This window comes from Pecten maximus, chromosome 9 (assembly GCF_902652985.1).
Source record: "Pecten maximus chromosome 9, xPecMax1.1, whole genome shotgun sequence".
In the NCBI taxonomy this organism is placed as follows: Eukaryota; Metazoa; Mollusca; class Bivalvia; order Pectinida; family Pectinidae; genus Pecten; species Pecten maximus.
The window spans coordinates 12,041,043-12,101,990 of NC_047023.1; the positions used below are offsets into that span (position 1 = coordinate 12,041,043).

A 60,948-nucleotide genomic window follows, 5' to 3' on the forward strand; every position below is an offset into this window, starting at 1 on the left:
ATTCACCCAATCACTTATCTTTCTACTGTGTGTCAATTTACCCAGTCACTGATCTTTCTCTTGTCTTTCATTTACCACAGACACAACACCCGTTAGAGGACCACTCAGAGCGATCAGTCCATACGTTCTGCTGCCGACCCGGACGAGTGTCCTGTTCAATCTCGCTACCTAAACGTGCCTACGTCCCCGGGGAGATCCTCAGGGCCGAGATCACTGTACACAATCTTTCCATCCGCAAGTCGGGCGCAGTCAGCCTCCAACTTAAACAGGTAAGTGTCATGCACACGTGTTTCTTTCAGTCTTCAACTCAGCACAGTTACAGGTCCTTTTATCAAACTTGAATATATGATTATTACTTTCTTGGATACTAAGAGGTTTCCTTTTTGTACTGAGGCTATTCCTGCTACCCCTATCCCTCCCCATTTTTTTCGGCCATTCACAAACACAACTCAAGTGCGACTATCGCTTTACCTTCCCAACCTAGAGACTAGGACTGTTAACAGTCATCACTGCATCAGAAGAGAGAAATGTGCAACGTAATCAGACTGGGATTTGGAGTATTGAGACTGCAGTGACCTTGTACGGTCCAGTTACGTTTCCTTAATATTAATCTAGTGATATTTGTTCATAGAAAGAAACAATCGCAATTTCCAAAACAAATGTATCCTGTTATATTGCTATAATTTTACCACTTCTCTGTTGTAGCCTACCCGTTTCCCTCTTTCTCATTCTCTCTCTGTATCTAATTATCTACGCTTACCCTTGTCAATCGATATATGGACATGCCTCCAATCACGGTACATATCCCTATTTCCCCTTTCACTTTAACACTTTATTCCCCGTCCTTCTTTCCTTTCTTCATCAAATATTCCCCATCTGACTTAGACCCCACACGGTTCCCGTTCTTCATCAACTATACCATCTCAAAGCGCCTCCACATGGTCCCCGTCTTCATCAGTTATTCACCGTCTTACGTTACCCCAACAAGGCCTCCTTCATCTGTTTTTACCTCTTCATGATCCTCTTCTTCATGAACTATTTACCATCTGACTTCTCACCCGCATGACCCCTTCTTCATCAGCTATTCACCATATGTCTTCGCCACCACAACGGCCCCTTCTTCTTCACCAAATATTCACCATCTAATTCGCCCCACATCCTCCTCCTGATGTTACTGCCAATATCTCATTGCCGTTCACTATTTCATCTTAACCTCTTTTCCTATCATTTTCTCCTACTGAAACCACCATCCAATCTATGTATGTTCTCTGACTCCTATTGCATCCCGCAGTTCCTCTAAACCATTTTAGGCCGTCTTCTTTCTGTCACTTACTTAATTGTTTCTCTTCAGACTCCATTCCTACCCATTCCCTAACTCGCCCACTTGCCTCCGTATCTGTCTGGCCCTTTCTGTTGTTTATGACTATCGTCTCATTACATCAGCCCTTTACCCTTTCTGACTCGTTGTCCAAACATATTCTCCCTTTAAATCCTTGCCATCCCCAGTTCCCTAACACTTATCGCTCGCCTTCTCTCCGTCGCTGACTAAACGTTTCCCTTTCGATTTTATTCCAAACATTTCCTTGTCCGCCCACACTTGCTTGTCTTTCCCTCGATAGAGACGGCGTTTGGAAGCATTCATATGCCATAGTGTGTTATTACGTGGGAGGAAAATCGATAGTGTCACCTACTCCCGACTGCTCAATGGCGAGATTCTGTAGATTCATCTTTACACGTGATCGTTAATATGGCTTTATCAATCGCCTAGTGAAGAAGTATAGTGTAAATTGTATCGATACAGGTACGCGTATTCCCAAGAAACAAGGCGTGCATTAATCGTGCTACATATCTCATCAAGGGATATTAGTCACGATCTGTTAATTCAATGATGTCTTTGGGACCTGTTGAAGAGCAGTATTCCCTTGTAGCTTGGTAGATTATTCATTCTTGTTGTCCTTTATCGTTCATCATCTGTAAATGTTGTTTGAACCACACATGTTGTTCTTTCGTAGGTAATGAGTATTGAAAGTATTGAATGATCTCCCCGACCACGTACGGAATATCTGGATACTTCCAAGTGAATTGATAGGTGATCTCTGGGAACTCCAAATTGAATCTGATACGATGAATATTTTATTGTCAAACATTGGTTCAACAGTTCCACTCGAAATCAATTCCTGAAAGTATTGTACTCTGTCTCTGACAATGACACTTGGTCCTAGCATTATGTTGTGTTGAGAAATGATGTTAATTCATATGTTAACAGTATTGCTGTTTGTGGTTTCGGGTATGATAGTTTCGAAAGTATATGTTTGTTTTAGGCTAACGTCTTCGCAACAGCAAATACCATAAAAGGATCTGCAGTGAGTCGGTGTCGTATGGCGACGGGTGTCCAGGGGGACACCAACAGAAAGAGTTATATGAGAACGGGTGTCTAGGGAATACCATTAGAATATGTTATATGACGATGGGTGTCTAGGGGAAAGCAAACGAAAAAAGTTGATCGAGAATGGGTGTCTAGGAGATACCAACAGCCGGAATTGTATGAGGACGGATGTCCAAGGGATACCAACAGCCGAAGACATATGAGGACAGAAATCAGTGAGACATTAACAGCCGGCATTGTATGAAGATATGTGTCTAGGGGGTACCAACAATAAGAGTCGTCTGAGGACGGGGGTCTAGGGGATACCTATAGCTCGAGTCATATGAACACGTTTGTCTACGGGATACCAACAGCCGAAGTCGCATGAGGACGGGTGTCTAAGGAGGTTCCAATAGGCGGAGTTTATGAAGATGGGTGTCAAGGGAGGATACAACAGCCGGAGTCATATGATGACGGGTGTCTAGGGAATACCAACAGCAAGTGTCATACTTATGAGGACGGATGTCTTGGGAGTACACGCAGAAAGGGTCATATGAAAACGGGTGTCTAGAGATACCAACCGTCGAAGTCATATGAGGACGGGTGCCAAGGGGATACAAATAGAAAGGGTCATATGTTAACGGATGTCTAGGGAGGTACCATAAGAAATAATACCAAATAATAAGATGGGGGAAGGTGGTCTATTGTATCTCTTCAGTGTCATCATTAGTATTAGTCGCCTACTACGACAGTCTGATGTGGGATCTAGATTATACAAAAGGAAACAGGGAGGGGCATTAGTCGCCTCAAAACATTTCTTTTTGACGGAGAAAAAACTGACGTATCCCTTCCCTAATCCTGTAAGGGTTTCAAGGGTATGTCATTGATTAAAGAAGCGTTTTACCGCTTTTCGCCATTTTTGGACTTTGCGTTTAACGTAATTGCCGAAAAGACCTGTCTATTTGATTACAAAATCGTATTTCTGAATCCTCGGTGAACTCCCGATTCGCTGGTCATCTGTCTGATGAATGTGACAGAGTGTAGTCACGTTTAAAAATCTAATAATGGTTACAGAGTTCAACAATGTAAATCACTAGAAAGTCAAAAAGCACGGAACTGCCCACTTAAAAATGATCAGCGCGTTTACAGATGGTTAATGATCCAGGGCCTACGTGCTTATACTGTAAAACATCTAATCTAGGAAATTCAAATGATGCTTGGAGTCAAAATATGCAGAAGTCCAGTAAGGAAGGATGGGAAAACAAAAATGGGCCTACACTTATGTTCAATATAAAATATGTGGGTCATTAACTCATTTATTTAGTTTTAACTTTCGGATATAAGATACATGAAATGAAAATGGTAGATAATGTTCATTGTACGACAGCCTTTATTCAAATAACTATATAGATCTGTGCTTTGTTTTCAAAGTAACTTACATAAATTCCGCATTGCAGATAATTTCCTACGGAGGGGTACATACACGGACCATGCTCCTGAAGGACCTTAAGGTATGTGACAGCCTGAGGCCAGGGCAGCACCGTCACTGGAGGGAGTACCCATTACGTGTACCCTCGCTTTGTCCCTCCCGGCTACACATGTGTAAGGTGCTTGACCTGCGGTACTGCGTGGCGGTAAGTCCAGCCGAGGTAGTAACACTTTTACTCCATCCATCATGGTATTTAGATATAGCCATTGCGCATGCTTAAACACATTAGAACCTTTCGCTCATTTGTTATCTTTGTCCTTTAAACAGTGGGAAATTGCATATAATACTTGTTAAAACAATTAAGATGGCGAAAATTGAGTGATGTTTTCCCCCGGATCATCGTATGGTTACGTTGCAACTGATTACAGTTAGCGATGTTTGGCGTTCGCTTGTAATTAATTACACAAACATGTCCTGATTGGATTTCACAGTTTCAGACTTTGAGCTCATCGGCATAGTTAACACCTAAACCTCATCTCATCTCAAGATAGGAGCGTGGTTTCACATCGCCACACAACCTTTCAACACGGACGCTTTTCTCTGCTCAGCAGTGAGCTCTTTTGATATTCGTGACAAAGCAGAAAATTAACATACTAACATTCACCATGCAATACAATGCACCTTGCTGTAAGCTGGTAACACGGCATTTAACGTGACGAGATTTCTAGATATAACAATCAACGATATAGTAACGACAGGAGTATCTCCATAATTTCTTTTCTGGCTTTGTTTACTGATTATCATCTAACATTACACAGTATACAGAGAAAGTTGATGCGCTGATGTTCTCGACTCCCTGTATTTCGCTCATGATGGGCATTGAGTGTTAATAATAGATGTATTGATTTTCGTTCGCTGAAATGCGAAACTCGTGTTTGTATTAAGATGATAATGCATCATTAGACCATATTTGCGTATCTTTATTTTCTTATCAGGCAGTGTGTAATGTTTTTATTTTCAGATTCAGACTAATTATAATTGTTGTAATCCAGGACAGGTTGTATTATTTTACTGGATCTGTGTATGCCATTAAGTGTCAACAGAAAATGAAATTTGCGACTGACATTTTTTACTTACTTTAGAGTTACTTATATATGACGGAAAAAAACAAGAACTCATTTTGTGCACTTTGAAAAAGCGGTTGGTATAGCATTTATGTATTGAAAATAAGATTTTATCAACGAATAATTGCATAAGGCAAGGATCTACTATACTAATTCAAATGTCGTACAGATTGACGCATAAAACATTAAGATATTGTTTTTAAAATGAATACAATATATACATATGTATATTATTATCAGCAAAGAGAAAATTAATATTCATAAGTCGGTATCTGAAACATATTTGTATGTTATATAAATAGCTTTAGGAATATATGGCTGTAAACTATATTTCAATCAAAGCCTGACATAACCTATTTGACCTTTTATTGTATCATAAACACCTACGATTGTACGTTGCAGATAATTTGGTAAGGCGACTCTTTTTGGTCTTAAGATAAATGTTTATTTTTATGTCTACTGGAAGAACGATCCATATCGTTTCGACAACCTGCAGGTCAAAGACTATTAAGGTGTCTAGCGGTTTGCTAATGCATTCCTAAGTGTCGATTTGGGAGACTGTTAATGAAGTTTGGTGAGGTGTTGTTTTGTACCATTTTGAAATATTGTGTTATTGACGATCTCATGATCGTGATTGCAATCCCTAAGATACGGTTCAGGTGACAAGTGAAATACTCATTTCAGCTGGTTAGTTTTCAATATCTAGTTTGGTAAGTCCATTTAATTATGAAAATAATGGTATTTTGCACTTTACGCTTCATCTTTGATTTTCTGACCTGTTTATACGTCGCGGAACCTAAACTATGGTGTTGTTTTTCTGGTTGTGATAGCGACTGTTAATATTTTATTTTAAAGTGATGCGTTCATATGTGTAGTTAAAATGTTAAAATCCAAATCTAACCAAACTTGGTATATTGCCTGATCGCATACTGGTCATCGCAAATCATCCTCCATATACGGAATATCATCAAGAATTTATGGTCCAGTGGCTGGAAATTTTGGATGCAGGGAATCTGGACTTTAAAGTTTTGTGTTAAGCTTAGTTTCTCAGTATCAATACTTTTCCAACCAGACCTGGAGTACAGTTGCATTGTACTATGGACATCTCAATAAACCCTACAACTTACGTAATTTTATTATTATGTTTGCGTGTTTGTAATATACTTTGTTTGTTCTCTTTTTTGTTTTGTTTTTGTTTAAAAATACCAAAAGTTGGAAGAATTTCGGAGTTTCTTAAAACGTACTTAAAAGAGCTAGACAGGCTAGACATGTAATTATGTTTAATTCTTGATAGTTATAATGTTTTCAAATGAACAGTTATTATTTCTATGCATAATTGAAAAAATCATATCGAAAAAGAATAAATCTTTAACAATTACCATCCTGGAACAGTGGTCTCCTTGTACTTTTCCATAGGTGTAAATGCTTCTTTTTTTCCTGTGAATTACTGATTTTAAATAAGACTTCAGATATTGTTTGTTCATATTTGATATACACAATATGTAACAAAAAATTAAAATTAAAAAAAAAATCAACATCTTGATTTGAATGTTTTAAGGATATATTGCATATTGTTTTATGTAGATTTGATATTTCCCTTTGTTGTGATGTTATCTGTATTGAAATCCTACAACTGTACATCATATTGTCTTACTTGACACTTTGTCTAGACGGCTTCCTTTATAAACTGTGCATATCACACTACAAAGGGAAAAAACAACACGATTTTACTGTTTGGACTTGAGTTTTTTTTTATCAATACATGGTGTCTGGCCCGTCTACCCCAGTCGTCATATTTCCCAGATATATCCAAAAAGATATCAAACTCTGTTTTATATAGTTTTATATATGTTTGGATAGTAGCACAACTGTACCATTGTTACTAAATTGTACAAATGTCCGATAGCAATCACTTTCTACTATACTCTAAAATGTGTAAAACATGGTGTCATATCAATATACCCTATAATGTTACTTTTGACGTCATATTTTATTTCCATGTATATCATACAACAACTTTTTTAAATCTTATTTCAATATAATTTGTCTAAGCAAATGGATTGAACAACATTGAGCAACAATATAATGTTATTTTTTCATATTTCAATATGCACTGACCATATCAATATGTTTATACACTAAATCTTACTTTTTTGCCCTTGTAGGTAGAGGCCAGTTTTGCCGACACGGTGCTATACGCGGCTGTGCCAGTTACCATAGCAACGGTACCAGATAATGACTTTGAGTGTACGAAATGGTCGTATAAATGTGAGTTGTCAACTGAAGGTAACGAGGGAGCAGATTTTCTACATATTGGTTTTATAGGCTTAGGTCTGCACTCGAAGTCATTGACACGTTCCTCGCTCAAGGTCAGAGGTTATATCCGGAATGACGGTGTGCTGGCACCATTATTATAGTCCAATCGATCGATCGCGTGTTTCAGTAGTGCGGCGAGAGTAGTAGTTAGGCGAGAAATACACTTAACGTAAAGTACATATATATGAAATCTATTTCGGATTCTAAACACGGCTTTTTCTTATTCAATTGATATATGATTTTATTACGACAACTACCTAATGTGGCTTTGTAGTAGAAATGTTTTCAGCTGTTTTGGCCAACTTCATTTAAGTTATTCAAAAAGTTCAATTTCAAAAGTTTTATGAGGCTAGAATGAAATAGTTACTTAAACAATGTTATACGTGAGCTACTTTCATCAGTGTTTGTTGGATCGAATTCTCACGCACATATTGCGTGACATTTCAGAGAAAGATAGCAGTGTAAGATTTTTGCGCTGATCAATCATGATAATTCGGTATCGAGCGTACGAATTGAATTACAGTGAATAATAATCATCGTCGTTTTTCTCTAACGGCAGACACACGTTACAGCGCATGCTAAACAAAAAATCGTTAAGGTAAATGTGAGGCAAATTTGAATATCACATATTTTTTCAAGTTTGTATATAATACATTCATTTCGAGAGGGGTGATTTATATATGTTTAAAAAGTCTGAATCCCAGTTTCACTTTAATGAAGTTAAAGTGAGTTTTATGTTTTTTTTTATGTTTTTTTTTTTGTTTTTTGTTTTTTGTTTTTTTTTGTTTGTTTGTTTTTTGTTTGTTTTTTTGTTTTTTTTTTGTTTTTAGCCCATTAAGAAAATATTTGAAAACTTTAATGCAGATAGTTAAAGCCATTGACTATCCTGTGTATACTATATATAGTGATATTTTCGTTGGTACGATATTCCTGGTTTCTAACTATAATAACATATATATTCGTGGTATAAACAAGAAGTATTCAAATAATTGTCGAATTAATTTTCGCAATTTATTTCTTAACTTTAAATATTTCGAATATTTATACATATATTTCATGTAACATACGAAAGGGAGGTGGAATTAACTTACATTGCAAACCAAAATTAGTACATAACCTATAGACGGCTATATTCATTATACATTTTAAATTTCCTCAGATGGTGCGCCACCCCTTATGACTGATGACGCGGTTACTGATTGTTACATATATGGATGTACACGGGCGGAGTCCGAAGAGGAGGAATTCAAACCGAAGTATAAATATTTTGAAGATTTACGGGATATACGAAGAGAGAAAGACGTTCTTTTGAAATTGCGCCAAAGTCCAGGCATAAAACGGAGGAAAGACAAAGATAAGACTAAGGGAGAAACAAGCAGACCATGTGTCAAATTAAAAGGTGACGAAGTGACTTCAGCCTCGCAAGCTTAACATGTCATTATGTTAAATAAGCCTGTACGTCATTATTCGATGTGTAATATTTCCACATATATGACGTAGTGACGTCATCTGGGTGGGAGACGTCATGCTCGCTTTTATGAAGCTTCAACCGCAAAAAAAGGAAAATATTGTACACGGGATGAAGTGGCGGCATCAGAGTATGCCTTCATAATCGTCATCTATGTGATGGATTGACGTAAACGGCAATTGTGTAATACGTCATTTATGCGATGGAATGACGTAAACATCATTTGCGTAATGCGTCATCTATGTGAAGAAGTAACGTAAAGAAAACAGAAGAGATACCTTCATGGCATATTTGGATATTATGAAGGTAGTTGCACATAATTCGTCACATGCGTGCTTTAATGACGTCATCGTTTGACGCATAAATGGGAAGTCGGTTTGCTAGTGCGAAAGGATAAATAGTTATCTTTATAACGCAATATGCCATTCTGTGGTAATGGTTTCATTTTAGCTTTTCCGGCCTGTTGAAATGACGTCAGTATATGATGTAAAACGTACTACATTTCTTCATATTGTATAATGACGACAGATGTACTCTCTCGTATGATGTGACTGTTCATTTCAACCCAGCAGGTTCAGGGTTGAACAAAATCAATCATGGATGTGATGTCACAGTGTGTATCGTTGATCGGTACGTAGTTTAGTATGATCATATTTATTGTAATATAGCAACAATAGTATATTACTATTCACCAGAAGATAGTTGTTTACATATAGTATTGTCAGTAAGTATCACTAAACTCCTGGTTTTTGTTTACCCTTAAAGGAACAGTGAAGCAGGTATAGATGTATGTGTTACACATTCAAAACCAAGGAAACAAACAAAAACCTGATATTTATTGCTGTTAATGGTTAATTAATATGTTGTCAGATAATGTGTTCAAACAAGCTACCACCAACATTAATCCATTAACGGAGTGTCTACCCTAATGTCATTCTTTTAAATACTATATAGGTTGATATTATTCTAGCCACGCCTTTTTATTTCTGTTATTGTTTATATAGTTTATGCTGGATTTATATTGTAATTGTATTCGTTTCTATCACACTCTCTGGAAATAAGGTATTAATGATTTATCATCAATACCCCCGTAATAACGTTTATGGTTGGTATTATATATACATTGTTTATCATTTATCATTGTATCAATGTTGACCATATAACATTTATCATTTATCATGGATACATTTGTTATATATTCATATATTATTTATCACAATCATTTATTATTTATCATATATACATTTATCATATATTGTACAATATGTATTAGCTCTATCCATCAAAGATACACCATTATTTACAAAACCTATATCATTAAACGATGTGATATAATCAATGGAAGGACGGTCGCTTTATATCAAATTAAACCGAGATATGATCGGATGTGCTAGCATTATATATTTGTGAAATACAATATATACTTATATATATATAGGGATAACCTACGGGGCATTCAAATGTATATAGTTAAATATAATTATTTATCATGATGATTTAGTTAAAAAGTTACAAGGCTTCAAAACCAAAATTGTTAGCGAGATTGAAATGTTGTTATGAAATGCGACCTGACGTCTGATAGGGCTCTTTTATTGAAGGTGTACAATTGTTTCTATTGTAATTTAAGACGTTATAAAGGTAAAAAAATAATTCATTGTTCTAATGTAAGATGATTCTGTTGAATTCATATTTAAAAAAGATAACTTTAGCATGAATGCATAAATAATGATACTTCATTAAATCTTTGATGCATGTTTCTTGATAAAATATGCTCAAACCAGTCTTACGCCAAACCAGCATATAACAGTGACTGATCATGATATCAGCCTTCATTTGGTGATACCAGTTTAAACACTGACACCTGTTGATTACTATATACAGCGTTATTTCGTCCTGTCAATTTACTCAAATATAGCCAAAAGAGGGACACATTTGCAATATAGTTTACTTCATTGTTTTTCAAATGGTGGGTAATTCAATTATGATAGGGGAATGTCTACCAAAATCGAACGGTTGGGAAATGTCTTTTAAACTGTAGTCTTTAAGGAGATAACGAAAGGAAGGAAAACACGTGTCTGACCTTCTTTGAAGTGTAATATCTACAAAACAAATGGTTAAGAGAAATTAATATTATTGTAGAATCAACCAACATACATGATGTACTCCACATATTTGCCAAACATTTTCTGATGGGGTATTGCACTGAAGAAAAATGTTGAACGTTCAATATGGCTAATAATCATTTTCAACTTCCAGATAATGGCTTTCATTGTCTTTTGAAATGTTGAAAATATCCTTAACTAATCTCAATAGCAAAACGAGCTGATATTTAACCTCTAAAGATATGTCATTTAATTTAATTTTCATATATTACCGATGATACACTTACCTGGTACATGTAAAAAATATTATGCATCAAAGATGCCTAAATGTGCTGAGTTGGTGTTAGTTTTTGCCAATATTGTATGATATACCTACTTCTGCAACATGAGATTGAAAAGGGGTTGGTAAATGCTTAAAAGTCTTTTATATCCATTTATATATGTGCATTACTTATTTCAAATACTTATTTGATAAGAACAGTTTACATATGTGGCGAAGGTTTTACAGAGGACACATAATTACATGCAATTTTGCCAGAACAGTCAAAAATTCCAGGATTAGGAACAATATTAATCTTTGTTCCTGGAACAAGTTTTATCCGATTGCTTGATGGCTTTGCCAGAACAAGTCATCATGAAATAAATGTCTTCATAAAAATAAATTTTAAATTCAAATTCATAAAACTTCATGATTTTAACGATTACAGTCCATCCCAACCCTTTACTATTATCCATAATGATGGGAAGAAGATATTTCTTTGCTAAAAGCCAAGATCTATTTGGTTACCTTAAATTCCATTAAAAATAAGAACCATATTATTTTGGTAATTCAAGCCAGAATATTCAGCATTGTGAGAAACAACAAAATATACATATTAACTGATATACATACAAGACTTCTAAAATTATTTCCAGATACCTTAACCAAGAGGGCATTTCTGCTTAGGAGAAAATAAACCGAAAACTGTTTTACGAGCTTTTCGGCCTTTGCATTTCATATTCTAGATATACAAATTGCATAAATTCGGAAATCATTCAATACGGAATTTGAAACAGTTCCAAATTTGCTAGGTTGATAAGTTTTATTGCATGAAAGCCAAATCTTTTATTTAAGAATAGATACGTATGCCATATTTCACCGCATGTATTCTAAGCTATAATTCATATTTATGGTTGTTATTATTTTTTCGTTCCGTCTTTAAAATGCAATGAAAGTCAACAAGCTTAACGTTTGAATGATTTTGGATGCAGCAATTTTTTGGCTAACTGATTAGTATACTGATCTTGCAATACAGTTATTTACCCCATATTCAGTATTATCTAAGAATAAGATATTACACTTCAAAGTTGATTCATGAAGCTTTTATTCTTCCCTTAACCCGAATAAAAAAGCATTTTTGCAAAGGTTGCTTTTGGTAAACTTTTTGTTAAATCATAGTATACCATTGATTATGAAAAAAGCAACAACATTCTGTTTCAATTACGGTCTGTTTATATCATTATTTTTTTTGTATGAGGAACATTCTATCTGCTCTGAAAGGAACTAAATAGACTTTACATATGTCATGGTATGCGAGTTAAGTAAAACAACAGATGGTCGCATGTGCTGGTATAACGTCATTTGCATAATGTCGTCCAGTAAAAAGAACAGAAAATATTTTGGAAGCTATAAAACAATGTTCTGGGTCAGCGTCAGTGTTGACAATCATGCAAAATATGCTTTCACCACGTTTTCTTTTCATCCTGAAAAAAAAAGAAAAAACGCAATCTTACAAAAGTTTTTCTCACATTATTTTCGCCGTCGTCAACCCCGGCGTCGCCGCCGCACAATGCTCATATTCATCATTCACAATGATGATAGTCAGTTTATCTAGAACGGTTACCTCCCATCGTATTGTTGCCCAACATACATTTAGGTCATCCACATATACCACAAGCGGTTAGTTCCCTTTAATTGTTAACATTATCTTTATATAAAAACCGTTTGAGATAAGGTTTTATTTTAATAAAAGTTTGTCCTTAGGAGGAAAGTGTTACTTTTCGTTAAACAACTTTAAACAAAATCTCATTTTCAGTAATATTTCATTGAGTTGTCGGTTTACCAGATAGTTTTGTTGTGAAGAAATACGATACATTTTCAGTAACATTGTGCGTAATTTTCTTCAAATAATCTGCATCCAAGGAAAAATGAAGTATTATTATATGGTAAGAATGACATAGAAATACCATAAATATTATTGGCGTTGTTCTTATGTTCGCGGATATAAACGTATAAAGCAAAAGAATGTATAAGTTAGCGGCTGCAGATCGCATGCCTTTTCCTCGTTAACCATCAAAGGATCACCATCACAGTTTAATACATCATTTGAAATGCTTGGTTTATCTCAAGGTCATATGAATATTTCGTCATATAAATCATATATACTATTCTAGGTATGCAATAATTCAAAACCACATAATTTGCACATTTAATTATGTTGGCTGGTATATCACCGAAACATAGCATCCGTTTGTTAAGTTAAATTGATATTTTTCTTCATTTAACATAGGTAAGCATATCGAGACGCTTTTCTAAATAACGCCAAAATTAACCCTTGCATACACTCATATGAATATTGAAGGTCGTGTATAAAAACAACAGGTGTCAATCAATCAGTTACCAATATTTTATCAGCATATTATTAATTTTTTAATTTTTATGTCCATAACTTAACTAGATGTAACATCTATATAGCGATATTACATCAATTACAATATGCTTAATGCTAAATCATATTTCAATATATTACATATTAAATCTAATTCCAATATACTACAAACTAAATCTGATTTCAATATACTACATACTAAAACTGATTTCGATAAACTAAATTCTATATCACAAATCAGTAGATAGTTTCTTATATTTCTCCACAGATAATGAGACAAACAACCTCATGGTATGTAAAACAATTATATGAGTTAATCAGTGTATAAAATTAGAGTTAGAAAATAAGCTCAATATCCAGTTTCAGAGATTATATATAACATTATCATGTCCATATTCGATCATGTTAAAAGAATACACATATCATCTCCAGATCACATCACTTTCCATTGAACAGTAATCAATCGGATGATCTCCAGAACAATGATTTCTTCGTAAGATAACCAAGTGAAATTGATTATGTTATTTTTGTAATGGAAAGGAGTAATGAAAAATATCCTGTCCGCGACAGGTTTCGAACTAGCGATCTCTCGCTTCGCGAGCGGACATCCTTCCACTACACTAAAGGGACACCCCACTGCCCTGAGCTAATTAGATGATGTTCTTAACTTCTACCTATAATTAGGCGGTCTGTTTCAACCATAGGATTGAACGGCAGTTATTTAACTTCTATTAAAATTGTATCCACACAATTAACCAATATGTTGCGTCTTTATAGATTCTCTTCCTTCCAAATTGTTATATTGATTTCCACACAATCTCGGACGATGGTTATTTTGATGTGTAGTGGCAGCAAAAAAAACATGTGATTACGTCATAAATTGACGTACAATCCTCAACATGACGACACTGTCGTCATACATCGTAGTCAATAGCAACTAGGATCTCATTATATAATCACAACCGTACGCTGATAATTCGTAACCACCTCGTATGAACTTGTACATTCCAATAGGTAAATGTAGATGGACCAAGTATTACCGAAATGTTAATAAAATATACAACACGAATATTGGTAATACAGGCACAAGTTAAATTAATGTAGGGTCGATATCAACTTGGTAGTGCTGAGACGTCAGCTGACACAGTATCTCTTGTCATGCAAATTATACATATGGTATGAAACTTAATTATTTGAAAGGTAACAGTAAACGAAAGAACTCCTATGGTAAGAAATTAAGTTCAGATGTGAAAAAAACAACTTTTATGTTGCAACTAGTTACCCGTTCTGAAATACAGAAGAAAGTAAACAGTATTATATAGTAAAGTTAGTTGTTTTGGGGCCGCGGTGGCCGAGTGGTTAAGGTGTCCCGACACTTCATCACTAGCCCTCCACCTCTGGGTTGCGAGTTCGAAACCTACGTGGGGCAGTTGCCAGGTACTGACTGTAGGCCGGTGGTTTTTCTCCGGGTACTCCGGCTTTCCTCCTTGCCATCTGCCGTTTCCACAAAGAAAAAAATCAAGACTGGAATCAAAAGAACAATAGGTGTTCTGCTAGATGGACAAGTGGTGGTTTGTAATATTGTATTGTTTTCCACACTGAACAACATTCCCCATATATAATCATGAGTGTCGCCGTTCTTGCCAAAAGGACAGACAGTCACCGTGGAGTAGTGATCCATTGCTCAAGTCTGTCGGGTAATCGTCACAAACCTTTATTGTCAAATATGTATGTCGTATTGTGAGTAAATCTCAACGAAAAAATACACTGTTTATATAAAGATATATGTATCAATATTAATTTGTTGTCGTTTTTTATTTTGTCATACCATCACCGGCCATAAAGATAGTCATGACATCAAATACCATGGTAGGTATCGTAGAAGAGGAGCTGTGCTACTTTTAAAGCGAATTATAAAGTGAATGTATGTCTTTTGTATATAACTGTCATTACAATATCTAAACAACTTAAACTTAACAATGAAGTATCTCCACTTTATTGGCGATGCATCCTAGGGAACTAGGGAACTATACATGAGACGACATAAGTCACTTGTATTGAAAATACCTTATCACCATCAATCGCTACGGCGATAGTGCAAAAAACGTTAACAAAGACCTCGAAAGTGATGAATTCTTTCAGAGTTGATGATTTTGAAAACACATTTAACGAACCATCAGAAGAGAGGGGTTAGTTAGTAACAGGACAGGAGTGACGCAGTTTCGTTTGATATTCCATTGGAATAGAGAACCATCAAAATAATTAAACAAATCCGTATGTTTATATGGTGGTGGTCGTTGCCGAAATCATAGTGTCTTTCTTGGTGTTTAATGCCTTTTTTAATTCAATTGCAGTGCTTTCATATTCGGTTGATGGCCTCGCAATGTTCGCTAAGTGCCTGTCTGTCTTATTTTTGTATTTCTTTACTGTTGCTTCGTGTCTAAGTTCCTGTCGGTCTCATTTTTGTATTTCTTTACTGTTGCTTCGTGTCTAAGTTCCTGTCGGTCTCATTTTTGTATTTCTTTACTGTTGTTTCGTGTCTAAGTTCCTGTCTGTCTTATTTGTTTTTATTTCTTTACTGTTGTTTGGTGTCTAACTTTGTTTTATTTTTGTATTTCTTTACTTTTGTTTCGTGTCTAAGTTTGTTTTGTTCTCGTTAATTCATTTACTGTTGTTTCGTGTCTAAGTTCATGTCTGTGCTATTTTTGTATTTTTTTACTGTTGTTTGTGTCTAAATGCCTGTCTTATCTTTGTATTTCTTCCTGTTGTTTGGTGTGTAATTATGTCATGTGATTATCCTCCCTGTTGTTATTTGTTGTTGTTGGTTCTATTGTTTTTTCTCCTTTGTGATGTCTACATTGGTTTGTTCTTTATTATGGTTTTGATGTCACCAAACATCCTATTCTATTTTTGACATTTCTTCATATCAAGCTGTTGCCTTTCCTTATTATCTGGTGTCTCGTCAATTTCTGCTGATTCGTTTCCTATTTATTTACCGTTTCAGTAATCGTTGTCAATCTTAGAAAATGCTTAGTTTCTAAACGTCATACGTAAGATAAACCAGAAATAATTTATCATGGCTTCAAATATGTTTTTCATCATGTGATTTGTATATCCTACGTCATTGTACTTATGACATGAACAAGTCTTTGTGTTTGATCTTCGCCTTTCAGCAGCTGTTACGTGTCACTGAACTTCCGCTTGCTCGCTGTCAAATCACGTGATGTACCGGAAGGTAGAATCATGAGCACTATCCGTCATTCTACTGCATTGATGACATTTTTGGGCAAAGAGGAATGTAATTATATCGGGGATGGGAAGGTGGCAGAAGGGAAGGGGGTGCTATGATATCAAAGTCAGAAAGCGGACAAAAATCTTAACATGCAAGCATGCATGTATTTTATGTAATATCAGTTATGTTTGACACGCGTTTACAATACAATATAAAACAAATTGGCATTAAAAGTACAAATAGGCAGGTTACAGTACAACATTTTGATGTACACGTACAAGGCAATAAAGTTCTTGAGTATTTACAGGAACTTGCCACTCTCTACAAGCCGTCACGGTCACTACGATCGGAGACAAAATCCTTGTTATGCGTTCCAAACTCTCGTACTGTGGCTTATGGTAACCGGTGTATTGGTAAGGTAGCGACCACTTTTTGGAACAGCTTACCATCTGTTACCAGGAAGTCGAAATCCATGGACAAATTTAGTAAGGAAGATAAAACTCACTTGTTTATGTGTGCTTTTTAGAATCTCTTCCTAGAGGTCGTGTAGACATTATCATCTAACTGTTCGAGTCGACATGTCGTTAATGTATGTTTTCTACATTATATAACACTTGAAATATAATGAATGATTGTATTATGTAATGTGAATGCCCATTAGAGTAACTTTACAAATTAGATAGTTTAAATGTTGTATATTATTAAATTATTATTATCAAAAATATAACTTCACATCATCAACTTAAGAATATTTTTGACACTGCGTTTTAAGGTTAAAACAGTTCTTTATTTCAAAATTAGATAATACATGAATGAATAGCATATAATGTATTTCTTAATATCCTGAAACATTCTTATCAATTAATCTACTAAAATTATATTAAGGTGCTTGTTTCTTGTAAAAACAATAGTGTAGGGAAACTGATGGTAGAGCATTAATACAAAAATGTCTATATATTATATCGATCGGAATCAATATAGGTATGGAGCTTTAGTTCATGTAAAGATATAGTTTGTAGTGTGCTTTGGCAAATTTGCATTATTTGTAACTGCTACGTGCGCTAAATTGCGTTGCTGAGGAAGATATTTTGGAGTCATAATCTTCCTAAGTAAGAGGGAGTTTTATTTTACTTTATACATGTAAAGGATAACTTAAAAACATCATTCACAAGTAACAAAACACTAGTATCACCATACTATATGGGCAGCTCTGACTAAGATATCTGTTATCACGGATTTTAATTACTGACAACTGCAACAAAACTCAATAAAATTCAAATAAATTCAATTTATGTACAATTTTGACAAGTAGATATATTAACATGAATAATACTCCATTCATATACGGTCGACTTCACACTGAGCTGTCAGAGATCTGCCCTCAGGGCTGAGTCTGGAAGACTGTCTTGGCGAGACAAGCTATGCGGAATATCTCTTTACTCTTCCTATAGTCCCCTAGGATTGTAACATTTTCGGAAGTTGTTCCACCGACATAATACAATACCTATGAGTTTGATGCCAGATTTGAGCAGCATGAAGCAGACACAGGTAAGTAAACATTCAACTATACCAGAGCTGTAAATAGCTCTAGTTTGTCGGTATGTCCTAGGTTTCCACATACATTGTCTGAGAATCACTTCATTGTTTTTCTTAGGATAATCAATCAGCTCATTGTTATTTGATCATGTTTATCTGTGTTCGAAAAAAATATTATTATCGAATTATGAAATATTATTGTTGCAGTACAAAGAGATAAACGGATTTAAATATGAATTATGTGTTTCATGACGATTAATGAATATAAAGATGCTTTATACAACTGACACTCATCAACCGTATTTATATTAGTTTGGGGACGTAAAATCAATAGATACATATAGAGTCACGTGGTGGATGAAACATGGTTTTGTTATGATGTATACCAGTACATTATAATTAATGGAGGTCTAGTGAAAAAATGCTTCGTTTTTTTTTTATTTCCTGAACTGACGAATCAATATGACGTGACAAGTATTCTTCTTACAAAGTTATTTTTGTCAAGAAAAACAAATTATAAGATAATAGCTACTCTTAAAAACAAAAAATTGAGAAAAGATCAGAATACCATATCATATTGTTAAAATGAGACTTAGAGGGTAGTGACAATGAATGCTGAAGACATACATACACGTTAGCAAAAAATTGTCAGTTTACAATTGCAAATGTAAAAAGAAAATATTTATAATGAAATCCTAATTGCGACAATAAAAAACTACACATATTCATCTTAAGCCTGCATATTTCGTTACCATGTTGTGTACATGCTTTTTCATTTATCAAACAACATGAAACAGCACCATTGTTGCAATTTGATTGACTGACTATGTATGGCAAAACAAATATATACAAGCAGTATCATATATAGGTATATCAATAGCTTCAACTGCCAAACTAATTTCATACATACCTTGTAATGACAAAAATGTTAGCATCACCTTAGTATTCGAGAGAATAATATATAGAAAAAAGAACCATATTCGTGGAAACAGCTCCCCTTTGTTTACAGTCTGCTCAGCTAAAAAACTGATTAATTGTTTTGTCTGTGACAGGTAACACTAGCACAGACAAGGCTGTATCAAAACTTGTATATAGTGTACATTACACTACATAACGGTATATTACACTACATGACGGTATATTAACTACATGACGGTATATTACACTACATAACGGTATATTACACTACATGACGGTATATTACACTACATGACGGTATATTACATTACATGACGGTATATTACACTACATGGTGGTATATTACACTATATGACGGTATATTACACTACATGACGGTATATTACACTACATGACGGTATATTACATTACATGGCGGTATATTACACTATATGACGGTATATTACACTATATGACGGTATATTACACTACATGACGGTATATTACATTACATGACGGTATATTACACTACATGACGGTATATTACATTACATGACGGTATATTACACTACATGGTGGTATATTACACTATATGACGGTATATTACACTACATAACGGTATATTACACTGCATGACGTTATATGACACTAATTGACGGTATATTACACTGCATGACGTTATATTACACTACATGACGGTATATTACACTATATGGTGGTATATTATACTACATGACGGTATATTACACTGCATGACGTTATATGACACTAATTGACGGTATATTACACTACATGACGGTATATTACACTGCATGACGTTATATGACACTAATTGACGGTTTATTACACTACATGACGGTATATTACACTACATGACGGTATATTACACTACGTGACGGTATATTACACTACATGACGGTATATTACACTACATGACGGTATATTACACTACATAACGGTATATTACACTACATGACGGTATATTACACTACATGACGGTATATTACACTACATGACGGTATATTACACTATATGACGGTGTATTACACTACATGACGGTATATTACACTATATGACGGTGTATTACACTACATGATGGTATATTACACAATATGACGGTATATTACACTACATGACGGTATATTACACTACATGACGGTATATTACACTACATGACCGTATATTACCCTACATTACGGTATATTACACTATTTTGTGGTATATAACACACTGTTAAGACATTAGCTAAATCATAACACATAAAGAATAACATGCTATAATTACTGCATTATATCAAATTATATTGATATTTTTGATCTTGCTATGTTTCATTGTTAGATATATAAGATGTAAAGGAGTTCGGCCATAGACATGCCCGTTAGGATCGCTCTCCTGAGAGTTTCGTCTCTACTGCCTCAATGCTTGACAATCATGCTTTAAAATGTGAACTATATTACGAGTTATGGTATTTTCTTCAAACAGAAAAGTAGCTCCTGGGTATCTTACAATAAATCAAACATAATCCCGTCCATGTTTACTATCGAGTAAAAACAATAGCCATTGTTACTGCTGATTGAATATATCATGGATCAGGTAAAGGAATCGTTTTTTTGTTTTTTTTTTGTTTTTTATCAAACTACGTTATAACAAATGACATCCGAACCTGCAAAGACCAATTTCAGATATTGAAAGTGTCTTTCTTGTTCAGGTATTCAATGTGTAAAAAGCGTGTAACTTTTTAAAGTGATGCATGGTTACGCAGATGTCGGCTCTATCCGAATTAATGTCTAAATCACAACAGACACATGCTAATGTCTTCCAGAGCTAATTGGGATGTTCTACCATGGGATCACAGAGGTTACATTTCATTCGTCTAGCGATAGTTTATCATTTTTCAGACCTTAACGTAAAATTAAAGAAAATATTATCCCGAGTTGGCAATGCATGAGAATTAATATTCAAACTCATGCTTTGCATATGCTATCCTTTTTAATGTTTTAAAAACCCATTGCATTTATAACGTGTGTGAAACTTATTTAAAAAACATCAAATGATTCATATCATATTTTATTTAACAACACCATGCGTCACCGCTAAGTGTTAAAATTCAGCGTCGTTAGACCTATATCATATTGCGGTACAAATTGCACTAACCATGCGTGCACCAAAGGTCAAATGTCATGCATTTTAATGAACTTCGGCCACATCGTGTGTGTTTAGAATTGTCATTATAATGTAAGATTAAAATGCTTACCAGGCATAAAGAAGACTTTTCAAACCACAATATGCTATCTGGCAGATTTATTTTTCTGACACCATGGATTCCTTGGAAATCAACACTTCTCACAAGAAGTCTTAGTCAAAGGCCGAGTAAATATCAGTGTTTACTTACACACACCAGTCTGCCCTGTTAAGTATCTTACGGTTACCGAAATTCAAATGTTGGCATACTTGTGGTCTTTTTCTTTGTCATCTCAGCTCATCTTATCTATCTCTCCTTTCAAGTGACTTCCATGTCTGATGGTGATGATAAGTTCTTATTTTGAGATGTTTATTGCTGGCCTGGATGGTTTTCGTTTTTTGTATTGACGATATGGGTCTGTCTGCATGATTTCACTTTGCGCATCGTCGATACGGATCCACATGTTGTTTTCCGTGTGTGTATTGACGATATAAATCTGCCTGCTTGATTCTAGTTTGTACATTGTCGATTTGGATCCTCTTGTCCCTGTCTGTATTGACGATATGAATCTGTTTACTTGTTTTTACCTTTATGCACTGACGATGTAGGTCTGTTTATTTGTTTGCTTTTTTTCTGTACTTTTTGAGACAACATTAATACCATGATTCAACCTAGACGCCACTCCATACATTTAAGTATAGTATAATGCTCCGTTGACAGCTACATCGTAGTTGACTTGGTTTAAATAGAAAGAAAAAAACTGCTTACGTTTTTAAATGATATGCCGTCTTCTACCACATGTAGCTACAGTTGTTGCTAATCGTTGTCATAGTATGCCTTGTTTCCAAATCATCAGGCTCTGTGTGGTCCAGCGTGGGTTGCGTGTATGTGTTTTGAGAGTCTGTTGTATGCTCGTGTTTGCATTCTCTTGATATCGGCCGCGGAACTGAAGCCGACCTCATAGTGCTTCCCCGCTTAAGATTACAGATAACTATCAGCAGGACACAACATCTGGTCATATTATGCCGACTGCGGGTAAATCAGTTGTCCGACTTCCAAAAGACTAAGCGCTAAGCAGGAGTACCAACTACAATTTTTATAGACTCTGGAATGCCTCGGCCAGAACCTAAAGCATTCATCACAGGGGAGAATGCTCAAATAAAGGCCAAATGTGAAGCAGTGTAAAGGGAAACATTAGGATTAATAATACTGTAAAAACGAAGACAAATAAGTAAGATCCCGAATTTAGTCTCCCTTTTCGAATCATACAAATAGGGTAACGGATACAATTCAAGCCACCTCTTGCTGGCAATTTGTTGATGGGTGAACATTAAGTGGGTGCCAATAATAAAATCACTGTATTTGTCATACAAAAATTGGTAATGGTCATACTTAAGTAAGGATATTTGCCAATTTAGGGAAAAACATCCATACTGACTTGCGAAATGACAATTTTCAATAATGAATAACAGAAATCCTTACATTCTCTTAAAAATAAAAATTAACGTCTTTCAAAAAAGGAATATCACTAACAGTATTTTTACTTTTACATGTGGGCGATGAGGAATTTGTAAAGTGGAGAAAAAACACATTACATGGGAATAAGGAGCTGTCTCAAACGATTACTGAAAGAGTCGGTAACACTGCATTTAGACGGACGGATGTGGAACTAGCTCTATTGGAATTGGACGCAATGAGCCTTAAAGTGTTTGGAAGCTAGTGCTATTACTGTACCAAGCCCCATAACACATAATGGTCATTCTAAAATTATTTTCTTGACTTATTGGAGCATGGACGGACGAAAGACAGTTGCGCTTGGACGGGGACATAGTACTATCATCTGCGGTGTTTGGTAGACTCTTAATGTGGGAAAAATAATACTACAGGTGGGCGGATGGAGACTATATATGTTAAAAAGTCAGTTCTATATCATGTGACTGAAAGAGGAGTGCTGATATGGGGATATCACAACTATAGCAGCAGTTTGCTAACGGCATTTCTTCAAATCATAAACTAGAAACGGTAGACGTTTATTAATGTGCCTCATGCCAAATTAGATAAAATTATCTGGCGAATTAGCGACTTTATGAGAATGTAATATCATCGGACTTATCAGAGCGTGAGGGTCGTCTGACAAATGATACATGGTTACCATAGTTGAAACAATATCCACTTTTGAAATGTTTAACACAAAACAATAGCCGGAGGCGGTGCTGTCACATATGACAACGTTATGTTCATGGCGTTGTTCGCAGCTGTCTAGAGCCGCCAAAACTCATGTGGTAAGTATTTATCACATGTAAATAATAAAACATGACTTTCGCAAAAAAAAAAAGTTAATATGGTGATCGACAGGTGCATGTAACAATGTTTTAGGCTTTAAATGTTGGACTGAACATAGTCTGGGTCAGTATGTCACTCCGCGTTATATGATTAAGAGACGGTGTAAAACAGGATGCCGGTAACCTGGTGTAACGGCCATGTTTGTATAACGACCGAGTGTGGGTTACACTCTTCTTATATAGCATATGTTTACACTGTCTATATGGCGCCTAGTGTGGGTTTCACTCTCCTTGTGTAACACAAGTATGGCGCCGAGTGTGGGCTACACTCTCCTTGTGTAACACAGGTATGGCGCCTAGTGTGGGTTTCACTCTCCTTGTGTAACACAGGTATGGCGCCTAGTGTGGGTTTCACTCTCCTTGTGTAACACAAGTATGGCGCCGAGTGTGGGCTACACTCTCCTTGTGTAACACAGGTATGGCGCCGAGTGTGGGCTACACTCTCCTTGTGTAACACAGGTATGGCGCCGAGTGTGGGTTACACTCTCCTTGTGTAACACAGGTATGGCGCCGAGTGTGGGTTACACTCTCCTTGTGTAACACAGGTATGGCGCCTAGTGTGGGTTTCACTCTCCTTGTGTAACACAGGTATAGCGCCGAGTGTGGGTTACACTCTCCTTGAGTAACACAGGTATGGCGCCGAGTGTGGGTTACACTCTCCTTGTGTAACACAGATATGGCGCCGAGTGTGGGTTACACTCTCCTTGTGTAACACAGGTATGGCCCTGAGTGTCGGTTACACTCTCCTTGTGTAACACAGGTATGGCGCCGAGTGTGGGTTTCACTCTCCTTATGTAACACAATTTATACACTTTTTTTATATGTCGCCGAGTGTGGGTTTCACTCTCCTTGTGTAACAAAGGTTATACACTGTTTATATAGGGCCGAATGTTGGTTACACACTTCTTGTGTAAAAAGTTATACACTGTTTATATGACGAGTGTGGGTTACACTCTCCTTATATAACATATACTATACCCTGTTTATATGGCGCCGAGTGTTGGTTACACTCCCAATGTGTAACACAGGTAATACACTGATTTTATGGCGCCGAGTGTGGTTACACTTTTTCGTTGCACACATGTTACATTATTCACACACTGAATATATCCTAGTCCTACTAATACGTATGTGGAAATCTACACATAGTTATGTTTTCCCTGGTCTAAGAGATAACCATAGAGCCCGGTCGTGTATAGTATATATAGCATGGTGCCATTTGAAGATGCTAGTAGTTCGGGAATAACTTAAATATTCTGAGTGGTGAATTGACAGGAGGTTTAGTGAATTGATGAGGGGGCACATTAAAATTAAGATTTCTCCTCATCTAGATGCTGTGACCTAGGATGCAGGAATGCTTTTTAGAGGGGCTAGTAAGAGAAAAGAAGATAGGAAGTATGTGAATAGAAAATGTTAGAAGGAAATTATCGCCAAGCATCCCCAGATTATCCTGAGACTTTTAACAATCATATCTTGTAAGAGCTTGCATTTCAACAACAGCAACAACATGGGGTCAAAATCGAGGTCACTGTTAGTATAAACATATTTTAACGTCATCACTCTATTGATTGATGATACAAATTGACTGAAAGGCCAAACATACAACCATCATCTCTTGTAAAAAGCAGTTTTTACCACACCAATCACATTGTGTCGAAATTGAGGTCACTGTTACTATAAAAAGTCCATGCTCAACATTTTTCGCTGATTACCTCGTTGCCCTGAATTTTAATCTCTTGTACGAGTTCAAGTTTCACCAACCTGGGATCAAAATTTAGGTTTCAACCACGCGGGGTAAACAATTAGGTCGCTGTTGCTATTTTAAGTCCTAGAAGGAGGTTAATGACTATAAGTCTGTTTTGCCCTTGACATTGTTTTACATGTATAGGTACAGTTAACGAAGTTCATATTGATGGCATTGTGAATATTTCCAGTAACAAAAATATAAGAATGCGCTCCTGTTGACATGCTCTTCAACTTCAAAACCAAATAAAAGTGAAATTGACCTTAAACAAATATGAATAATAAGAAGCCTTATTCTAATACTCAGTTTTATCAAAATTGTGCAAATGATCCACCAATTATTATAGAAAAAATCAACAGTTCGGCTGAATAACCGCCATTAACGGCTATGCATCAGAAAAACAACTCACTTTTCGCAAAATGCTTCCTAAATGGCGCTTTAAAGATTGGACAATTATGAAAAACTTAGCTCTAGAGATTGCTGAGCGATTCCTTCGTCTCATGTAATGAGCAAAAACCACTAATATATTTGTGCTTACGTACATCTAATTGATTGACACTTCACAATCACTGAATGCTATATTGTATCAACAGTGATAAATAAGATCTCATTTATCATTGTGGCGCTGTTGGTACATTTCCTAACATAATACTACATAGTTAATATATGAGACATAATTTGTAAACCTTGAATTTGTCACGTCATGGTGAATATATATCTCTAGACCAGACCATACATGTCGTGAAGAAAGCTGTGGCAGACATTTGCTATCTACTTTTAATGATCACATTTTATGCATAACATTACTGGATCTACTTAATACATTAAGAGGTGTCAAAACTTTATGTTTTAGAGCCTTTTACGTTGTGTTTCATCCCTTCGACATTTATTGGCACTGCTGAGCCCTAAATGGGCAGATAGAAAGGTGATCGAGTTTATTCGGCTATTTCCGTCAAGTAACTAAAATGAATAATTTACTTCTTCTAATAGTTTATTTTTACACCATATACTATAAGCGAAACCGGAATAACGATAGTCTGTACACCAGTGAAAATATACATGAAATACAAAATTTTACATACGGGTACATTTGTAAGTGGAATCGATATTCTCCGCCATTTTTAATCAGTGTTTTCTAAATTCTATTTTTGTTATCATGTCGAAAGTGTACTATGTTCTTCTGTTGTGAGACAATGGCATTAACTATGTGAGATAGCCGTGTTTATGTCTGCACTTATTTCAGAAAGATTCCGGCATCCACTATTTTAAACGCACATCTTACGAACAACCATGACATGACCTTACCGGATGTTCATACAAGATACACGGGGAAAAAATATTCAAATTGTTTTATATTCATTATAAAAGTGGACCCATATCGTTTTTTCGTGTTTTTTTTATATATATATTTCATTAAAGTCACTGCCGTCTAAAAAATGAAATAATTATGTCAAAAATAATTGCTTCGTAAGGTTCTGAAGGGCGACATCTTCAGCCCGGAGATGTTCTATGTCAACATCCGGTGTGGTATGGTCTTGGATGTTAGTACGTTGTTCGTTTCGAATGTAAGGTGACGGAATCGTTACCTGACAGGTCGAAAAACTTCCGAATGAAATTTGACACCTATGCTGAATGATAGCTAGCTAGCTTAGTAGCTTCCCTTTACGAAAGTATCGATATAATGTTCGTTGATGATTTTTTTTTCTTTTTGAATTATTGACCAGAAAAAAACTGTTCTTAAGCTGTCCTTGGATTTATTTTGGCTTTATTAAGGACCTATCCTTTTCTTGTTTTTTTTTATCGTTTAATATAAAACTACAAATGCCTCTCAAAGGAGATACTGAATATGTTAATGTATAAATTATACTGTTGTGAAATCTTCGACTTCAAAATAGCGTAAAATAGACGTTTTCTTTATTATACCCCGATATACTCGTGCCTGAATGATTGTTAAAATGCTGCAAAAACAAATATATTATAAATTCTTATCTATCTTATATAAAATTGCACTTTGTCTTAAATCCTGAATAGTTAATTGTCACTAGCGGTTCTTGACTTTCTTTATTTTGTTTATATGAATACAAAGAAAATCCTGTGTCGCAGGAGAAACTCACCGAAACCAACAACATGTATAATATATGCATCCCATCGCCCCCTGGTGTTAGTCATGCCCATCGTGAAGTATTTTAGTCTTGTTTTAGGGTTCATATACATGGCATTTTCTTCTCATTGTCATCAACTGAAACCATAAATAGAATCTGTGGGTGATTGTCAATAAATCTTGTGCATAAATATTTTACTGTCAAAATTAAGGACATAATTTGACACAAAGACAATATGATGCAAACTGACTCACACACTGACTTGAAGAATTTGCGTCGTTAAAAGTTTTTGCTATGCACGAACATTGTAAAATGTCGCATATTAAAGCATGACTGTACTTTAACTTTAAATGTATCTCAATAAAATTAACATTGCATTAAAAATCTGCAAAGTTTAATTCCAGGTCTAATGATATTATGAACAATGACACAATGGCTACAGTGTTGTGGTGGTTATTGTGAAAATGTGAAGACATTTTGATCCCTATAATGACAGAGAACTGCTATCTAGAAACTTACACTAGCGATGCCAGAAAAAATGGCCAACTCGTCCACAAACACATGTGGGAATCTGTAAAATTGGTTTAAAGTTGATGATTTTGTTTTATGCTGTCAGTGATTCCTGGCAAAAAATTAAATAAGGGTCAATTAAATATCAAACTTTTTCAGTTCTTAAATTGAACTTCGACTGCCCCTGAGTAGCGCCTGTTTGTTGCTATCCATAACTTGCATATGTATACTGTATACCTTATATAAGCTAATTGACGCTAATGACACAACATGCTTTTGTGATCTGGTTAATGCACGAAATATGTACTTCCATGTTTTCTTAAAAGTGGAAGGATATCCGGGCGTTAGCTTAATCATGTCATTAATTAAGGACGAACAAAAACAGCTGCATTTCCTTATGCTCATAGTAGATATATATAAATATATAAACGACATACCGACAGACTTCTTTCTGCATCTCTGCCCACTCTGTTTTACTTTAGTCTGGTCTACGTGGGATGTGAAGTCGAGACAGAAAATGTCGGCGTATTCCACTACCATTTACTGACTCGCCTTGACAAAATATCACTCCCTATATTGTATAACAGATGGCACGCGACATCGCCTGTGGGAACAAAAACAATGCAAAGCACGTGGGAGAACAATTACTGGAGAGTGAAGACATATCAAACCTTGAGTTTATGTGTCCCCTTCTCCTGTCAATCTTTCCTTAAGGTAGGAAAAGACCACACAAGCAAAACCAACGCTAATAATAAATAATCTTGTTATGTTATATTTGTTCGTCATCACAGACGCTTGACATTTCAACATCAGCTGCTACTTCAATCATTTTTATATAATGTACAACTTTAAGAGCAAGAAAGTCCCCAGAGCTGAATGATTAGCCGTTCTATTTTCCTTTTTATTTGTATTTATATATCTACTCAATTTGCTATATAAATATCACTACTGAACTGCTATCCAAGGATCTCTTCCTAGTTTGAAGGTTTCTACTTCCTGACAACGAGGGAACTACGTGTTCGATGTTCTGTAATACATCTTATTTTGTTGTAACCTGACTTGGCTCTCATGTGGCAGCTTGACATTTATAGCATTACATTTGACCAAATTTTTTCAGGGGGATATAGAAAACCCTTAAATTTCTCCTGAAATAGGTAGTTATATTTGCTGTACGTGACACTCGAAAAGTTGGATTATCATTGAATTAATATACGCGTTAAACACATGTTTTGGTGGGTCTCCCTGAAAAGCTTCTGTTTTGGGGTTCATTAAGTCTCTCTTAATCCCTTTGGAGTAAGAGCTAAGGTTTGTGTACATGTTTGAGGTAATACCAAATGTACCAAGGGCCAATTTCAATAGTCATTTCCGGAAAACAACTTTAAGTCAGTTAAGTCATGTGACTTTCATCACCACGTGACTTTATTCATGTAACAACAAAATGGCGGCATTTTAGTAGAGGTATTTGACACTACATAGTTTTGATATATATACATGTACGAACACATGCAAATCAAATCTATCCATAAAAATAAATAGCAAGCTAACTATAAAAATAGTCGAGCTTTCATTTTGGTTTTGAATATATAAATAAAATACCTCGGGAGAAAAGTGGTAAAATTTACAGTGGTAAATCAGTTGTTTTTATGTACATATAAATGCTTATCATAATCGTTTATTCAATACAGACTATGACAAATAAAACTTTCCGTAGTTGAGAGTTGCAATTATGTATCCAAACTTTATTCTATTAGATTATAACTTATCTCATAATTAAGATAATGCGAGGTATGAATGGTGTAGGCCTATGTCGAAAGGATCTCTTCGTACGCGAGGACTTTATATTGTAATTTTGCTTCGTGAGCAATAAAATTATTTGAATCTGGAAAAAAAGGAAACAAGCTGATGTATTGTCAGCTACCGACTTGTCTGTCAATTTAACCATTAAAGACATCAGTTATCACAATGAGACGACTTAAGATTTGATGATGTTTCGGCAGACAGCATACTTAGCATTTTAACTGAAACTATGCGTTTTATGATTTATAGCCAGTGAGGGTTAGACTAAAATAGGGTTTCCGACCAAGAATTCATTGAGTGCTGTCATAAACTATGAAAGATATTTTAGAGTAATATTCTCAGTTAGATATGAGCCTAGCATTTCTCTAGAGCGTAAATTTCTAATAAATCATTTTTTCGGTAATTACATTTCTGTTGCTATAACACCTACTCCTGCTTCGATGGGAAGTTAGAAATTATTATCAAGTCAAGACATGTAATCATATCAATACTTGGTATCTTCTTTCAACATAATCTGATGTAAAACCTATAGCTGGAAGACCATTATAAACTGATGGGATTTAGGTGTAAATATATTATTTAAAACTGAAGAATTACTACTGATGATTTTCATGTTCATTTTTTTTTTTTAATATTTGTCTTTGTTTAACATAATATTTAAAGCGTCAGTTTTACGACATCCTTATACCTGGTAGATTTATAACAAATAACTGAAAAGTTCACATACCTAAGTTTTATATGTTTATTAAGTAATTGATAACAAAATGTAAATCCTTGCGATACATTATTGAAGGAATATAACCAATAGTCGAATGTGACACACCATCTTATTTGTCTCTTTATGCAAAAAATAAAATTATCATATTTATCACATAGTCGGCGTCTTACTCAGTAAAATTATGCATTGCATTATTTTTCCATATGCCAATAGTACAATATACTCTGGAGCGATTTTCATTAGCTGTGCCAATCGGAAACGAATCGTGACGTCACAATATAAACAATGACGTGACGTCACGAATTTAATGTCTCATCAAAGTGAGTGTCACTGTGTGGTTAAGCCCTTCAAATTGCGACTTTAATAATAAAAAAATCTGTTAAAAATATAGTCTTTCAGAGCTGTATATAAGTAAATTTGTTTTCATCTCACATGAATGTTTACGAAGTTTTCATTTTCGAGTCGTTTAATAATATATAAGTAAAAACTCATCTAAGATCCTATATACATAATATATATTCATGAGCGTACTTCGTGCGTTTCTCTATATACAATGGTAGATGGAGACAGCATTTACACGTAATCAGATGCAGTAATCGTCTAAAATATACTTCTCCTGATGAGCAACTTATTCAAAACTAGGTGACACAGAAACTGTTACGTATGGATGTGTATATGCATGCTGACTTGCATACAAACTAATTAAGCTGTCGTTTCTAAGACCATTGTTATTATCGGTTATATGCTAGTGACAATATGGACAGAGCAAGTTGTGCAAATGTCTAGAGAGACTTCCGTGACCTCTGATACACTAGACCACATACAGAGATTTGACAGAAAGCTGAGGTCACAACACGATTAGTGACTCACAAATACTATCTATTTTGCGATACGTTTGACATAAACATTTCGTATACTAAAACACATCCGCTCATTAGTTACCTGTACGAATATGCAACCATTAGGTATGTATTCTTTCCGCCACACATTCATACGGACTAGGTGGTTACGGTGATAAGCCAGGTTTGTAAAATAATATTTTCTTCATTTTAAACAAGCCAAGCACTTCAAATTATCTTTATCGTAACATATGGAATATTGATAGTGAACAGCTTAGTTTCCAATCTGAATGCTTAATATTATTTTAACTCCATTGACTTGATCTAGCATAATGATGACGGTTTACACATTTAGTATAGAAAAGAAAGCATCCTCTTCCTGTTGAAGATGATTCGTTTTGACTTTTGTCTCTTCGTCTTTAATGTTCCGCGTCCCTGTTTATCGAAGAGCGATGATGACTTAATATCCTTTTAACATACATAGTTTGTATTGCAGGTCGTTTGTTTATTTTATAAAGTCAATGTATATGTATTTACGTCGGATAGTTGTGCCTTTATGTAACTTCTATGTCATGTCATGAATGCTTAAATCTGTAGAGCTCACCTGACAGCTATTTAGTATAGACGTCCCTCCTCGTTACTCCATTGCCTATTACATTACTTTTAATGACGGCATAAACATCAAGAGGAAGGTGTTTGAGGATGATTGATGTCTAGTAAGAAACAATAAAAAAATATCATGTTTATAAATGGGCTGCTTTAGTTAATAAAGCATTTAATCACAAATGTGGCAGGTCCACAGACTTATAAAGAAAGTCTCTGTATGTAGATTGTGCAGGTTTCATATAACCTTCTATTGCAATCGTATATATCTAAGCTAATTACATCAGGTTTGATCATGTTAATTGGCTATGATTATGTTCATTTGGGCGATCGATCAAGGCGGGACTGTTTGATTGTGTTTAGTTGACAGTCGACTGATACAACTCCTAAATAGATTGGCCTTCTTACAGCGTATGATTTGCTACTGTTAATTACCTAAATTTACATTTTAACTGCAAACAGTATCGTCGACATCATTGGCTTTTGATACATCACAAAGATCAGTGGATAGTCAGAAGCTGTGATATAGACTTCTATGACAACATAAATAATATATACTTACCTCTGTAAGGACCGGTGTTCCTTAAAGTTTATCGTACCGGATTCACCCAAATCTGATTAGAATACTATGAACACTTATACGAGAGAGGAGCCGTTACATGTCATGTCTGTGGTAGCAGTGTAAAGGTGACTCGGGACGCGGACTCTCCTCATTGTCATAGGATGTGTATGTAGCGTTGTTTCTCTGGCGGTTATTTGAATTATATTCATCTTGGTTGTTTTTGAAATTATCATCAATTATTGAAGATTTTATTTTGGATATCTTGTTTATTGCAGATGGACAATTCAAGATTGGACTGGATATATAATTTCAATAAGAAAACACAATGGACGATTATTACATATTAAACCGAATTTCCTGAGTGTGTCAGTGTGCTGTTTTTTAGCGTTCAACGTTGAATTCATAGGAAATCCATTGTTACAACGATTGTTCTTATATTGTATGGTAAGTATATATTTTATGTCAAGCATTTAATATATCATTTTATAACAATAGTTTGTGTCCTGAATAGGTTGTCTAGGCCGACGAATGAAACAGTTCCAATGAACAAACTAAAAAAATGTGATAAAATGACCAGGTTCTAACAACTAGAAATGCATTCGTAAAACATCTCAGCATAAATAAATACATTATCATGACTCTATGGGAGTCACAGGGGTATTGATTGTATACCATCAAATTTGTTTGCAATTACAGCGGAGCGGTGTTCGTGTGATAGGAAGCTGAACAGGTGATCTAAAGATCGCTATTTTGAGTTTTGGCACGGTAGTAGGATAGGGTAGTGTTGAAAATATGGACTGTAAGACAAATAATAACATATTGTTACAGTGTTGAGACGGTTATGTTACTGTGCTAAGGCGGTATCTATGAACTTAAAAAAAAAAATAAAAAAAAAAATACCCAAGCAACATTTGAAAGATGCCTGGGTTGGAAGCCCAGGACTCATCTCTCTTTCAAAATGTCGCTTCTCTTCTAATTACTTTGTACCTGTCAATGAATCCTTGTATATTGTATGCTAATTATTCTGTAAAATGGCTTCGTTTTGTTTGGTATCAAAATCCTATCAACAACAATTAATAAAAGACAGTAGTTTTGTAATATCTTGACAACTGAATAGCCTTTAAAATAAATGTCGTTGGTTCTAAGTATGTCACCAAATTTGTTCTGGTTGGTTCATTGGCATGAACTTTGCTCTAGGTGTCCGGAAACTGATGGCCATATTTTATCGGTTTGCAATTTATCAAAAACCGTACAAAATCACAGAACATACACCATATTCAAAGCAATGAAGCTTCTGTTTCAAAACATCTCATTTATTATAAAATCTGACTTTTATATATATTTATAAATTCATACTGTAGATAATGTTGAAATATTGTATAACTTTTCACAGTTTTTTAATGGGCGGATGTCATATATATTCCTAATTTTAAACATATATGTATTCATTATGCAAGGTTTAATTCTTCTAATACGAGTGACGTATTCATTCATGTTTTAGAATGACAATTAACTTTTAACATAGTAGCCGATAATTTGTCACATAGGTTAGGGTTGTGAAAATCACATTTACATTTACACCGAAAGAGTATGTATGGTCAAAATTTGCATTTCATTCAAAAGGAAATTATGTATATCACCATCCTTAGAGAATATTTGTATTCTGACGAAAGAATTGTTTTTTTTACAAATGCTGCTAAAGACATGTTTTCGAAATGTGACTTTGGTTAAACGTGATAGTTCTGACGGTTGACACATGAGGTTTGATGAGCACATATCCATCTTAAGCAAATTATTTCTCCTAAAGGTAAGGTTCACTCTGTCTTCCTGTTAATCGTGTTTAGTTGTATGTGTTATAATTACCTATACGCCTTTTTGACGTCGCAGTACACATTATCAATTCATATATATATATATATATATATATATATTTATTGTTTAATTTTCCGTTCCAGATGCTGTCGTATAAAAGTGTTAAGAGTGTGTTGCGATTTATACTACTCATTGCTGTATTCCTTATCCACGCGGACGGTAGACATCAAAGATGGTACCTTTTAGGATGCCATTGCCGAAACTGGTCCAAATGGCAGTTCCGGAAAAGTTTTAGAGACAGTGTTCTTAGTATGTACCGCGGATTATTCATGAATCCTCGTGACCTTGGTCAACTTCCGGTCATCAAACCGGAAGGTGTGAGAGGTCATGGTTTGAACTCCTACGTAGATGGGATAAGGCCTCGACCTGGACCTGTTCCGAACACCAGGAATTCATGTTGTTATACGTGAGTAGATCATAAAGTCAAAAGATCATGTCATAAATGAACACTTCAATGCAGCTTGAAGGAAACACATCTTCTAACAGACTTGGTATAGTTTAAAAGAATAAATCGACGATGAATTTAATTCATTTTACCATATAATTAGCTTGTTCTACGATTCTTCTAAGATTTTGTCGCAAATATTGCAAACAATAGTGACATCAGAAATACATGACGTCACATGATTCTCCAATTTCATACGAAACTAATTTAAAGACGCTTCATCGCCGACAAAGTATAATTATAATCTTTTGAATACAAGAATAAAATATTGTATATTCTTATACAAAACCGAAGGTCACATACACTTTTTCATTTCCACACTCTTGAATTTCCGTTTGATATGTTTGGATTAAAGTGGATAAAACTGCATTTATCTTGCTCCAGGAAGCTGTTATTATTGTTTACTTGGTTGGTGTTTCTAAGATATGTTTCTTTACCTTAGATGTCCCTCTATGTATATTTGTGATAAGCTGTGTACAATGTCGGCGATGCAGCATAAATAATGTTGTGTCTATTTTTTCATTAGTATGATTATTGGATAAATATAATATCACACTCGCATCATGGGGTAAACATAATATCACACTCGCATCATGGGGTAAACATAATCTCACACTCGGATCATGGGATAAACATAATATCATACTCGCATCATGGGATAAACATAATATCATACTCGCATCATGGGATAAACATAATATCATACTCGCATCATGGGATAAACGTAATATCACACTCGCATCATGGGGTAAACATAATCTTACACTCACATCATGGGATAAACATAATATCTTACTCGCATCATGGGGTAAACATAATCTCACACTCGCATCATGGGATCAACATAATCTCATACTCACATCATGGGATAAACATAATCTCATACTCGCATCATGGGATAAACATAATCTCATACTCGCATCATGGGATAAACATAATATCACACTCGCATCATGGGGTAAACATAATCTTACACTCGCATCATGGGATAAACATAATATCATACTCGCATCATGGGATAAACATAATATCATACTCGCATCATGGGATAAACATAATCTTACACTCATATCACCAAAGTATGTGATATATTTTGTAACTAATGTAGGATACAAAAGTGAAACAAACAGTGTTCATGGACTTTTTATTTAGATTAATCAGTTAATCTCAATCATTGAATTTTAATTGATCACTTTTTTGTTGAGTAGCCTCGTGATATTGCTAGTTGTCTTACAATACAACTCTTAAATAATAATCATTTTGTTTTTTCCCTGTTTCAGAGATTATGCTTACGAAGTGTTTAATACCACAGTTAGTTCAAACTTCCAGTTGAATGTTGTCCACTTTAAAAATGCATTCCAGTTTGTGCCAACTGGACGTTGCGCGTAAGTATCAATTCGGTAACAAAAAATGAAGCGTTCTTCAAGAATCATTAAACTGAAATATAACAAAAAATGAAGCGTTCTTCAAGAATCATTAAACTGAAATATAACAAAAAATGAAGCCTGCTTCAAGAATCATTAAAATGAAAAATAATTTATCAGAAAAAAACCCAAATATGTTCAGAAATCAGCATTGTATTAAGATATATCCATATTTTTCCTTCGACACATTCATACTTTTTTCCTGCTGAGTAATTTTAAGAGATAGTGCGAGCGTAGACGAAAAAACAATAAAAACATATTTTACATTGGTCTCAGGTCAAATGTGAGTTGCGGAGTTGGCCAGTGTTTACAAATGTATCGGCACCATTGGATGTTGGTATGGGATGACAACCTGCCCCATTACCCGCCTGTCACGTTTCTACCTGTCGAGGTTCCGTCCCACTGTGAATGTGTCAACGTGGGAAGGAGCACATCATGATCTGAAGGACATTACATAATGACGTCAGAAGAATTGCTTTATTGGGTAGATATCTACCTACGTCAGCAGAAGTGTGTGTTTACACAAAATACTCTGACGTTTGTGATAGTATATATACACATTTACTGTCGACTGTCGTGATTTGGAGGACGCACTATTTGCTTAAGAACGGATGTTCCTTTGCAACGGTTGTATTCAGCGAATGCATCGAAATGATAAATGAAATCTGCAAAATGTAGATATATAGGATTGCTATACCCTAATTACAGCCTGAGTATCAGCTGTGCCGGTGTATGTCGTTGGGAAAGACTCTTTTTTAAATACACATATTACTTCAAACGTTTTCAAATAAACAGGTGATATAGTGGAATATGAATGTGATATATATTGACACATTTGATATTATATGACTTGATCGTATCTATAATGTTCATCAATGGCAGATAAAAATGATTTCTAATGACTTACTGTATATCGTTGTGAACTTCGAGAAAGGACAAATGTGGATTGAATATTTTTCATGCAGGAATATTTTGGCTATTCTTTGAATAGAAAGACTTTTAAGTTACAATCAGGCCTCCTTATCACGTGTCATTATAGTATAATTTAAGCAGGAGACACCAATATAATATATGTGTTTAATGCTACGGTACGCTTGATAAATATAAGGCAATTGTGAATTCCATTGTTTGTTTGGGACAACGTGCATGTACGGCATATGTCTATGCGATATGAACTTAACCCTCTCTATTATAAGTAAATAATTATATTCTACCATACATTATGTTCATGTATGATTCTTGCAATAAACGAAGCTAAACCACAGATGCAAGAATGTTACCTTTTTCCTCCTTCCTCAGTGCACTTGATAACATCACTAACAAATATACATAATCGACAATAGGTTTGAAAAGTTCCATAATGAGCGACTTAGGCTGAATCATATTCACATGACCATATGGCCAGCCATGGACAATGATTTGACATGTCCTTAAGGGGAAAATTACAATACCCTCAAACAGAACTCTTTTGTCAAACATTCGTTTGCTGTCTGATGCCATCAAAAGAAGTAAAGCGCTTTGGCGTTATGATGACTGTACTAATTATTTCACTATAAGTATATTTCTTTATCATAAATGTTGTAAGCCTGGATATTTCCATAAAACAATTGAGTGTTGTACGTCCTACTGACACCAATACCTTATATCAATATATGTTCGTCTGACATCTAGTTATATGTTTTCATAATGAATTCTCTGTAATTTGTGGTGTCACAGATTTGAAGCCCGAAACAACATTACAACTTTTAAAGATTATTTGTTGGTTGTGACTATTTGGTTACATCATTTGCTGTATCTGGACACTGTCAATAAAAGGTAAGTGTAAGTATTATGGGCAATATTTCGTTGTGTTCAAATTCCAGTGTATGTGAAAAAAGGTTTTGAAACAGAATGCCACATTAAAGGGCTATTTGTATATATCTATTGCACGTCTTCAAATAAAAACCCAACTCACTTTGTCATCAGGCGAGAATTGGTTTTTCAGGTTTCAGACCTGTACATGTCAAGTAAACGTTTTTAATTGTTTCCTCTTTCATTTACGCCTCCAATATCAAATTCCCTTTGTCGTATTCTAAACTTTCTCAATTTCCATCAAAATATTTAAGTTGATTCCCTTTGGTTAACTTTTCAATGGATGATATCATAAATCTAACTCAAAAACTTTCAACTAGTTCTTCTCGTGTTCTTATGATCTCTGTATAAAATCAGCTTTTGATTGTTTGTACATCCTAGAATCATAATTCAAAGAATTTCAAAAAAGCAAATGATGTCGTTGCATTCGTAATCAATTTGATATCCGCTTTATGTGTGATGTTACCACTTCTCAGAGAAATATATTACCGACTCCCAGAGGCAGATTTTACCATTTCCCCAGAGAACGATATAACCACTTTCCAGAGAACGATGTTACCACTTCACAGAGAAATATTTTACCAATTCCCAAAGAGAGATATTACCACATCCAAGAGAACGCTATTCTATTTCCCCTCTAAACAAGGTGCTTATTTACGAAATATTTGTTCTATTAAGCAATACATACAAACATCACAACGTTTCCTCCGTCAGTACCGTTGGAAGGTTATCCTAGAAAGAAGACGACGACGACGACGACGACGACGACGACGACGACGACGATGATGATGATGATGATGATGAATTAATCAGTATAAATATAAAAAGACAATGGGTAAAGAGTAGTTTGACTGGCCGGCTTTCAATTTGTTTTAACTCTAACGTCACATTTTTTCGTTGAGTCATCTTCACACCTGAATCTGTTTTGATGTGATACATAAATAACTCATGCTGTCAAAATGTTGATTTCATTTCATAATTTTAAACATTTTGAATATATGATAAACAAAATTATATCATCATTTCTGTATTAAATGAGACGATTATGATCTTTGAATCATCATTTTTAATACATTAAATGAATATATTATCGTAATTTTGCAATACATATTTTTATCGACTTATGGCGGTTTGTTTCAGAATATATTATTGTGCAAATTTTAGCTCAAAGGCAGTTAAGTAAAATGCGAATCCAATACCAGCCCTCTCCCTATAACGTTAACAGTACATACACAGCATTGTATCAATACATATTCATATATTTATATACAATTTATACATTCATTACATAAAACAGAAAGAAATAAAGGAAGCAACCTTAACTATCAGGTCATAGATATGTCTTCTTAATTTCTATTATTGTAGCATGTAAGATACCTGAACATGAGGGAGTCATAAGTATAAAACAGCTGGTCAATAACATTATTTGTACCTACCTATAAATGATAAGTTAACTGTTCTCTTAATTTTTATGTGTGAGTAATTGATCATTTTATGGTATTGTACAATGTCTAGTGTTGTTTCGTTACCAGATGTGATGACTACGCGATAGTGAGAATAAAAGCTCATTGTTTTAAATGTTTGACGTAATGTCTTGATGATGTATGAGCTGTGAGTAGCTCCTTGTAGGGCAGTAAAGGGCGTATTGTGTCATCCATCTTAGTCTACTTCTAAATTACAATATTATCACCGCACACTTCTTATAAATTACAACGTTATCAAGAGAGTTTTTACTTCTAAAATATAACACTTGTAGCATAATCTAGGTCTAATTTACATTATTATCAAAAACGGACTATTTCTAAATAACAATACTATCAACTTAGTCTGCTTCTAACTGACAACAATATCAAATTAGCCTACTTCATTTACACTATTATAAAAAAAAACCAGTGTACTTCTAGATAGCAATATTTGCATAACAAATTGTAGTCTCCTTTTAAATCTATCAAGACTGTAGATTTCACTATTATAACTGTTAATCAAAATGTAAGTATAATAATTATATATATTGAAACGTTCATTTTTTAGAACGCCGATGTGGCGCAGTTGTATAATCTGTGGGTATGTCTAGCTAGGCGATTAGGTGCCGTAGATCCTGAGTTCAAGGTCCGGTCAGGGCACGAGTCATCAAGTAGTCTTTCTTCGTCATTTGTGTTACTGTGTTATATATCAAATTATTTACACAATATACACTATGTGTTGGTGATCCGAAGGTCCATCAGCGGCAAATGAATACTTATGAAGTCCATAATTTTGTTTTCCTGGAGGCGCCGCAGGCTCTCCGAATATAAACAAAACGTTACATAGGCTCTTTTCACATGTACCAAAGTTCAGATCTGGTATGGCAAATACAAATTATTTAATACCTACATTTGTATGTAAGTTTTCACCAAACAAACTCGCAATTTTAGAATATTTGTGTAATTTAAAGTGTAGTGTTACGGTTTATAACATTCAGGAATAAATAATTATGATACAGTCATATGTCTTAACGTTGTAAATTAAACGTTTCAATATCGTTATGACAGCCTGTGATTGATCACAATCGAAACATCTACAGAAATAAAACCATCATGTTTGTGCATCTGTAATGTAACTTGCCTCATCGTTAACGAAATATCTTAAAATTTAAAATTCAAATATTCAAATTTAAAGGGGCATTCCTTCATTTGAATAAAGTTTAGGTCGCCGAAATTAAACTTACTGGAAAAGATGTATTATTTTCAAGTAGTAAAAATTTTAATCTTTATATTAGTACGACTGTTTAACTCTCAAGATAATGCAAATTTCTGCGAGTATTAAGTCCTGAAAATTCTTAATTCGGCCCAAAGTATTATGAATTACCGCAAAGGCATACGGTATTTGTATACGATACGCATTTTCCCTGTACATTTCGATGTTATTCCGTAACTTGTAGGCACAAACACTCATATAATCATCGTTCGGATATAGATTTCATCAATAGAAATTGTTTATTTTTCTGATGTCCGAACGAAGGAATGTCCCTTTAAGTCTATGAGAGATTTAAACTGGCAAGCGCAGTGATGAATTAACGTTAAAGATACTTTACGTAGAAAATAATATGAATATAGAATTAGCGCAATCTTAAATACGAAAAACGCTAAAACAGCAAAACCTATAAAGTATGTTTACAGCCTGTCAACAATGGATGTTTTACAATTATTGACTTTTCATTAGGAACTATCAAACTCTGAAAGTGATATTTACTGGAGCTGAAGGTCGATACTAAGAAAGTGATATTAATGCAACTGAACGTCAATACTAAGAAAGTGATATTGATGCAACTGAACGTCAATACTAAGTAAGTAAAATGTACAGCAACTGAAGGTCAATATTAAGAAAAAGATATTTATTTGAGCTGTAAGCCGATACTTGGAAGGTGATATTATCTAGAGCTGAAAGCCAAAGCTCAGAAAATAACAATTAATGGAACTGGAGGTCGATACTCCGAAAGTAATATTAACATGAAATGAAAGTCGATACTCAGAAAGTGAAGTTTACTGGAGCTGAAAGCAGAACTCAGAAAATGATATTAGCTGAAACCGACAGCTGCTGATCAGAAAGTACTATTTACTGGAACTAAAAACAGTTCATTAGAAAGTGATATTTACTGGAGCTGAAAGCCGATGATCAGAAAGTGATATTTACTGGAGCTGAAAGCCGATGATCAGAAAGTGATATTTACTGGAGCTGACAGCCGATGATCAGAAAGTGATATTTACTGGAGCTGAAATCCGATGATCAGAAAGTGATATTTACTGGAGATGACAGCCGATGATCAGAAAGTGATATTTACTGCAATTGAATGTCGACACTAAGAAAGTGATATTTACTGGAGTTGAAGGCAGATGATCAGAAAGCGGTATTTACTGGAACTAAAAGCAGAAGCTAAGATAGTGATACTGACTGGAGCTGAAGTACATGTACTATGCTTGGAAAGTTATATTTACTGGAGCTGAAGGGCGATAGCATTATGAGTTTAGAATGTTTGATAAAACCTGTTCAATCATATTGTTACGTCAACATATGTTCTATTATGTCACAAATACAAAATTAGAGTTACACCATGAGTCTTTAACAGTAAGTATACTTCTAGATAGTTTTGTTATTGTTGTGAGTATAGTTATAAACTGCAATCTCTGACGTCATATTTTGACGTTCTACCTAGCTGTTTGAATACAAAGGTAACAGACTACAGCAGGACAACCTGGCACTGAGAGACTTTTTTATTTTTATTTTGTTTTTGTTAAGCTAATAACTTCTGTATTAAGATACGCATAAACATGATAAATTAAATATATACTATAACTGATATTTGGTTAAAAAATGGGTTCAAGATTATAAACTTCCGGATTTCCTTAAGTGTGTATACAGCGGAAATTTAGCTTTGCCCTCAGCAGAAAAAGCTATCTAGCAGGCGTGGTAATATAGCAGAAAAAAACTTCATGATGAACATATGTCAAAACAAGATTGATTCTGATACAAATATTTAATTTCAAATATGTTTCAGAGAAAAATTGTATAGGGAATTCAGTCGTTTAAGGTCAAAAAGGATTTCTGAAGTGGTTACTATGGTTTTCACATGTCTAAATAACATAGAAAAGCAAGTTTATTTATTCTTCGCATTTATGTCAAAATTACAAATGTTTTATAGATTACAAATTCATATACTTTGGTATAGGTAAAAGGTAGGGTTAACTGGCAATGTGTACATATCTAAAACATGTGCCTTATTTGTCAGAATTGGCATTTTAACTGTACAATGCTACCAAAGGAGCTAATATCGGCAATCGCATTGGTATTATAGTATCTCTTCTATATACAAGATTTTTGAAATGACAATTCAAGAGGTCAGAAAAGTAATACAAGGCTCGACGTCATTGAAACATCTTGTTGCTATTCTAAGGACCACATGAATAGATAGACACCGACTTACAACTATAATTAACAGATACGTCATCAACATTGTGTGCGGGTATTTGTCACTTCGTAGTCGACATTGCGTTTGGGCGAACATTTACATATGCCTCTAGGTCATTTGTAGATCGAACATAATTTTTTTCCTTTTATGCAAATATGATAAAAACACAAGACATAATTTATTGTCATAATCCTTGATCCTTTGTAGGTTTTTTTGTTGTTGGTAAAATTGATCTTTAAACAAGATTGGGGAAAAAATACTGTGTTTTTATCTAATGGTAATTAAGATTATCATAAAGCCTCCTCCTATAATATAAATCATCTTAAAAAGTCAATTGTTAAAAACATGTATGATTGATAGGTATCCACGCACACCTACGTTAAAATAAGAATATGAATTACGTTGATAGTAGTAAGTGGGAGAACCTATTCCGCTTGTGAGCGAAACCTTAGCTGTATTCAATGATTTTTGGTGAACGAGTTTCTCTTATGAATCATATAATACTAAGTTAGTCGGAAAACGATTTAGGAAACGCGTTCCTGGTAGTAGTGCACATATTGATCAGTATCAAGATCCAAGATTATTTATTTCTATCTTGGCACACATCACCAGAGGTCAATATAAAAAAACAGCATTCATATAGATACCAGACAGGGTAACAGAGTAAAAGTACAATGACGCATACAAAATACAGAAAACTAAATACACTGTAGATAACACAGAGTAACAGAGTAAAGATACAATGATACATACAAAAACATATACTGAAAACTGAACATATTTCTATTGATATATGATCAATTTCAAACAAAGAAATTGATATCGGTATATACTAAATGATATATGTAAAATATACAGTTGTTTCGCCCTCGTCAATAAGATGCTTAAGGCGAAAAGAGTGTGAAAACAGATAATAAGAAAAATCACTTTTAAGAGACCAATATATAGAAGAGGGATAAGTAAGAAACCATGTACATTAAGATTATTACAATATCGATAAAACTGCTACAAATTAAGGTATATACAATTAAACTAGGGGTTTTATTTATTTACTTGTTATGTATTTTTTTCGAGATTATTTATGTATTTCCCCAAATATCCCATGCATCTGCTTCAAATCACCTTTGAAACTATAAATGTTCACTGCAAAGAAATTATAGTATGTGATCTTAATGAAGCCCCCTTGTGAACCGCCGTGGTCAGGTAATAATGGTTTGTGTAAACTGCCTGCTTTGACTGATAGGATGATCAGTCTTTGTCGTGTAATATGTACCTAATAGAGAAGTAGGTCAGGCCACTGATGGATCGCCACTAAATATAAATCTGGGCTTAAATTTACATTACCTACATATGTCCTTTCACACCTAATAAACCAATCAACCAACATCAAATAAATGAATAGAAATATGATAGATCTATTTCCACGTCCATATCAGTTGTTTTAAGGGCACATGCATTTTATTTATTTTCTTAGTTCAATTGTCTTATAGATTCAAATGATACTTTATTTGTGAAATGAATTTATATTTTTTCTAACGTTAAGCCATTCATTTATACCTTTCAACGTAAAATGTTCTGTAAGATATATGTACATATGTCACAAAGTGAGAGGATGTTCACTGGCTATTGGTCAATAATACTTAGACAGTTTATCATAAATGGTGTCAATTAGATATCTAAACATATATATTGATAAGCATTCGATATTTCTTCGTTATTAGTCATGTATCATATTACTCCCGTAATAGCTTTGGTATTTAACAGCAACATCATGAACTCGAAACATTAACAAATGATAGCCTATATTAAACGGCATTTTGATAAATTAATTTACCAGGGTCACTAGAGTTACTCCCCTTATCGTATTCGTTTAAATATATTTATGATATAATAAATATAACAAAATCGGTAAAAAGTAAATATGGCATTATATGTATTTTCATCGAAGTATAAAATACTTTAATAAAAAATATTTGAAGGTTGACCATGCTTGAAATTAATGCAAAATAACAAGTATACATCATTCTTTTTTTCTATTTTAGCTAGATGCAGTAATCGGATAAAAATGAAAAATGTTTGGAAATATTTCATCTTCTTTCCGAAAGAAAGCATTTTATCAAACATATTTGTATCTTTTGGGCAATATGAACTGAATATAGCAGTAAAGTATAGCTTAAAAGTTCATTCCAAAAGAGGCAGAGGACGTGCCAATAAGGAATTCACAAATCATTATTAATGTTGGGTGCCTTTGCTTTGATCTGTCTTCAGAACCAGAAAATTAAATGTTGTAGTAAAAAGAATAGACTTTAGTACATGGTACCGAGAGGTAGATCGCAAAGTAGGATATGTATTGTGATAAAAAAAAAGTATAGCTCATATGGCAGTTTTTGCAATATGCAGGCTCTATTGACCGCTTGTTTAACTTTTTCAATAAACACAAAGCTTTGTAGCGGTTTAATACTTGTTGAACTTGGCCATATTGGACGAATGCAGATGGCGATATTTGCTAGTTTCATCGAGTTCAATGTATGTGATAGATATATAATTGCCTGTAATACGTAGTGATTACAGTATATAGTGGCTACATAACGAATGGCCGTTGTTGTAAGTTATGTTTCAAAAGTTAAAAAGAAAAAAAAAAATGCTTTAGCGATTGTTTTTTTTGTTTTTTTGTTGCATGGGAAAAATAACTATCGAGCGCGAAAGAAATACCATATACAACACAATGAGTTTGTGCGACCTATTTCTACCACAACACAAAGCTATTCTGAGGACAAATCGACCAAGTTTATGTATCAACGTGTTTTTTTTCACAATATTAGCTGAGTAAAAGAATATGACCTTCTGTGAAAGTATCTTGGTACAAATGTATATAAATTAATCTCGAATAACGGTGATTTATCATTGCATTTTTGAATAAAGGTATATTATATGAAGTATAATATATCATTTTGGGTTTGAAAAACTGTTAGAGTAATCGTACTATTTTTCATTTTATCATTTACTTGTCAAGTTGCTTAATTAACATAGAAAGGTATTAAAACACAATAGATATTATTAATACATTATCAATGAATTATTACAAAATAATCAACAAAGTATTAAAATTGCCAATGCTCAATGACAGAATGATCAATAGCTGTAACAAAATTGTCAACGCCAAATAATAAAAACCATCAAAGACAATGACAAAAATTAACCACCAACGACGTTATAAAATACAGTCATTAAAAAGACATTGAACTTAATGTTATGATAGGATGATCCATTTAAAATGAATGGTTACTTTCAAATTTTGATATTAATGTTGTCCTTTTGTATAAATAAATTAAGATTAGATCATGAATGCATTTTTTATCTTATGTGCTATAAATGTCTTCATACAAACATTCGGCATTATAAAGTTTATTTTGGTAACAGCTAACAGATTTTAGAATATGCATTTCTTTAGGCGTTCCTAAATATATCAATTTTATTGGGCAGTTTCTGTATTGGCGTCGTTGGTATTGACATTAGCTTCATAACAATTCTAATCACGATGCTGTAAGGTATGGTAATGATTGTCTGTAGTGATGGATGGAGTAACATTTGTTGATACATCATCAATAAAGACATATGCATTGTAAATGTATAACGATTTTTGCTTAAATACTTACAATCAAAATTCTAACATCATGATTTATATTTTTTTTACAAACAAAATTGCTTTTAACCCCCAGCAACATATGTGAGATGTCAGTGTTTTGTAAGCGTGATGAATCAATACAGGACTTCCAATAGCTTCCAGGTTGTGTCATTTCTTTCTCTTTTTTTTTCGTACAGACATATTATATAAATACTATTAGTACTGGTAATCGACCGATGTTCTATTGCACTTGGCCATCGGTCAATTACCAGTACCTCGTGTCAAATATTCTGGACTATTGCACAGACAGCCATGGCATACTTGTTTTACTACATAATCACTAAAACACACTCAGAATCACCAAAATCTCGACTTTCCTGTAGGCCTGTAAGTCGCCATGACTATCGTCTGGTATTGTTGACATCTGAGTAACCTAGACGCTTGAAAGGGTAGGACTAATTTCCGAAAGGTCACAAGTGTTCAAAAGTTCACACATGGCCAAATTACGAAACGTCACAGGTGCTCACAAGTTTGTACGTGACGTCATTTTAGCCGTGCAATAGTTCAAAATATAGCTTATGCGTATAGTTACGGAAAATCAAACGCATTTTGTAATCAATTTAATTGGGCAATGCATACACAGAAAGGTATAATGAGCGAAGATGAATATATTGATATATTAGTATAGATACACGTTCGAACAATCATGAAGCTTACTCATTAACTACATTGGAGTCCATGATATGCCACAATTGTTGCTTGATTTGTGTACAAATTGCTTGTGATTTTTCTTGGCTACTCATTCTTGTTTTCAAACGCGACTGCATTTCTTATTATGATAGATAAAACGATGCCTTGTCCTATGATATTATTTTAGCTATTTAGGATGGGTTGTTGAATAGATATAAATAGTTATTATCGATCGTTTACCCATTGGAGATACTGAACACCTTTGGTATTAGTATTTCGTAATTAATCCAATGGGTTATTCAGAAAACGACGATTTCCGTGACAAACTTCGACCGGGGACGAACAAATTACACAAGACTTTGAGAGATGCACATTGATAAAAAAATATACAAGCTAGATATATGGTCATTAGCATTGATCTCATTGTGAATTGATAGAAATAAGACATATTCGGCGTTCGTTAACTGCATCCCTTGTTTCGGTGTCAGTATCCCGATTCTCATTGTGAGAACCTGACATTAATATATGGATTTTTGTGGTGTGTCAGTTACATATCCGGCATGTATTGGCTTATTCCTTTGTTTTCATTGTACAACTATTCATAATCAGGACCGATGATTAAACTGTTTAAATCTTTTTAACATGGAGCTCTTTTGTATTGCCGATGACGACTTAATGATTCGGTCCTCTAATAGCATATCCTGTCCATGGTGACAAGTTTGACCTGCTGTTTACGTACATGTTAATTTTTACTGGTTAGTCAAATATAAGACACCGTAGTGTTATATCCTTGATGAGCAATACCTCGAGATATCTTTGTTACACATTCACCCAATTATGTTGAGAACTCAAACTTTACGGATGTCATTCCTACATATTCCAAGGCTTTGGGAAATTCTTCTGTGTCTTTTTAATGCTCACATGGAAATTAGATAAACCGTAAAATTTCGATTTCCAATATATACACATAACATGTACTCTACCCAGATAAATTGTAACAAGTAGATGTCCAAAAAAATATTACAAAAGTTGTAGATGCAATAATTATCAAACGACAGCTACGTATACAAAGTATGATAAACTTTCGTTTATCTCCCTTCCTCCATTTTCTTTTTCACATCGCTTAAAGTCGTAAATTTTATTTAGGAATGTGAATTTGTTCGTGAATTATAATTATCTTGTGTTTTTGTAACGTGCGTTAGGAAAGTACGTGTTAGGGGATTTTATTGGGATTTCCATTGTTTTACAAATGTTAGGGGATCTTATTGAAATTTACACTGATTTACAAAGATTATGAACAGGATTGAAAATTAACAAGTAAGTATGACTTTTACTTTATAAATTTATAGTTTTCTGCTTTATTCAATTTTATTCATATAAATATATTAACACTTTTTCATAAAAAGAATAAGCTTTCATGATATGTAAATTATGACGTTTGCCCTTTGTCGATAAATCATTCACCTAATTACAGTCGTATGTTAAGTAATAATGTATTTTTTTGGTACATATTGTCAGAATGACATTGTGTTGCTATGGGATTACCAGTGTATACACATAAAACTGTTACTTGAACAATGTATTATCTAAAATCTACCTAGATATATATCAGTCAACTTCGTTACTTCGATAATGTTTTATAATGAAAACGTTATTGAGCCAACATTTAGTCAACCATAATCCTATGTTCATCAAGCATAGGCATGCTATCGTGGATAATTGCAAATATCTTTTTAAACGCATTTACTGAAATAAGGTATGTGTGAAAGGTAAAGACAAACTCGGTCATATCCATACATTCTTTGGTCATCAACAGGTAACAAAACCTTACACTAACGATATCGCCTGGTCGCTTTCCCCTAAACTTCTCCGCACCGCCTAGTAGCCTAGCTTATATCTCGTTAACCCGAACACACCGCTTAATAGCCTGACCGCCTTACTGTTAACCTATTCGCCCTACCAGATGACCTGTTCGCGTTTCCGTTTATCTGTCAGCGTTGCATGATTGCCTGGTCGCGTTTCCGTTTATCCTTCAACGCCGCCTTATTGCCTGGTCGCGTTTCCGTTTATCCTTCCACGCAGCTTTGATAGCCTGGTCGCGTTTCCGTTTATTCTTCCACGCAGCTTTGATAGCCTGGTCGCGTTTCCGTTTATTCTTCCAGGCAGCTTTGATAGCCTGGTCGCGTTTCCGTTTATCCTTCCACTCAGCTTTGATAGCCTGGTCGCGTTTCCGTTTATCCTTCCACGCAGCTTTGTTAGCCTGGTCGCGTTTCCGTTTATCCTTCAACGCCGCCTGATAACATGTTTGCGTTTCCGTTTATCCATTCACGCAGCTTTGATAGCCTTGTCGCGTTCCCGTTTAACCTTCAACGCCGCCTGGTAGCCTGGTCACGTTTCTGTTTATTCTTCAACGCCGCTTGATAGCCTGGTCGCGTTCCCGTTTATCCTTCAACACTGCCTGATAGCCTGTTCGCGTTTCCGTTTATCCTTCAACGCTGCCTGATAGCCTGGTCGCTTCTTCGTTTATCCTTCAACGCCGCCTGATAGCCTTGTCGCGTTTCCGTTTATCCTGCAATGCAACTTCGATAGCTCAGTTGCTATTCCATTTATTCTTCCATGTCGCTGATATTTCGACCCCTTTCTTTTTATCTTTTACGCCGCCTGATAGCATGGTCGTGTTTTCGTTCATCCTTCAACCCTGCCTGATATCTATGTCGTCTTTTCTGAAATCTCTCTGCACCAACTTGTCGCCCTTTCTTTATCATTCCTCTCCGAGTGATTACCCGATCGTTTATCCGTTAATACTTTCGTCTGTCTGTTCTTGCCGCCTGAGAACCTGGTTTAGTATTCCATGCCGCCTGATAACAGTATTTCTGTTTATCCTTCCGCCACATTTGAGAGCTTGATCGCCATTCTCATGATTTTTATGAGCAATTTTTTAATAACTCTTCCTTTATCATGGCGTGTCGAACGTTGCAATTTGTCATTCATATTCGACAAAATGACAAAATATACACACAGAGTTATGCAAAGAGCAAGCAAACAAAGGGAATAAATGCAGAAGATGGGGAAATGTCACAGGAAACGGTGAATTTATTAGCATTATATTTTTTCTACTAATGTAACAGTATGACGAGGCCTGTCGGTTTCACGTTACTATCCGGATGCCTCGCTTTAACGTGTCAGTTGTTGCTGTAAATCATATGTCGTGGCCAAAAATAGCATTATGACAGTGTACATTACTGTTTTATTCGATAGGAAACACATTTATGACATGGACATAATGGTTTTTTCAGTAGTGATAGAAGGTTTTTGTGTTTAAAAACAATTATGCACACAATGAGTGACAGGTAATATATCCGCATTACATAGGACACATGTTTTAAACTTAACACTGACAGGTTGAAATGTAAATGTTAATCATTTATTTGGTGTATCAGAATTAAAATAAAACACAAATAAAACAAAAATAAAAGACAATATGAGTTTACAAACAAATATAGATAGTATAATACATGGTAGCAAAAATACGAAAAAACATCTGATTTGCCATAGGCATAACATCAAAATTAAATAAAAAAAATATGCAAATCACTATGACAATGCTAAATTGTATATTGGTGTTATACCTATTGATATTTATATGGAATAAGTTAGTCATATTCTTTGTTTTAATGTTATACAATTATCACCATTTGTTATTGTCGATGCATGGTTTTATTGATCCGAGAAAAAAATCGACAGAGAACCAAGTCTATGTATTAATCGAAAAACACCACACAATCAAAAAGGTAAACTTGTGCATTAAATGCATTCAGTACAATGGTTCATAAGAATTCAATATTTTTCATACATCCAGAGCTATTGTTCGTCTATTTTAAGATATTTGACATTGTTGGTGAATGCCAAAAGGAAGTAATTCATAATCTAAACCCCAGTCAACCATATACAGTATATGACTTTATATCGGGAATCACATGGCACTGCGTGTATTTAAGCCATTCAGAAAACGCGAAAATACCATTTTAAAATAGTCCTTGTTATTTATGTTGTATCTTTCTACATGTATATTCTTGTTTCGGCATAGCCGTATACTATTCTTTTGGCCCCGGATATGACGTGACAGGCGGCATTTCTGGTCAAGATGAAGTATGTGATTGGTCATTGAAGCGGTAAAGCCAAAATGCGGATATGCAGTTTAAAACGAAACAAAGTTAAGATTGAATGTAAGCTGAATAAGTGGATGTATTTTTTCAAATGACACATTAATAAAATTATATTCCTGATTCAAATGCAGTCTTATTATCACCAAAAATGATTCAAACTGATTTGTTATCATTGCTGAAACACATTACTTCGTTAAGTTATTTCACCAGCAGTTTTACATTATAACCACCAGCATTATAACTATGCCGTTTATCTCTTGTTTTGTATTTGCTATTTATATTCTACACAATATTAATAACAAATATATAGTATAACAAAGACACAATGTAAATAACAAATATACAATATAACAAAGACACAATATAGATACAACATAAATAACAAAAATACAACATAAATAACAACAATACAACATAAATAACAAAAATACAACATAAATAACAAAAATACAACATAAATAACAAAGATACAACATAAATATCAAAGATACAACATATATAACAAAGATACAACATAAATAACAATTATACAATATCAAAAACAAAGATACAATATCGATAGATATAACATGTTCCAAGAAAATATAATAAGAATCTAAACGAATAACAAAGATATGTATGAACAATTGAAGTACAATATATGACTTATACAGTAGAAAGAAGACAATAACTTACCAGGACTGTTGCTTCTTGCTGATTTCGTTTAAACTTGCGACTCCGTGTCCTGGAAAAACACTTAAACCTTTAAACATTATTAAATGGCTACAACCTTTCCCAAACAATACAATGTCAACTGTGAACAATTGGGGGACTTACCAAATTTCTATTCAATATTGAAGGTGGTTTTAGTCAGGGCGACTATATTTCTGCTATATCATTATTGAAGGTGGTTTTAGTCAGGGCGAGTCTTTTTCTGCTATATCATTATTGAAGGTGGTTTTAGTCAGGGCGACTATTTTTCTGCTATATCATTATTGAAGGTGGTTTTAGTCAGGGCGACTATTTTTCTGCTATATCATTATTGAAGGTGGTTTTAGTCAGGGCAACTCTTTTTCTGCTAATATCTTTATCTGATGAGCAGAAATTTTGTCAATAATCTAAAGAAATAATAACAATACCAAATTAATTGCTATTAAAGGTATACTGCTATCGCAATTTGCTGATAACACGTCTCTTATTTTAGATGGTTCATAATCATCTTTAGCATTAGCATTAGATAGTCTCGCCTACTCGTAAACTTCTCATGTGGATAAAATTAAACTATAATTAAAAACTTTATAAGGAGGGGGGGGGGGGGGGGGGGGGGGGGTGGTGTGTGTGTGTGTCTCAAAATGGTATATCTAAAATCCTTCATATCTGCTCTTAAACAACCTGGATACGACGAGTATATAATAAAAAAGGAAGTTGAGTCATATTTTGAACAATTGCTAACAACAATTGAAATTGAAAAGATGAAAGAAGCGTCAACAATTTAACTGAAAATATATTATGGAAAGAGGTTCTGGAAGCTTGGTACAAAATTATTATTGCTAGTCATATATATAAACCAAAGAGTAAAAATATATCTTAACTATGGTTGAAGAAAGGGATATAGCTTTTAATAACATTGTTAAAAAATGTTAAATATATGCATAGTTTTGAAGGATTTTCGGGAAAATAGAATATCCATACTAATATCCTAAATTACCAACGTTCAAAAATGCTTTTAATCAATACATAAAAAAATATATTACCTACTATACATATAAATCTAAGATAATTTCAAGAAACAAAAAAGGAGCTCAAGAAATTTATAAGATATTAAGTAGAAATGATGGTGAAAGAAAAAGGAACCAATTGTATATAAAGAAACATAAAAAAAGATATGCATCTCTCTTCAATACCACAACAAACTTAAACTGAGAATGGCTGCAATGTAGAATAAATCACAGAACTTCTATCAAAAATTCATTTCTATTATTTATTTGAATAGATAAAAGAACCTAAAGTTCAATATAAACAGCACATATACAATAAGAATATCGAAATACAACATCAATTACAAAGATAAGATATTAATAATTAGAATACAGTCAGTATAACATCACTTTATAATTGAATTGATATTCAAAATTAATTTAAAGCAACAGCAAAATTATCTAAAGAAAACAAATTGACTTATGTATCAAAACACGTTCCTTCCTTACGTGTCATTTCCACAATTCACTTATATACTTTTGTAACAGGAAATAATTCCAATGAGTCAGAAAATCTTTCATTCTTATTTCTTTTTTAAACTGAAAACTAATACAATTTGATGAATGAATCACGTATTAGATAAACCATACTTTTTAAAAACTTTTTTTGTCATTTTCACTTTGATACATCAGACGTAATTGTTAATTTTAATTATCATTGTCCGAAAAATTGTTAAACATTAGTATGTAGGTGTAGTATGGTATTACGAGCATTATTGTTGGATTTATTAGCATCATTGTTATGCTTCCTATACAATCAGAACCTGTGTCTTTGATAGACGCATGATTCACTTATTTCATATATACTACATCGATTGTTTACATTCAAATTAATACCTTAGACAACAGAATTATACTATTGTTTATTTAAAGCAAGCGACTTGAATCATCCAAAATAAAAATAAAAACAATTCCAAACAGGCTTATTAAAACAATTAGAAGTTTGTTATCCATCACAAACTACAAGTGTCCTTCGTCACCGCCCATTAGCTACCAATGACAACTCTGTCGACGTAGAGGAAAAGGTAGCTGTACATTGGCCCAGCGGCCTTACACTGTCAATCACTCAGTGACGCTGGTAGGTTTCAACCACTAGCAGTGTGTTTTTATATACCTACTTACGTATGTCGGTCCTAATATACCTACAATATATATACATCTCTGACTGCCAGTATGTTGTGATAAGTGGGAATATTAGTTTGCGGTTTGGAACACACAATTGGTTAATTTTTAGTTGTTGCTACAGGTGAGTTTTTGATGAAATTTGTCATAGAAGGTTGGCGTTAGAAAAAGACTATTGTTAGACGAATTTCTTACGTGTTTTTATTTCATGTGTTATAAATAATTCTAATTGTTATAGATATAAAAACGTCTTGTCATTGCACGTTGGCGTTTCAGTGTATTAGATAGAGCATCCGTATATAAATACGGAAGCTTATCTGAGGAGATCTAAAGGCAAACTAGCTTCAGTAAGAAGTAGGTAACGCAATTACGAAATACAAATTCGTAGATATTTGAACGCATATGTATCATATAATCGAATGAACTTAATCTAATACCTGTAAAACACAAGGGTGTTTAGGTAGGTTTATATAAGCAGACGGTCAAAATGACAGGATTGAAATCATTTGCAATCAAAGTACTCTCCTTAAGACTTTTTAATGTCTATTGTATTTACAACAACATGATTTACTCTCTTTTTCAGGAAAGAAAATCAGAATGAATATCCCAGTAAGTTATCGGATCGTTTGTCTAATGTCCATACTGGTTTGTGAAGTGTTACTTACCGTTCCTGTGAGGAGGACAAGGTTTAACCCAGAGGTACGAAGACAACAGCAATTTTCAAGGGGTGGCTTCCAGCACCCTCTCCTCAGACGCCAATTCAACCAAAGAACAAATAGTAAGACAATTTACCGTAATGGCCTCTCGCATACATACATCCCTCGACTCACTAATAACGTTAAATTATCCCCACAGCAACCACAGGGCCTGAGGGTGAAGAACGGCATGGATTACCTACCCCAATGGGTCGTCGAGCGCTTCCCTAGTGGTCGTCAACAGAGGCAGTACGGATTCTGTGATAGACAGTATGGGATTAATACCATGTTATCTGAAATAACAAAACTTTTCCCCGGTAGGTTTATGTCTGAAACAGGTGTTCGTCTTTCTGACGAGGAACGACGACATAGGAGGCGACAGCGACATAGGGACGAACAATGGGAGTTCAACCCAGCCACAAAGATCAGGGACACCAGCATGTTATCCGATAGTGAGGCATTACGACTAGACGGCAATACTGTCGAGGTACCAAGACCAGCATTCCCCAACAGCCAAATATTGGATACTAATATACAACGCAACATAAATTCCAACAGATTATCGTCATCGACTAACGACTTGACTGATACACAGCCCCTTCCACAAGCTTCATCTGGTCAGGCGGCTCGGCCAACTGACCCAAGGGCCTTTAGGTGTGAACCTACCTGCTGTGAAACGTAAGTCATTTACTCAATTTCCAGACAATTAAATTACCAAAGACGGAATGGTCTTTAAACTCAAAGAATGAAAAACCTTATCATGCATAAGCATTTTCAATGGATAATTTTGTGATATAATTTGGAATCTGGGTCAAGCTGTTTCCAACTAATCAATAGAATTTTTTTTATTAAAATATGAAAATATAACATAATAGATATAAAACGCTGATGGAAAGTACGATTATTTGGTAACAATAATGAAGATTATATAACGCGGATATATTTGACAATACCGAGTTTCTTATTTGTGCTGGCGAAGTGTTGTATCAATTCAAATTAATGGCGCTATGAACTACAGTGTACTTTTGAAGTAATACACATCACACCATTACTCTATTACAGAGAGAGGCTGCACGTTGTGTATGACAATGTGACAATTAATGGTGAGACGTATTCCGTCATCAACCTTGAGGATGAGAAACAGTTCATGAGCGTCGGCTTCTGTCCGTAAGTTTCACTATTAACACTCAAATTGAACTGGCATTGGTCAGATATAGAAAAGAAAAGTATTCCCAAGTGTAAAACTTGACGTAGAAAATGTAAACTGTCTTCTTTTGATCAGTTTCCTGCACGGTGGTATAAGAAATTTTAAAAATTCATTTTTTATCTTGTGGTTTATCCATTTTCTAATTTTACAATTTCCTATCTTCGAAAGAATTTACGATACTTTATAAGGAGTATTCCTCTTCAATTTTTTTAATGAAAAGCGATTTCACGATAATGTAAAAACTGCATCAATGCCAGCTTATATCAAAATATGCATTATGTAACAAGAATAGCTAGTAAAGTATTCATGTAATATCCTGGCAAGGCAAGTTTCAGAAGCAAAACGTTGCTCTTAACAAAGGAAATATTTCATGGAGTTGAAGTTTGGCCTACCAAAGTATATAAAATAATTTAGATAGTCGTGTTCTTAACCTACTTGAATTCAACCAGACTACTGTAATAACAGTAACGCAGTAAAAGTCATGACCATCTACAGTATACGCCTTTCATAGTACGACCCCTCACGTGCGTCAAATCCTCATGGACTTGTTAGCCATTTTCTGACCCACCATCGTATATAGAATGACTTATAGACCTGACCTTCTACGTGTAATGTCTGATGAATAAGACCTGGCTATTCATGTGTAATATATAGACAGCACACTAGGTGACAAACAGAGAGTTTTATGTCTTCCCAATACAAAGTGATTGTCCTAAGCTGTCCTATTGTGAAGAAAGGTCGAGGAATCGTTTTGACCTATCTCAGTGGTGTAAGTGACATTAATCATACATAATGACGTCACGTCTAATAAACACTATAGATAGGTCTGGGACGGCACGCTCTATCATACCACGTAACCATGTAAATACCGCACACTTTTTTTCTGCGTTTTCACGACGTTTGATTGAACGATGTGATGTGTATATCAGACAGACTTTAGTGTTTTGGTGTATTAGTACACTTCGCCAGAGGTGGACTGTTGTAGATATAGTAAATGAGGAGATATATTCCTTCGATCACAGGAGATAAAGGCATAACAGAAAAAAATATATAAAACTTTATCATAAAACTGCTCAAACAGTAACTTCCATACAATCCCATGATATAATTAAGTTTAAGCTTCTTTTATATCAAATGTATACAAGAATGTTTCATTTAGTGGATTTAACAATTGACAGCTATTCCCAATGTTTGGCAACATATTTAACAAAAAAAACCCAGTTTTTGCAATTATTGCTATGATACGTTATCAAGTCCCAGCGTAAGTGTATGAATTACAAGACTAATGAAATCGACTACATCTGTCCAATCCTTTATGTAATCTGGGCTTTATGCGATTTTCGTGAAAGAATGCAAATCTATTTTAATATGACATTACCTGCTACATTACATGTAACTAATGACATCATCAAATAACCATGACATTTGACCAATAGCATTACACTTCGTTTTGTATGACAGTGACTAGCATATCATTTGCTTCCTTAAATCAAACATTTTGTTTCTTGTGTTTCCTTAGGGAGAGAAATACGTGTGGGTTTGGTAGCTGCTTCCAGCATTACTCAACACAGTTCATCGTCATTTGGAACATCACTGTGGATTATTGGCCTCCAGTTGACCTAACACCGCATGAATTCCCCTCACATTGTTCATGGATTGGATAAGACGTCACACCCTAAGTAGCAAAGGTTAAATGCTCTTAGGTCTCACCTCAGTACATCTCATTGACACGAGTCCAGATCGCCAGCGAAAAGTCCGCTAGAGGTGTATTACACTGCGATCATATGACTTGTGTGAGTTGCAGGTCACGCCCACTGAGAAGGCGTCATCGCCGCCCTCCACGGAAAAACCAACACGATAACGAACTGACTGATGGCTACTGGTGGCTTTCAGTACTAATTAGAATCACACCATTACTGTATTGGTGTATATCTGTCTGTGATAACAAATATTAAAATTTTATTTTTGTCGTCTTCTTCTTCGTTATCTCTCTCTCTATATATATATATGTCATTCGTTCCTTTTTTCGTCATTATCGTTGAGCGTTGTTTATAAGGTGGTGTACAGCTGGTGATATAGACGTTCATGCATAGAGATGTCATTTGGCTATATGTCATTTGACTTTGTCATTTGACCAAGCAAAAGGAAAGTAACAGAAAAAGAAGGCATGAAATGCATGTCAAGAACATACTCTATTTTTTCTCTCAGTCACCTGTTATGATTATTTCTTTAATTCTCCCACAGTTCACCGATTTATCTCCAGTTTTAGACGTGAGAGATTTCTCTGTCAACCCCTAAGGTATGACAAATTGCACGCGCTAACCTTCTGAACCGGAAGTACTTACGAACGTACTTTTTGAGAGACGTCACTAATTATTCCCGCGTTGTTATTTAAGGTTAAATATGCGTATGAGAAACATAATTTTATCAAATGACAAGATGTTCTGTTGTTAACACAAAATAGTGTCACTGATACCTTATTTCAGTGTCTTTTTTGAATAAATACTGTGAATTAATTTTAGACCTATGCTTTCTTGTGTAATGATATTGGGATGCATTGTTTGGGGTTGTGATGGGTATTGCAAATGAGGATATTCATGCGCCGACCATGTGCATTTGTTTACAAACATACATTGTCCACCGATTTGATATGCAATTATCTAAAGTGGTAAGAGAAAAATAATAATTTCATAACTAGGGAGTATTACAAAGAAATTTCAACCTTCGGGGAAATTCATGAATGTTCAACCCTCGGCAAGCCTCGGGTTGAACATTCATGACTTCCCCCTCGGGTTGAGATTTCTTTGTCACACCCCAAAGGCAGGGAAACATTCTATTAATAAAATATGTTTGCCACAAGAACACAATTGGAACTGAAGGAAACACTCAAAATAAAAAAGATTGAACAAAACATGGCATGTGGCACAAATATGGTATACAAACTAGATTTAAGGCAAATTACGAATCTAACTAGTGACATTATTCAAGAGCTGTAAAATGATTATTGCATAAATTAGTGTTAATGTGGTTGAAGTAGAGAAAAATGGAAATAATAACAGTGCCTGAATAGCTAGGATGAAGAGTAAGAATCTGTCTAAATTCTAGTAGACAGTAAACTTTCATTATCATAAATATGTTTATATGTACAATGCATCATTAAATATTTCAACTTGAATTTAAAAAATGCCAAAAGAAGTATATTACACGTAAAATTCTTTGAAATATCAACATTCATTTATGACAATATCTGAGCAAACTGTAGCAAGCATTTGAAAATCTCAACAACGATTTTAAACAATTGCCCTTCAAAGAAAAATCATTCCTGTACATCTTCATAATCAATAATGGGTAGATTTTGCATGCTGACCTGTTAGTCAATGAGCTCATCAAATCCTCTCTTAATATAAACTTACGCTTTTCTTAAGGTTTATATATTTGTTGAAGACGCAAACCTTTCGAAATAATTAGTGTTATTACCGGTCGATTTTCGTTCAGACATTTTTTTTCACGTAGTCAAATAGGTTGCCATATATTTATACATTTTTGTTTTGAGATACTAGCAAAAATAAAGGTACATCTAAGTGAAGAACTGATCTTCTCGGGAAGATATTTCGGTTTAGTGTAAACTGTCGATGACGTGATAAGTCAAAGCGTACTGCAGTGTCAACAATGACATATTCCAGACTCAAAAGACAAAACTATAAATGACGGGTGTTGGTAAAATACAAGAGGAAGCCAAATATTCAACGAAAGTTATAGATGTTAATGGGCAACAACACAGAGGACGACGGATCAAGGTGGACACTGAAATCTAACAGATCAATGTATGCGTATGCTGATGGTCATCAAATGTTTCCTGCAAAGAATTCATATTCTATTTCGGTATTATCTTCTATTCCCTATGTAATCTTTAATGCTTGAAAACCAATGTAAATGAAATCACATCCAACCATCAAGACACCAATGTACACAAGGTAGCGCATTGTGACCTAACAAACAAAGCAATGAAGAACAGGTGGTACTTTGTAAATTAAGATTTCCGTGTACCCAATAGTGCAAAAACAGATGGGCTACGAAAAAAAATGAATTAATTGTCAATCAATCTAAGGATTAAAAAAAACAACAAAAAAAAACCCACAAGAATCAGCACCTTTCAAAGAAATTGAGAGTTAGATACAGTAGAGCAACGATGAATTAAACTGTATCATACAGCTGTTTGGTCCTTCTTAAACTCTTCAATAATGTAAAGGACATCTTACAGCTGTTTCGTCCTTCTATGACTCGTCAGTGATGTAAGGGACATTTTACAGCTGTTTCGTCCTTCTATGACTCGTCAGTGATGTAAGGGACATCATACAGCTGTTTCGTCCTTCTATGACTCGTCAGTGATGTTAGGGACATCATACAGCTGTTTCGTCCTTCTATGACTCGTCAGTGATGTTAGGGACATCATACCGCTGTTTCGTCCTTCTATGACTCGTCAGTGATGTAAGGGACATCTTACAGCTGTTTCGTTCTTCTATGACTCGTCAGTGATGCTAAGGGCCATAGATTGTATAATGATTTCTAAATCAAAGACTCTATGTAAAGCGTGAATTGTATAACAAGGGGTCACATAGACCTGTGTCGTTCACCTTCTTTGTAGCGTGTAAAT

At 34.5% G+C, this 60,948-nt stretch overlaps 3 protein-coding genes across 6 annotated transcripts in view; all 3 read left to right on the forward strand.

The window, feature by feature from the left end:
- The window catches only part of LOC117334168 (arrestin domain-containing protein 17-like), a 23,313-nt gene extending 14,519 nt beyond the window's left edge, over positions 1-8,794 (forward strand). The window contains exons 4-7 of the mRNA XM_033893640.1: positions 81-269; positions 3,823-3,999; positions 7,084-7,186; positions 8,394-8,794. Of these exons, the coding sequence (XP_033749531.1) occupies positions 81-269; positions 3,823-3,999; positions 7,084-7,186; positions 8,394-8,665 (741 nt within the window). The 3' untranslated portion in view covers positions 8,666-8,794. The remainder of the gene's footprint in view (positions 1-80; positions 270-3,822; positions 4,000-7,083; positions 7,187-8,393) is intronic.
- A 9,265-nt stretch (positions 8,795-18,059) lies between these two features.
- On the forward strand, positions 18,060-38,218 carry LOC117334979. Of its 4 annotated transcripts, none has more exons than XM_033894859.1 (5): positions 18,060-18,232; positions 32,792-32,960; positions 34,472-34,794; positions 36,114-36,218; positions 36,534-38,218. In XM_033894859.1, the coding sequence occupies exons 2-5, from the start codon at positions 32,958-32,960 to the stop codon at positions 36,694-36,696; spliced, it is 594 nt and encodes a 197-aa protein (XP_033750750.1). In that variant the 5' UTR covers positions 18,060-18,232; positions 32,792-32,957; the 3' UTR covers positions 36,697-38,218. The 4 variants fall into 4 exon arrangements, with proteins under 4 accessions (XP_033750750.1, XP_033750748.1, XP_033750749.1 ...); XM_033894857.1 differs by lacking the exon at positions 18,060-18,232 and adding an exon at positions 31,424-31,535; XM_033894858.1 differs by lacking the exon at positions 18,060-18,232 and adding an exon at positions 32,412-32,681.
- A 16,123-nt stretch (positions 38,219-54,341) lies between these two features.
- On the forward strand, positions 54,342-58,267 carry LOC117335087. Its single transcript, XM_033895007.1, has 4 exons — positions 54,342-54,516; positions 54,976-55,765; positions 56,150-56,254; positions 57,814-58,267. The coding sequence occupies exons 2-4, from the start codon at positions 54,990-54,992 to the stop codon at positions 57,956-57,958; spliced, it is 1,026 nt and encodes a 341-aa protein (XP_033750898.1). The 5' UTR covers positions 54,342-54,516; positions 54,976-54,989; the 3' UTR covers positions 57,959-58,267.
- Positions 58,268-60,948: the final 2,681 nt, after the last annotated feature.

Bases quoted from the DNA above. Each gene is read 5' to 3' on its own strand.
- LOC117334979 (XM_033894856.1), top strand. From the start codon at position 34,273: ATGAGGTTTGATGAGCACATATCCATCTTAAGCAAATTATTTCTCCTA. The intron at 34,795-36,113 runs GTGAGTAGATCA...TCCCTGTTTCAG, and splicing joins AGGAATTCATGTTGTTATAC to AGATTATGCTTACGAAGTGT. The intron at 36,219-36,533 runs GTAAGTATCAAT...CATTGGTCTCAG, and splicing joins GTGCCAACTGGACGTTGCGC to GTCAAATGTGAGTTGCGGAG.
- LOC117335087 (XM_033895007.1), top strand. From the start codon at position 54,990: ATGAATATCCCAGTAAGTTATCGGATCGTTTGTCTAATGTCCATACTG. The intron at 55,766-56,149 runs GTAAGTCATTTA...ACTCTATTACAG, and splicing joins GAACCTACCTGCTGTGAAAC to AGAGAGGCTGCACGTTGTGT. The intron at 56,255-57,813 runs GTAAGTTTCACT...GTGTTTCCTTAG, and splicing joins ATGAGCGTCGGCTTCTGTCC to GGAGAGAAATACGTGTGGGT.